General features: G+C 32.5%; 2 protein-coding genes and 1 pseudogene across 3 annotated transcripts; 2 read left to right on the forward strand and 1 right to left on the reverse strand.

Annotated features, from left to right (window-relative positions):
- The first annotated feature begins 7,335 nt into the window (after positions 1 to 7,335).
- On the forward strand, positions 7,336 to 11,328 carry LOC107904343 (protein PIN-LIKES 3). 2 transcript variants are annotated; one of them, XM_016830681.2, is made up of 11 exons: positions 7,336 to 7,841; positions 8,743 to 8,995; positions 9,084 to 9,163; positions 9,295 to 9,419; positions 9,502 to 9,623; positions 9,721 to 9,954; positions 10,100 to 10,192; positions 10,317 to 10,417; positions 10,571 to 10,623; positions 10,708 to 10,893; positions 11,081 to 11,328. In XM_016830681.2, exons 2-11 carry the CDS (start codon positions 8,861 to 8,863, stop codon positions 11,203 to 11,205), a joined length of 1,254 nt encoding a protein of 417 aa, XP_016686170.1. In that variant the 5' UTR covers positions 7,336 to 7,841; positions 8,743 to 8,860; the 3' UTR covers positions 11,206 to 11,328. The 2 variants fall into 2 exon arrangements, with proteins under 2 accessions (XP_016686170.1, XP_016686171.1); XM_016830682.2 differs by lacking the exon at positions 7,336 to 7,841 and adding an exon at positions 8,549 to 8,592.
- A 4,017-nt stretch (positions 11,329 to 15,345) lies between these two features.
- On the forward strand, positions 15,346 to 17,495 carry LOC107902500 (3-dehydrosphinganine reductase TSC10B-like; annotated as a pseudogene).
- A 1,173-nt stretch (positions 17,496 to 18,668) lies between these two features.
- LOC107904342 (protein PIN-LIKES 3) lies at positions 18,669 to 38,156 on the reverse strand. Its single transcript, XM_016830680.2, has 11 exons — positions 37,954 to 38,156; positions 21,292 to 21,461; positions 21,130 to 21,209; positions 20,771 to 20,895; positions 20,393 to 20,514; positions 20,078 to 20,263; positions 19,777 to 19,869; positions 19,504 to 19,604; positions 19,375 to 19,427; positions 19,097 to 19,285; positions 18,669 to 19,018 (listed from the first exon to the last, which is right to left on the reverse strand). Exons 2-11 carry the CDS (start codon positions 21,424 to 21,426, stop codon positions 18,894 to 18,896), a joined length of 1,209 nt encoding a protein of 402 aa, XP_016686169.2. The 5' UTR covers positions 21,427 to 21,461; positions 37,954 to 38,156; the 3' UTR covers positions 18,669 to 18,893.
- Between the last annotated feature and the right edge of the window lie 33,933 nt (positions 38,157 to 72,089).

Genomic DNA, 72,089 nt, shown 5'->3' on the forward strand with positions numbered 1-72,089 from the left:
ATTTGCAACAAGGAAGATGGCTCGAGTTGTTGAAAGACTATGAGTTAGTGATTGATTATCATTCGGAGAAAGAGAATGTAGTTGCGGATGCTCTGAGCAGAAAATCTTTATTTGTTTTACGGGTGATGAATACGCAACTAACTTTGTCTAATGATGGTTCGATTTCAGCTGAGTTAAAAGCTAAACCAGTATTTCTTAAGCAAATCTGTAAAGCTTAGAAATGTGACAATAAATTGCAAGCTAAAAGAGTATAGTGTGAGTCGATTACTGATTTAGAATATCAGATTAGATCCGATGATTGTTTGCTGTTTCAAGGTAGAATTTGTGTACCGAGAAATTTCAAGCTTATTTAGAAAATTCTACATGAAGCACATAGTGGTTGTTTATCTGCTTATCTTGGAAGTACTAAGATGTACAATTATTTGAAACAGTTGTATTGGTGGTTAGGCATGAAACGAGACACTTCAAAATTTGTGTCAAAATGTTTAGTTTGTCAACAAGTTAAATTTGAACGTCAAGTACCTTCGGGACTACTACAGCCAGTGATGGTAGCAGAATGGAAATGGGATAGAGTCACGATGGATTTCGTATCGAGATTACCCCTATCTCCGAAAAAGAAAAATGTTATTTGGGTTGTTGTTGATCGAATGACGAATTCTGCACATTTCATTCTGGTACATACAAACTTTTCATTTGATAGATTAGTTGAATTGTACATCTCAGAGATTGTTAGATTGCACGGAGTGCCAATCTCAATTATTTTGGATAGAGATCTAAGGTTTACGTCGCGATTTTGGATGAAATTGCAAGAAGCCTTGGGTACGCAGTTGCACTTTAGTACTGCATTTCATCCCCAAAGTAATGGTCAGTCCGAGAGAATTATACAGATTCTGGAAGATATGATTTGTTGTTATGTTTTAGAGTTTGAGGGCAATTGGGAAAGAGATTTACCATTGGTTGAAATTACGTATGACAATAGTTTTCAATCGAGCATAAATATGGCACCGTATAAAGATTTATATGGTCGTAAATGTCAAACTCCATTGTATTAGATCGAACTTAGTGAGAAAAAGATTCATGGGGTTGATTTAGTTAGAGAGACCGAAGATAAAGTGAAAGTAATTCGCGACAGTTTGAAAGCAACTTCAGATCGACAGAAATCATATGATGATTTGAAATGTAAAGACATTGAATTTCAAATTAGTGACAGGGTGTTTCTAAAAGTATTATCATGGAAGAAGATTCTTCGATTCGGTCGCAAAGGAAAATTGAGTCCGCGATTTATCGGACTGTACTAGATTATCGAGAGAATAGGGTCAGTGGCATATTAACTAGTTTTACCGTAAGAACTAAAAAAGATTCACAATGTGCTTCATGTGTTAATGTTACGACGGTATCGGTTGAACCCATCACATATAATTTCTCCAACAGAGATTGAAATTCAACTTGATATATCGTATAGTGAAGAACCGATCAGAATTCTAGCTCGAGAAGTTAAAGAGTTGAAAAACAAGAGTATAGCTTTAGTGAAGGTTCTATGGCAATATCGTGGTGTTGAAGAGGCTACATGGGAACCCAAAGAAGCTATGAGAAAACAGAACCCTAACCTATTTTCTGGTAAGATTTTCGGGGACGAAAATTCCTAAGGGGGGAGAGTTGTAACAGCCTGTTTTTAGTCAAATTGGAATAGTGGTTTTGGGACCACAAATTCGAGGTTGAAATATTTATTTTATTATTATTATGAGGTCTACAACATGATAGTATGATTGTGTAAAAATTTCGTTAAGAAATTTTGTCGTTTGAATACTTAATTTGATAAAAAGGACTGAATCACGTAAAGTGTAAAACTTGAGTTCTATTAGCAATATCTATAGAACTTTAAAATGAAAGTCCTTATATGGTAATTATCCCATTAATGAGTTAGTGGATGATAATGGCTTGGTATTTTTTGTGATTATTAATGTTTATAAAGGTTAATTTTGTAATTTGGTTAATAACGATACAATAAGTTAAAACAAAATGAAAATCTATCATATTCCTTTTTGTTCACCATCGAAAAATTCAAAGAATAAGAAGACATGAGAGCTTGCTAGGTTTCAGCTACTTTAATGTTTAATTGATGAGTGATTTTTGTCCATTTTTTAACAATTTCTATGTTTTTAAAGTCGTTGCAACTTAATCTAGCTAGTCGATGGACTAACTTGTGAAATTGTTAAAAGTATAGGGTTTTACCATTGATGAATGTATATGTGTTTTGATGTTATATGATATAAAATGGATGGTTGTTGTTAGATAAACAACGTTTGTTAAGTGATTTTTGATAAAATTGTCAATTAGGGATTTAATTGAGAAATGTGTAAAATTGATGGTGAAATGTATGAAATAATAAAAACTTTGGGTTGTTATGGGTTTATAGGAAATTCGGCTAGCATGGGTGTGGACTTAATTGCATGAGTTTAGCTTTTTATGAGCTAGGGACTAAACTGTAAAAAAGTTAAAATATTAGAGGCAAAAGTGTAAAATTACCATTACATGAAATTTAGATTAAATTGAATAGAATGATAATTAAATGAATTAAATTTGATTATATGAATCAAGAAAAGCAACGTACGGAACTAGATTGGGGGAAAAATAAAGTATTGGACTCGTCGATCTTGTTTAGACGTTTTTGTGATCGAGGTAAGTTCTTATGTTAATAAGCATTAATATAGTTGTGTTTTAAATGTTTTATAATTGTATTGTTGATGAATACAACCTTACAGAAATGTTCGACAAAGATTTGACAATGTGAAATCCCGGTTGAACCTTAGGAATAGATAGGATACAAATGACATGTCATTAGGGGTTATTGCGTTTTAGGTGCAGGTCCGTACATTTTATCGGTGGCTGAGTTTTTTGGCATGTGTTGCAGATTCGTATCAGTTTGTGTGAGCAGCACCGTGTAGTTACGTCTTGACCGTCAGTTTGTGTGAGCAGACCCGGTGATAGCTCGAGAGTGAGCATTATATGATATTTGAGATTGAGATGGTTTCGACCATGCACTTAGGGTGCAAGATTCCCAAGTATCTGATATTTTTCCAAATGGTTCAAAGGGTATATTAAAGATATGAAAGGGTAAGAGATTGATACGTATCAGTGCAGGTATGTACGTAAATAGTATAAGTATTGAAATCTATGAAGTTTGTGAGTTATATGATCTACTATGTGGATGAACATATATTGGCCCTTTGATTAAGTTAAATTGTAGTGTTTTATGATATAACTTAATTTGTAAATTAATGATAAGTTATATTTATTAATCATACGAGCTTACTAAGTTTTATAGCTTACTATATTTACTTTTCCATATTTTATAGTGATTTCGAAACTTACTCAGATTGAGAGTTGTCGGAGAGCTCATCACATTATCAAGCTGTCATTTTGGTACTTTTGAACTTATGTATTTTGGTTATATAGCATGTATAGGTCATTTGGCTAATGAAAACCTATATGTTTGGTTATGTAATTAGTCATGTAATATGACTTGATTTGGCATATGTTGGTATATGTATGTATATATGTGATTATTTTCATCTTGTGTGCATTTGGGTTGCCATGGAATATGTTTGAATATGTGAATGTGTAAATGGCCTTTTGTTATGTGGTTTATAATTGCTATTTGAATGCTTTGTTGTGAATTGGTATTTTGAGCATCAAATGGTTGAATTTTGAGATACGGTATGCATGTTGATTTAGGCACAAAGTCTACTTAGTAAGTTTGATCATTTAGGTAATTTTGGATGTGAAATAGATATGAAATTGAATGGATAATTGTGATACTTATGTGCCTTGTGTTATTGGTATTGATATAACATGAGTTAGACTTGGTTTAGATGGGTTTAAATGCCTATTGAAGATATGGTCATATGTATTTTGGTTTGTCTAGGTGAATGCAAATTTGGATGAGAAAGATGACTTGGAAAATATCCTATTTTTGTCCACACGGCCAGAGCCACGAGTGTGTGTCTCATCCATGTGTGACACACGGTCAAGTGACATGGCCGTGTGTCCTCTGATGTTTATTTAAAAACCAAGTCAGTATGCTCCACACGGCCTAGCACATGGGCATGTGACTTGACCTTATGGTATAAATCAGTATACTTTACAAGTTTGGCACGGCCTAGTACACGGCCTGACACACGGGTGTGTGAGGCAATTATAATGGTATACGGGCTAGTCACACGGGCGTGTGGTTGGCCGTGTGACTCAAGTCAAAGAGTTACACGGGGTAAGACATGGACTGTGACATGGCCATGTGATCCCATTTCGAATGTCCACACAGCTTGTGACACAGGCATGTCTTTGGCAGTGTGAGACACATGGCCAAGCCACACGGGCATATGTCGCTTGTATTTTGAAAATTTTCTATGTTTTCCAAAATTTTTCCTAAGTTCTCAGTTTAGTCCTGAACCACTTCTAATGTTTGATTTGAGCCTCAAGGGCTCGTGTCAGAGACAATATGATTGATTGTGAATGACTTTTATTTGGATAAGAAAAATGTATGAGAAATGTATGTTTGTTTAAGTTATAAGACAGGTAATGTTTCGTAACCCTATTCTAATGATGAATACGGGTTAAGGGTGTTACATTTTTAGCTTTTCCAATTCGATTCTTTTTGTTCAAATCCTTGCTGTGTTTGTTCGGTAAGTTCTACTTTGTTTAATCTTAACGCTTTTGACTAAGTGTTTGATGAGGGGTTTGTTTTGTTATTCTCGGTTAGGTGAAGGACAAAAGTTGGCTAGGGCTTCTACAGCGATTCAAGCGTCCGGGGTCTCTGCTCGGTAACGGTAAGTTTTCACGTGAGTTGAGTGTTGTAAGGCTTAGATTGTGATATTTTCGGTTGAGTTTTCATTAGTGTTACTAAATTCAGGCTCTAGAATGTCAATTTTTAGGTCTTAGAAGGGTCGAGATAGTTTTCGCATCAAATTGATACCAGGTGTGTTCCCGAAACGCAAAAAATTGAGTTTCGACGAAAGCCAAAAATGGCCACTGTCGACATCACACGGGCGTATGGCCAGCTATGTGGATGACTGCGTACGAGACATGGTCGGTGATCAACGAAGACATGGCTGTGTGGGCAAAACGGGCTAGGCAAAGTTGGGTGTGTAGACCTACATGAGCATTCCACAAGGGTGTGTGAGTTTTTGGACTAGGCCGTGTGGGCCACACGGGCAAGGCTAATCTTGGCGTGTGGCCCACACGAGCATGTGGGCCCATACTTCTAAAATTCTCCCTAGGGTCGCACGGGTCACTCTAATAGACTGTAGGCCTACTTAGGGTCGATAAGGGCTAATTAAACCCTAATTTGTATGCTATGATATCCTGATAGATTAATTTGAGTAGGATACTGAATGTATGTCGGACTGTATTGCTATGAGTATATCTGTTATCAGTATATAAGCATGTTGAGCATGTTTAATCTGTTATATCTATATTTGATTTCTGCATCTATTTGTTGTGGTGGGGTTTATATATAAGGAAGAAGTGTTTTGAATGATGATCATTGCTTATTTTCTGTCAGCTTGGCTACACATTATTTGATATGTGTCATAATGGCACGATATGGTGTGTAGGGTTGAGCATGTTTAATCTGTTGACTGTATCTGAAATGAACTTGGGCTCGAATCCGTCTCTGACTGTTTATGTGATAATTTGTATGTTTGCATGCTTAATTCTGTTGGGTTACACATTGAGTTTACGAAAAATCACATCTGTCTGTCAGTTCTGTTCAGGTAATCCACAGAGTTAGGCAGATCGGTGCAGCAGAGACTTAGCGATGACCACCTAACCGTAAATCTTTTTAAACTTGGCTATTTATGATTTTGGTTTTTCATTTGAAAGTTTGTAATTTCTGGGACTCTTTGGACTTTATGGTTTTTAACTGGTGATTTTTGGTTTGTTGATATTCTGCATGTTTTGATAAGATGTGTTATGAAATCAACGGTTTTTTACGCAAAAATAGGTTTTTCTAAAAATAAAAAATCGGGTTTCTAAAATTTATCGCATTTACTAAACTTCCGATGTAGTAAGTGTTTTGGCAAACCAATTAAATAAATAACATTTTCAGTATAATTATGAACGAACACAAGGTATAAAAATTGAATGGTTTATCAAGACAACACCATTTTCAAAACCCATTCCTTGTAATATCACCAGATTTGGCCATAACGTCTAGGTCGAGTTTGGGATATTACACTTTTAACGAAACAGAATTACAGATTCAATTTCAGTTTTATAACATAACAGAGTAGATACATAATGTATATTTAATACAGAATCAAAATCAGATGCAAATTTATAATTTTACCCCCATCCGCTACACACCATCTCCGACCATCACTACACATCATATAAGGTATTAAATGCCCATCCAACCCTACACACCATTTAGTGTCAGTATGACACTTTTCAGAATGTTTACAGTTAAGCTGGCTATTCATTAGGCAAGTTATCGCCATTACAGAATCATAAATACGACAGGTTATTATACTACCTATACTTCCTCCATATATCATATCCCATCCCAAATGCAAATGCAATACTAACAGATATCAAATATATATTTATGATGTACATGCTCAGAATACCAAATACAGAACATACATAACATTTTTCAGATTTCACATAGCATGTTACAATTTTAATTATCTCATATTTATCTCAAATTTGATTTGATTTTGAATATTATAATAATTAATAATGTCAAAACCAACTTTTTATAATTAATAAAAATTAAATGTGTGAGATCAAAATTATATATAAGATAATATCAAATCATCAATATATTGATATCCTAATTTATACAATATAAATCTATTTATTAATAATCTTTCCATTATTAATGTAATAATTATTATCGCTTAATTAGACTTTGAATTCATATTAAGCATACTTTTTATTTTACATTAATTATTACTTAATTAGTGTTATAATTATATAGTAATTAAAATTAATATTTAACACTATAAATATATGCATCATAGTAATGCATTTTCATTCAAAATAAAATTACTAGAAAATTATATTTTTAAATAGGTTTTGTTTGTATCTCCAAAAAGTGTATAATTTTCGTTATGATTCGAGATGCATAGTCATTATTATTTAATATTTGATTACATTAAAATTAAGCGGGTTTGACCATTTGAATAATTTCTATTTCATGTTGAATTTTAGGTAAAAACTTTTAAGTTTGACCATTAGTTTTAAATTTATAATAATGTTTAGTAAATATTAATTTAAATACAAAAAAAAAAGAGCCCAAACTTTTAAAAAGATTACGAAATGGTGTTTTAAAATGGTTTATTTAGGAAGCCATTATGAAAAATAAAAGACATCAAAGATACTTTTAATTTAACCAAAAAGAACACTGCTTTCCTAGTGGCTAGCCACCATATAGCCTGACAGCACAGGCTTGCCAGCTCCTCCTCCAGATCTCCCAATCTCCCTTTATAACTAGTATTGTCACAACCCTCCCTCATCTCCATTACAAAACCCTCCACTATTCTATTAACCCATCCACCTCCCATTACCATCCAACCTTAGATCTTTCCCAACCATTCCTTTGATCCGAAAGACGAGAGAAGGAGAACATCCGGTTTAGCAGGACTTATCATCTCAGTCTCCATCAGCGTCGGATAAGTTGCAGCGGCCGCGGCTGGGGCATTTTAACGTGCTTGAGGCTGCTTAAAGAATGCAAATGAAGCTTCTCGTATGATAACAACACTTAATAAAAAAAAGAGGGGGGCCAGTGATAGTTCCAAGTATTAAGGGCTTAACGCCACCTACGGTCTCCATCTACTTGGGTACAAATTGCCTCTCTTCACTTGCACTTCTTTTCATAACCTATTTCGTGAATATTTTGTTTATATGATTAGACATGTATGTGGGTCTACATCCATAAAATAAACTTGCATGCCTATGACCCTAATGAAGAACTTAAAGTTATCTATATATATATATATAAAATTCAAGAGTCACGTGATTGTGTTGCATTTGTAATCTCATTCACATGCACTTATTTAATTCTATATTAAAGTCTGAGCATATTTAATCAAATAGACAATATTCTCCAAATAATGTATGAAAAGAATTTCTTAAATTAGACTAAGGGAATGTATTCTTTCAGGTGGAATTTCATTGACTTATTAGTAAGGGAGAGTGTTCTTCCAAACCTAGTGATTTCATTATTTTTTGAAATCTTTAACACGAAATTGATTTCCCAAAAAATCTATTTTAATCTGTAAAAACAGTGGCTTTGGATGCTTATCTATAATAAAAAGAGAAGACATAGTCATGATTTAAAAGTAATGATTTGGAAAATTTAGTTGAAACCATGAGTGGGTTAAAGTAAAAGTATTGTCCTCACACTGCTTCCAAAAGCGTGCCCATGAGTGGTCAGTTAATAATAATTTTAGGCCGGAAACTTAATACGAGGGACAATCGTGACGTATTTATTATAAATAATCCTTTCTCACAATTTTAATTGCATTATATTTCTAATACCATTACTATCAACATCTATCAAACTTATCGCCTGCTATATCTTTGGAATCAGTAATTTCCGAAGCTTTATTTTTTTTCAAGTACAAAATTAAATAAATAGCCTGTCAATGTATATGCATAGATTTTGTGCAGGAGAGTTACGTTTTTGTTGAAAAGTTTGAATTAATCATCTGATTCTTTGTTGTGTGAATGCAATATCAGTGGCATTGACGATAGATGGAAGTTGTTAAATCAAGTCTTTTAGGACTTTGAATATTGATTGTTTATTGGATGTACAAGTGGAATAATCAAGTTGAAGATCAGGTGTGAGTATAGGCTAATGGGATTCCTTGATCTACTCCTTGTGGCACTGATTCCGGTTATAAAAGTGCTTTTCATTACCGGAGTTGGCTTGTTTCTTGCTTTAGATCATGTCAATCTGTTGGGACCAGACGCCAGAAACCATTTGAACAAAGTAAGTTTATGCTATTTTACTCAGCCTAGGGTTTACTGGTTTGTTCAGTTGTGTTTTTAATATTTTCATCTCTCTTGTTGGCTGACAGATTGTATTCTATGTGTTTGGCCCTGCACTTGTGGCAACGAACTTGGCTCAAACCATAACCTATGAAAGCTTAGTGACATTGTAAGTTTCCCCTACTGGTATTTTCATATCCAGAGTTACACAATCGAGTTTTATTTAAACTATTGCATATTCAATATATTAAACTAATAAATCTTTAGTAATTTGATTTATTGAGTCAATTAATTTTGTAGGTGGTTCATGCCGGTGAATATTTTGCTCACATTCATGATTGGGTCAGCACTTGCTTGGCTTCTTATAAAAATCACTAGAACTCCTAAACACCTCCAAGGCATGGTCATTGGTTGTTGTTCTGCTGGTAATTTCTCCTCCCTCAATTTTTTTTTTATATGTAACTGTTGCAATATGATTATTAATTTATAAATTGAATGTATGAATAGGGAATTTAGGAAATTTGCCACTCATTATAGTTCCTTCAGTCTGTGAGGAATCAAATAATCCATTTGGAGAATCATCCACTTGTTTTTCAAATGCCCAGGCCTATGCTTCACTGTCTATGGCGGTATCAACTTATCACTTACAACAATCTTTCCTTCATCAAATTCATCTTATGTTTTACGGATTTGGGTTTGAATGTTGTATAATTCTGTCACCTACAGACAGGAGCCATCTTTATATGGTCATATGTGTATGGCATTATGCGTTCATACGCAAACAACTACAAAGAAGCTGGGTTAACCATCAACATCAACTCTTCACAAAAAAATTCCTACTCGGAATCAGATTTGGAAACTTGCCGAGAACCTTTACTACCCTCAAAGGATTGGGTTGCTGCTTCAGATGAATATTCAGTACAACAACAGCCTCACGGCAATTTTGAAACACAAGAAAAGGTTACCTCATCCTTTTCCTTTCTCTAATATTATTTTATGGATCATTCATCGATTAAAATAGCGGCTGCAACGTGATTACGGTATTCAAACTTTTCGTATAGTTCTTTAAATGATTATGATATTAGTATTTTTTTATTATTATCAGATTTCAGCTTTGAGGAAGAGATTTCAATGCATAACTATGACCATGAAGAAGATTAACCTAAAGGAAGTGTTTGCACCATCAGCAATTGCAGGAGTATGCCAAAATGCTAACATTCTATATATAGTCTTCAAATATTTATATTATAGAGCAAATATTGCTCATTAGCCTTTACCAATAACTGAGAATCGCCTCTCATTTGCATCATTTTGGCCCTCAGATGGTTGGATTCTTCATCGGGACAGTCTCACCAATCCGACAAATCCTAATTGGTGCCGATGCTCCTCTTCGTGTTATCGAGAATTCTATAAATTTGCTTGGGTATGTATTTTGCTTCTCATATTTTGTAACTTCAACCCACACTAAAAGTGTGGGTTAATACATAAATTTAGATATTAGATTAAAAGATATATAATTCAGAATCTATTAATTAGAAAATGTTAAGGACTAAAACCAAAAACCTCATGCACACAGGGACCCAACAGTTGCATGTATGACCTTGCTGGTGGGAGCAAATCTTCTAAAAGGTGATTCATATGTGAAAATTAAATTAAAATTTATGTATTGCCTTACACGTTAGATCAATTTATAATTTTAAGCTTGATTTGCAGGTTTAACAAGATCAGATATTCGTCCTTCAATCATTATAGGGATAATAGCTGTGAGGAACGTATTCATGCCTCTCTTGGGCATCGGTGTTGTTAAAGCTGCACAGCATTTGGGCTTGGTTGGAACAGACGCCTTGTTCCAGTTTGTTCTAATGCTTCAGTATGCCCTTCCGCCTGCCATGGCTGTAGGTATGTATGATAACCATATGCTACATTAATTGTTTTGCTTAAACCATAAAAAATTGTCTGCAAAATCTTACTGTTTTTAATCAACTACCGAAGATAATACATTTCAAACTCCATGGCAAATACAAATCTTTGATTCATTGATTTATGATGTCTTATTCATGGGCTTATTCTGATGATAATGGCACAGGCACAATGACACAACTATTTCAGATGGGTCAAAGTGAAAGTTCAGTAATAATGCTATGGACATATGTTGTAGCAGCATTCTCCCTCACCCTTTGGTCAACGGTTTTCATGTGGCTTTTATTTTGATTTGGTTTGGAAATTATTGGTTCACATATACATGTTTCTCTATTGACGAATTTAATATTTTACTTTTTCTCAAGTACTGAATCTCATTGACATGGAAATCAAATTCCTTCTCTCTTCCTACCATCTCCTATAGGTAGATTTATTCCGATTATTATTTTGAAATGGAGTATTTATCAAAATATATGTATTTATTAAACCTCAAAATATAGGTTTTAAATTTTATTCAAAATCACATATATTTATATTTTATTTTTAACCAAAATTCAATTTTAAATTAGAATAGAAATACGAATAAATATAATCAAATTTGAATTCAAATATATCTCCAACATGAAAAATAGATACATATAGTCAAACCAAATATCTAACTTCCAATTCTGAGGGGAACAAGAGTTTGTGAGTAATGGGGTTGATTAGAGGTAGACAAAATCATGATGGAGGAAGATGTGTCGTCCTCACTCACTCACATACCTCAATTACTTCTTCACCAACTCCATGAAGAGGATTGAGACTGGAAGAGCCTTGATTTTCGCACTTCAAATGTCGCTTTTGCCACCTCAACTCCTAAGATTTTCCAATCATTTTTTGTTTCAATAATTTTGCGCTTTTTCGTTTTTAATTACCGTATTTTTTCAATCAATTTCTATTATTAACTAATATAGTAACACTTTGTTTGAAAAGTATCTTTTAACCCAAATCTTGATTTTAAATAAAAAATTAATAAATAAGTAATTTTTTAAATTAAACTTCAATTCTAAATTGGGCTCTTAATTAAATTAAAAAGTTAAAATTTGTAACTTTCTATTTTTAAAAAAATATTTCTCAATATTTTTTATCCCCTCATTTAATCTTTTACTTTATAATATAAATTAAACTAACTAATTCAACTTCAAAACTGAAAACCCCTAGGTAGTTGGTCTTCTCTTCTCCCTTCTCCTTTCTTGGTTTTGCATGGATGAAATGGATAAAATAATGTTTGTTTCTACCTTAAAAGTCCACTACCCGTGTTTAGTTATTTTATTTATTAATTTATTATAAATTTTATCACATTTTTCTTCAATTATAACACAGGTCTAAAATTAACATTTTATTTTCTTAAATGGTAGCAAACGCCATCAAACTTTTCAAAAGTTCTTTTTCACCAAATTTTTCAAAAACATTTTTCAACCTCAATCCTAATTGTTTTTTTACCTACCACATTTTGCAAATCATTTAAATATTTATTATTATAATAAAAAATCTTTATATATTACTAAATTTATTTAACAAATATATTTATAAAAAAATAATATAAATAATAAAAGAGGAGAAATTATTTTACGGACCCTTATCATCACATCATCCATGGTCCCTTTTCAATTATTTAATGACATTTCAACATTTTTTTCCATGTCAATGATACATAATTTTGATAATTTTTTTATTTGAGCCTTGACTCGTAGACCTTGAAATCTAAACTCCAAATTTTAAACCCAAATTTGAGCCCCAAACCATAAACCTCAAACCCAAAACTTCAAACCATGAACCATAAACCTTAAACATTGAACCTTGAGTTCAAGATTCAATGTTTGGGGTTTATGATTTGAGGTTCAAGATTTGGGTTCTGAGTTCAGGGTTAGGATAAAAAATACCAAAACTATGTATTAATGACATGAAAAAAATTGTTGAAATGTCATTAAATAATTGGAAAGAGACCATAGATGATGTGGTGCGAAGGGTCCATAAAATAATTTCTTATAAAATAAGTTTTAGTTTAATGGTAAAGTATAATTGTGAAAAATTAAAGACACATGAATTCAAATCCTATTGTGCTCATTTTTTTTTCTAAATAAAAGATATAAAATGATAAAATAACCTTAAAATAATACAATTTACTATGTAAAGTGTAGGTATTTTTGTTTTTTAGCTAAGTTGGTACCAAACAGATTAACCAAACACACCAACATAGTTAGAAGTTTTATAATAAGTATAGATTTATAATAATCAATGCAAGTAAATAGCAAATTAAAATTTTCAAGAAGTTTTTTTTTCCTCCAAGATGTTTACTTCTTCACTTTTGTTTTGCACTATGGCGGTGTTAGCCTCTGGGCTAGCTTTTGCTTGCCTTTTTCTCCCTTCATCCCACTGAACCTCTTTTTCTTTCTTTTCCTCATTCTCTTCATGTGCCTTCTCTCTTTTCAGTTTGCGAATATATTTTGTGGGTCTCTTTTCTATATTCACAAGTTGTAATGGACAAATGACAATGCTTTTCGTCGTTAAAACTCTACTGATTACCAATAGTTTCTCTTGGTATGTAGGTGACTTTTCGTCGGCTTTTTAATTTGTTTTCATTTTGAGAGTATTTTAGAATAATAAATGATTTCATGAGTTAGTTTCAACCCATATTATCTTAAATTTTATATGTTTTTTTTGTTTGCATCCCATTGTTTAACAAGTATTAACTTTTTGAAGTTTTTGTTAACATGTTTTTTAGTTTTGTTAATGCATGTAGTCTTGCTTTTGTAAGTAATTTTAGGGATGGTTTTGTCATTGTCATCTCCAGTTTGGTGGATGTTTAATTCTCTTGTCGATTTTTATCCGTCACTTTGAACCATCCGATGTTGATTTCATTGTCGTATTAAGTGCTTGCAATCACTTCAAATATGTCGTGTTTGAGTTGTGACAAAGCTAATTGTCAATGCGTGATAATGATGTATTGATACTGAGGTTGAAGCCTTTATTGTGTTAATAGAGCTTGTTCTTCACCACCTACGACGAGTGTTTGTTGTTTCCTTCACCCTCCCGAATTTTATGGTCTCATTCATGTAATGAATTAATAGATTTCCCTTTCAAAAATTTCTTTTAGAGAAACAAATAATTTACAATAAGATACTACTATTGGAGTGATAATATTATTGTATATTGACATTAAATGTGGGTTTTGAAAGGTACTCAATAATTGAATTTTGGTGTAATTGCTTATAATTATAAATATATTATTTTTTGATAAAATTGTAATTAGTAAATTCTACTGAATTTAGGGTGCATTTCGTTCACTAAATATTAGATTATGCTCGGTAATAGGATTACGGGAGTGAAAGATTATGGGTGGAATGTGGTATTACCTTGCTTGGTTCATTTGGCTAGAATGTATGACTCATATATTTAGTTTATGGAATGTAAGATTATTTAGAAGCGCATTTTACTCAATTATCTTTGTTATGAAATGTAAAATTATCTAAAAGCACATTTAAAAAAAAATCTAAATTGATTAACATAATAAAAACAAAAAATAAATTAATTCAAAATTTAAGATTATGTACATAATCTAAAATAAGACAAGAAATGAGTTATAAGAGATTAAAAATATAAAATTACAAAATAGCTAAAATGTTGACAATACTCTTATTTTGAAATATTATATTTAGCAAACTAAAGCGTGATAAATATATTTGCTATATTTCTTCAAAGCTGAAAATTGAAATAATCACGTGAAAGTAATAATTAATCATGATAATTTTCAAGTTTTATCTTTTTTATTCTTTTTAATTGCATATTGTGGACTAAATATGAGAACTATTACCTTAATAAATATTAAGATATTGAAATTTTCTTATCAAAACCACATATATTTTTTGTGGTAGGTAAAGTTGGGTAAGATTCGATTCGAAAAATTTAATAAAAAATTTAAATTTTGAATTAAATAGTTCGAGTTATTTGAGTTAATCGAGTTATTCAGATAAATTCAAATAAAAAATAAAAATTTCAGTTTAATTCGAATATAAATTGCAACATTTGAGTTATCCGAAAATTTGAAAAAGAAAAGACAAAACTACATTATTTTGATAAATGTTTATTTATCAAGTATACTTATGTAATTATATTTATCAAGCATACTTATGTAATTAAATAATCTTATACTTCGTCTACTAATTAAATAATTAGTCTATATAAACATAATATATTTATAAATAATATGATTCGTTAATTCAATTCTACTCCCTCTCCTAGTGGTATGTATTATAAGTTTATTATTATTCAATTTTGATAATTGGCGGTGGGGATATGGTTGGTTGAATTTAAACTCAAGCTTCATCCATATTGACGCCTATAAATTTGGGTTTAGAGCAACTTTCATATTTGAACACCTCCTTTTAATCACCACCGTCCATTTCCCCATCACAACCGTCAATGTTCCTCTTCACTCTCCTCCTTGCACCTTTCCTGCTCCTCCTCCTATACTTCATCGTCCGGCCAGAACCGGTCACCATACCAATAAAAAAGCGTCACGTGTTCATAACCGGCGGTTCGAGTGGCATAGGCTTGGCCTTGGCTCAAAAAGCCGTGTCAGAAGGAGCTCGTGTCTCTCTCCTGTCTCGCTCCCTCCATAAACTGGAGGAGCCCACGGCGTCGACGTAGCAATCTTCGCTGCCGACGTCCGCGACTACGACGTCGTGGAAGGAGCGGTGGTGGAATCTGGGCCCATTGACGTGCTGGTGGTTAACCAGGGAATATTTGTACCGCAAGCATTGGAGAAGCAGGGACTGGATGAGATAAAGTTGATGATAGATGTAGATTTGATGGGGAGCTTTAACGTTATCAAAGCGGCTTTGCCATTGATGAAGTACAGGGAAGATGGCGCGCCAGCTGCCATTGCTCTCATCACAAGTCGGTCAAGTAGGTTCATCACTCTTGTCTACTCATATCTCCATTTTTTTTCTTACTTCATACTATTTATAAAATTTTAAAACATTAATTTTTTTATATTAATATGTATAGATCGTATAATTAAATTTAAATAAAATTTATTATTTATTTATTGTTATAAAATGGCAGATTGAATTTAGTATTGCCAATTAGAAAAAAATTAGTGATATGGAAGAAGCCATACTAATTCAATTAATAAATTAATAATTAATTACAATATTAATGTTTTTTATTAGTTGTGTATAAATTTAATTAATATAATAAAATTTTAACCCTCAACATGTACACATTTACATTTTGTTGACTTAGTCTTGATTTAACAAAAATTAGCCTGTAACATTTGTGTAAATTAATATGTAAATATTGAGGCTAAATTAGTTGAATTATTTAGTATCAAAATTAATTTGACAAAATATATAAACTTCGAGGGTTAAATTTTTTATTATATTAATCAAAATTATGTGTAATTGGCAGAAATTAACATTATGATAAATTGCCCTTAGTTGTTCATTGTTAAATTTGACAAGGAAAAAATTACTCCGATTTTTTTTAAAAGGGACCAATTTATTTAATATCAAAATTGAGAAAGACCAAAGAGATACTTTTACCCAAAATTTTGATACGATATTAAACACATTTTGTATAAAATAATAGAATTTGTAGTTTATAAAAAAAAATCCAAGGACATTAGGAGCTAAGCTAGAAATTTTGTTTAAGGGGCGAAAGTTAAAAATAATGTATTAAAAATATTTAAATTAAATTATTAATTATTTAAAAAAGTTAAAATTATAATTATTCCATTTAATTAAAAGTTAAAAAAACTTAAATTTTTTTTAATTTTAGAAGGACCTAAATAACAATTTAGTCATTTAACCAATTATATCTAGATCCGTTTGTTATTAAGTAAGTTACTCAGACAATGACAAAAAAGAAAAGAAAAATAGTAAGAAATGCCATGTTCAAGGCACCTAACTCGGGCATGTCTATATACAAATTTGAAGTTTATTTTAGTTTTGTTTTAGCAATTTGAGATTAATATATATATAAATATAAATTGGATTATAGTAATGGTAACATTATTGTATTAAAGTATGAGTTATTTATTGTTGTAATAATTTGCTATAAATTATATTTTCCTTGATTGATTTTCTTTTTTTGGGGTAAAAAAATAGGTAGGCATTTATGGGTACACTACTTATTCAGCAACAAAATTTGGGCTGCGAGGGCTAGCAGAAGCATTGCAACAGGAGCTCATTTCTGATAACATTCATGTCTCCCTAATTTTCCCTCCTGACACTGAAACTCCTGGTCTTCAGGAAGGTATCACATTTCTTTTTTCTTTTACTACATTTATATGATAATCCCAACCCCAGTCCTTTTACTCACTAAATATATATATATATATAGAAGATTAAAGTGTTGTTTGCGGCATTTGATCTCTTTGTAATCATTCAGCTCTTACAGGGTCTGTATACATTACCTATGTTTTTCAGTAGACTTCATTGTGTCTGCTCTGCTTGTCTTAATATCACAAGCTTCACATCCTTTTTTTCACTAATAAAACTACGATTTTTGGCTGAGAAAAGAAGTCAATTTGGGTGTTAGAATGCATGATAGTAAATTTCATTTTTAGACTTCTACTTGTGTCAGTTCATTGTTTCAGTAATAAATAAATTATGTGTAATCCACGTAGTAATTCATATGTATGTAACGACGATAAGTTAAAAGTATTAATTTTTTTCATTTATTTTGAAGTGATATGATAAAAAATATAAATTTAAAATATAAAAAAATAAAATGAATGACTAAAATAATTTTTTTAATAAAATTAGAGGGCTAAATAAATTATTATGCCTTAAATTTATGAATTTTGGCTTAGAAAAAAAAAATCAATTTGGGTGTTAGATTGCATTAAAACCAAGATAGTCAATTTGAATTTAGAGTTCTAGTTGTATCACTTGCTTTTAGATCTGACTATGAGTCGAGTCGGGCTGAGTCAATGCAAAATTTTAGATTTATCTTCTAGGTCTGGCTTGATTGTAATACATTTTTAATAAGAAAAAATTATAATTTTTTTCAAAATATGTAATATATCAATTACACTAAAATATTAAAATAAATATTTTCCAACCAATTGAAAATACAAAAAAGAAAAACATATAGACATATGATTCAAGCCAGGCGGAGTTCGAGCAAAAAAAAAATTAGCTTGAGGTTGGCCCATTTAGAAAATAAGTCTTATTTTTTGTCTAATCCTATTTTTCGAACCTATATTTTTATTTAAACTTTTCCACTTTTCAAACGAGCTTCAAACTTGATAGATAGTCCGATCCGTAATTAGTTCTAGCAACTTGTTACACACTGATTCATTAATAAATCAAACACCAAATTCTTTTTTCGCACTAGTAAAAATTTCGATATATAATAATTGCATTGTTTTATTTTGCCCGATTATGTAGACGAAACAATATGCACCTATTGATACATGAATAAGGTTGAAAAAAAGGTATTTTTTTTACCATTTAAACTTTAAAATTTAAAGATAAGAAATAAATAATAATGTTTTTATATAATTTATGAATATATTTTATATTTGTAAACGGTTAATTTTAATTTGTAAAGTTTATTGATATAATTTTATATAATTAATAAATATTTTATATTTAAAATTGATTCAATTTTATTTTTTAATAGAAAAAAAGAATCAAATGAGAGGCCAAATTGATTGGACCTCTGGTCTACTGTTGAACTTGTTAAATCATAAAAAATGAAAAGAAAAAAAAGTTTAGTTTCACCCCAAGAATTTTCATACATGTTTATATTTATTATCAAAACTCTTCAATTTCCGTAACATATTCATATCTAGTAGTGAAAATAAATGGTTCCAACTTCTAATATCCTATACATTAAAACCTTGACATACACAAAGCTAGAAATATTATACCCCATTTAGGAAAGTTAACCCCTTTTTCTTTTTGTTTTTGTGTGTTAACAAATAATAGTTAAGCCAGAATCCACATGAAGAAGGTAGACCAAAGTGTGAGGGAGAATGCTGCTACTACATAAGTCCAAAGCATTATCACTGATGTTTCACATTGACCCAGCTGAAAAAATTGTGTCATGGTACCTGCCAATGTGTTCGTTACACTACCCAATTAGCATCCACATATATAATTATGTATAAATCGTATATCATTGTCATTACCTACGGCCATTGCAGGTGGAACAGCAAATTGAAGCATAAGAACGAATTGATATAACTTATTCTCTGATCCAATCAACCCCCAATTGCGAGCAGCCATAACCACACCGATCCCCAACGCCGGCAACAATATGCTCCTCACTGCTATTATCCCTATTATCACACTTCGACTCACCTCCGATCCTTTTAGACCTGCACCAACACCCACCATTTTACAGATATCAGTTGATTGATAATGAATAAACTCTTATTGTTAGAAAAACAAAGATAAAAACAGTAACCTCTCAAAAGGTTTGCTCCCATTATCAAGGTCATACATGGAATTGCTGCCTCCCTGCATTTAACATCATCATTTTTATTATTAAAAACAATGAAATAAATATATAGGATGTGGAACAAAGGATTCATACCCGAACATATATGCAGTGCTGTCAATTACACGAAGTGGAGCTTTGTTTCCAATCATTAGTTTTCGGATTGGAGACACTATCCCGATTATAAACCCAACAATCTGTTTAACAAATCCAAAAATAATTAAGTTCTAATATAAAAACATAATTATATATATATATATAACATGAACCATTAATGTATTGAAATGAAAGGTATATAAATATATTATAGATTAAATATGATCATTATACGTAAAATATATGAATTTTCGGATTTATTTTGTGGCATACCGCAGCTACTGCTGTAGGTGCAAATACTTTCTTTAGGTCAATCTTTTTGGAAATGGTCTTCATCTGCTGCATTATTTTCTTCCAAGCTGACATCTATATTCCGAAATCTTTATGAGACACTTAGCTAATACTTCAATCGTGTAAGTAAAATAGTATGGTAGAGGTGTTAATGAGTCAGTGAAATCTCGTTTCAATTTTTGAAGGTTTTTATTTATTGTTGCCCATTTATATAAACAAAAAATAATGAAAATCGGAATTAAAGCTAAAAAATTAGATGAAAAAGGGAGCAAAGATAATACACCTTTACGATTTTGGCATCGAAAGGGGTAGGATGCATTGAAATGGTATGGGCATTAGTTGAAGGAAGAACAGCTAATTCAGTGGAACTCACTGCAACTGTTTCAGAAGGGGTGTCATTTTCAGTGCCTTCATTTGTATACAGCCGCATCATACCAAACACGTATGACCATATTAATATCCCTCCCATCTGTACAATTCAACCCCAATTTTATTATATGACATAAACACCTATCTCTCTATCTATCTAAAACTCTCATATAATATATAAAGAAAAACAACTTAAAATGGATATTGAAAAATAATTAGACATCTATACCGCTAAAGATAGTGAAGCATACGGCCTAGCAAGTAAGGAACAAACAGATGGATCTCCAAATGGATTATTTGCCTCCTCGCACACTGCTGGAACCATAATCAAGGGCAGATTCCCTAGATTTCCTGTTCAATATTAAAGGACAATTTAATTACCAAAACAAAATAAAAAATTTGAAAACAGATATTTGGCTTTGAAACTACATAATTATTTTAAAATTTAAATTCATCTATTATTCACATTAAATCCGATTATCACTATTCGAATTTGATTTGAGATAATAAATTTAGATAACAAGCGTATCAACATTCATTTTAAATCCATTACTCCATAAAAAGCGAGAAATCTATAACTATCTATAGTTATCAATAACAAATGTACCGGCAGAACAGCAACCAATGACAATGCCCCGCAAATGTTTAGGAGTTTTAGTGATTTTGATGAGAAGCCAAGCCAGTATTGAACCGAAGACGAATGTGAGCAGAATATTCAATGGCATGAACCACCTGTTAAGCCAAAAATGAACTCCTTACTCTATAAAATTTACCATACATCTATCAGATATATAAGTTGTGATCTCCAATGTGTTTTAAGATGCATCTTGCTCGGGAAAAAAAAAGTCAAAACCGTAAAATAATTAACGATCTTAAACCCCTGATATCTGTATATCCATGGACCAAGTAATTTAAGGAAAGACCAAAGAATAATCTTAACAAGGTATGGAAAGGAATGGAACTAACAATGTAATGAAACTTTGGAACGTGATAGTTTCAGCTAAGCTGGAGGCGGCAATTGCAGGACTTAACACATAGAATACAATCTACAAAGAGAGTAAAATATGAATTAGTAAGTAAATAAATAGAAGAAATAAAGAAGAAAGGGTTGATTTAAATGTAATTTACATTGTTCAAATGGTGGTTTGCTTCAGGCCCCAAGAGCTTTATGCGATCCAAAGCAATGAAGAGGCCAATTCCAGTCATCAATATTACCTTAAGAACTGGCATCAGCGCTACAATGAAGATATTTAGAAACCCCATTGGCCTATGTTATTAGCTCGCTTTATTTTTTTGGCCTGAAAATGGAGAATAAATTTATATGATTTCTCAATTCTCTAAGCAGCCCAAACAGATCATTATCGCAACTTCGAAAACTCAAATCTTTGACAATTTATAGTTTTATTCTAAGAAATTGCTGCGCAACTAGGAAACAACGAAATGGGTTTAAAGCCAAGATATGTGTTCTAATGAGTAGATAATCATTTATATAAAATTAAAGTTTTAAATTACTTGATAGGTATGAAATTAATAAACTGATTCGAAATTATTAAATTTATATTTTTTTTTCCAAATTTCAATGATAAATAACTGAAAACTTATAAAAATGATAATAAAAATATATAAAATAGTATTTTATTAAATAGAATTATTTACTTATTTATTTATTTTTATAATACCAACATTTAGCGATAATCTTTTCCAACTCTTAAATCGGAGAAAAAAATGCCCTTTCAAATTGCAATAATAATGGTGTCAACTGAATTAAAGTTCAATAATAATTATTTTATTTTAATTAACTAATATTTTTATACTAAATTACGGCACACCATAAATAAATTTATAAAAGATTAATATAAATAACAAATAATTTTTTGGTCGAATAATTAGGTATAAAATCTAAAAATCATAGAGGCTTGAGTTTAAATATTATTGTGTGTATATATTATTTTTTATATAAAGTATATAAAACAATAAAAATACTCTAAAAATAGCGACTAAATTCCTAAAAAGGCCCATTTCCAAGCATATTTACAAAAATGGGCCGGTTACACCATTATTTACCGGAAAGGGCCACTTTTTGCAAAACGCGCCTACATGGCCGCGTTTAAGGGGGAAATTGCCAGAAAAGCGCCCTTAAGGGAGCGTTTTTTGCCACATCAGCAAAATGCTTCCACGTCAACACGTTTTGCTAATGTGGCAAAAAACGCTCTCTTGGGGACGCGTTTTGCTGGCAAATTTTGAACCCCAACGGCTATTTTTTTACCGTTGGGAAGGTCCAACGGGAAAAAAAGTATAAAATCACTCCTCCTATTATTTCACACATATTTTCTTTACAATTTAGCAAAAAATCTTTATAATTTCTCCTTAAAGCTCTTAAATTTCTCATTAAATTTCTCAAAGCTCTTTATAATTAGTTATTTACTTTAATTTTTTTCAAAATTAGTATTATTTTTTTATAATTTCAAAAATATTTGATCGTGTTAGCAATGGTTGGGAGATTAATTCGTTTTGATCATAAACATATCTCCGTCGAACAAATGAAAATGGTAACGATTTATTTTAAATTTTGAATTTTTTTTTATTTATGTAATTTTAATTAATTTGTATTTTATAATTTTTTATAACAGTCTGTAGATCGGGTGTTACAATGTTATATTCGTAATATATCTGGTCTGCCATCACCGTTGATAGAAAATTACTTGAGGGAAGCGGGTTTTTGGCACGCGGCAACTATAGGCCGAGGATGCAAGTTGGACTCGAAACTCGTTAGCGTGTTAATAGAGAGGTGGAGATCAGAGATGCACACATTCCATCTTTCATGCGAAAAGTGTGCTATCACATTGGAGGACGTTCAGTTATGATTAGGATTGCCGGTGGATGGGACCGCACTCACCAGGTCGGTTCAATCTGCTGATTGGGGTTATGGTTCTAGATAATATCACGGAGGTTGGATCGAGATGGGCTGGTTACGAGACACATTCTCGGAGCCGGGGAATGATTCAACTGAAGTAGAAAGAATATGATATGCTTTAGCATATATCTTTGAGATGATTGGAGGTTATCTGATGCCGTAATTGTCACGAAACCTCGTACATCTTAGGTGGCTGTTGAAACTCGTTGGTTTTAAAGTAGCTGGCGAACTTAGTTGGGGGTCTGCTGTGTTGGCAACATTGTACTGAGAGATGTGCGAGGCGACGCCACCAAATAAAGCCAAAATTAGAGGTTGTTTATCACTACTACAATCATGGGCTCGGTTTCGCTTTCTATTTTTACTTCTTCGAGTGAACCACCCATATACATTCCCACTCATAACGAGGTAAAATTTTTATTTGATTTTACAATTATTCCATAGATTTAAAATAAAATTGTATGCTGGAAATTTATTTAATTAGGTGGAACCATCCGACGAGTTATGTTGGAATGCCTACCGCTCTTAAAGATATACGGCTTCTATTAGACCAATGGTCGAAAGCACAAGTAAGTATTAAATAAAATATATATACATAAAATAGTCATTTCATATTTAGTATTTAGTATTTTGTATTATGTACATAACTAATACCTTTATCCCATTCATATAGTTTAAATGGACACCATACAAGGATCCGGTAATACGGGCTGTAATTCCAGAAGAATTCTTTTAAAATTCGAACATTTGGCATGGTAAGGTCCCATTGGTTAACTATGTTACTGTCGAGATGCATCAGACGGATAAAGTATTGTGACAATTTAGATTCCAACAACCAATTCTTGAGGAACCTGCGGTGCTCGATGACCAACACAGAATCGACTTATGGAAAACGAATACGGATTGACCGTTATTTTGGTCAAAATATATCGATATTTGGGAAAACCGATATAATCATATAACTGATCGCGAACTGATCATCGTCCCAGAGTTAGCGTGCACCCCGAATTACATGTCATGGTTTAGAATCCATGGCAAGCCATATTTACTGTTAGAAGAGCAGAGGCGTATGCAAATCCGCGTGGAAAGGGAATGATAGGGCCTTTTAAATCCAATGAGAAGGAATGACGGTACGGGCCCATCAACAGCGCCCACACAATCACCGAGCCAAATGATTCAACCGGAGACACCCACATCACAGCCCTTTCAGATTATGCCAGATGCGTATCCTAGCCTTTATATGTATCTTAACCCTTATATGTTTCATTTTTCCAATCATATATCAGGTTGGAATGCATGGCCCGGTACATCTCCTTTCTCAATTACTCCAACTCAACCGGCGATATATAGGCCATCATCACTGCAGGGATCGCATGAGGCACCGTCATCGAGCTTATTTCATTACCATTTCCTATCGCCTTATGGGATTCAAACATTTCTACTGTGGGTGATGCAAACACATCCACATTCTTTATTCTACCAAAATGGGTCATCTTCCCAACACCCACAACTGGAGCAACCACAACCCCCTGCCGAAGCAACCAAGGAGGAATCCAGTGCGTAATCATCATGCACCCCCATGTGGCATTGATTCTGGCTGGCATATACATTGATTTTTTTAATATATATGTCGAAGTTGTTTCTATATTGTTTCATTTAATAAAAAAGAAGTTGTTTTCAATATTTTAATAGTAAATTATTTTATATTTTGAATAAAATATAAGTTCTTTTGAATAAGGCTGAATAGAAATAATGCAACATCGTTTCATAACAACAATTATTAACTATTTCGGTTTGGACATGATCGAATTGTATGACCTGGGTTCCTACACCATCCACATAACTTTTGTTGGTTCGTTCTTTCCCGAATATCCATATTATTACGTATTCTACTCGAGCAAGGTTGAACTTTTGGTTTGCCATGCAATTCTCTATTTGGTAACAACTTAAACAAAGAAAGCGATACAGACGACCACTTACGTTCATCTGGGACCGGTAGGAATACGTGTCTCCACACATTGTACATGTATTCTATTTTGTACACATCGTCGACATATCTCATGAGATCCAAACGGAGATTCTGACAAGCTAAAAGGATGAGCGTATGAATAATAAAGTGAGTCAAACGTCCCACAGTCGCAAGTTCTATTTATCAGGTGTACACGATATTGCCCGCCGGTAATACATTGGCTCGGTCTGTCAAACTCTGTCACACGAAACCATAGGTTTTCGGGATCGTGACATACAGTATGCATCGTGTTGGCTCACATCTTTGCCTTGTTAATTTTTTACAATACCTTCTGTAACCATACATGGCCTCCCTGCATTTGGCCTTTATAACTCGCTACTCACTTTGAAAATGGTGCCGAGAAAAAAAAATATGTGTCTCGCACAATTGAGGTTATCGGTAAATGACGCATTCCTTTTAAAACATAATTTATGCGTTCAACCAGGTTTGTGGTCATATGAACATATCGTAGGCCGCTGTTGTATGCTTGAATCCACTATTTGAAATGTATGTTACAAAGGTAGTCTGCACCTTGATCGTTAACTGAACGCAAATTCCCCAACATCTCATGAAAACGATCCTTATTGATCTTGTATACTGCTAATATAAGTTGATAGCGAAAATTGCATACCAATAATCCATTCAGAATAAATTGAATATTACAACCGAAAGTATTTTAATAGAGATTAAATATCCATGTTGGTCATTTACTTTCATTCAGTCATAGATCGATATTACCCGTAGTAGTTGGACGCAACGTGTCGTAGACAATACCGATGGTGTGTAATCCCATAGGCTTCCATGTCGCTCAATTGCAGTTAGTATTCAAGTGCCCCGATCCGATATAACGTAGATATTACGTTGGGGGCATACATGCCTCCTTAACCTAGAAAGAAAGAAATCCAAGTCATCAGCTAACTCCCCCGGTGTTATTGCAAACACAATTGGAAGGATTCTCCCACCGTCATCCTGTGCCATAGCTAGCAATAGCCAATAGGTATATCTACCATACATAAAGGTATCTTCAATTTGTACCAATGGCTTGCAGTACACAAATGCATCCCGACATTGTTTAAAGCTCCAGAATAGACGTTTGAACACTTGGCATCCATAGAGCAATCAGTCGTTGTAGTACACAGGGACCGTTTCAAGGTCTGTTATACAACCTGAGACGTACCTCTCCAGCACTTAGCATCACTGCTAAACCTCATTATATGAAGCGTCCCATCCACTATGCATATTTTCCAACGCCTTTTACTTAGCTATCCAAGCCTTGCGGTAAGAGGGGGTTACCTCAATTGACTACAAATACTGACAATTATGCATAATACAGAAGTCCTAGGATCCGCCTTCAACATCGGTAGTATTAAGCTAGCTATCATGCCTAAATCCATTTTGGGATGATATTGTTAAACACCTGTCAACGAAGTACATTAAATAATGCAACATTAAGTAATAACATTATTATTCAAAACCCTAAACACCCAATGAAACTATACCGGTAACATAAGTATGTGGACCTTTGTACTTTTTTATCTCCCACAAACCTGTCTTTTTCCTAAAAGAAGCCATGATTTTCCACGAACATGTACCATTTTGCACTGCACATTTGGCCTCGAACTTTTTGGATTTGGATTTAACCACATTATAGTTAACCCCATGATTGATGCTATGTTGTTTCAACGTACCAAGAAAATTGTCCTTACTGGAAAACTCCTTACCAACTTCCAAATCACCCGAATCCAATGTGAAACATGTACGGTCACGCGTTCTGTGTGGTAGATCTGGAAACTCTTAACATATTATCTACCGATATATATATATTATTATGTATGTGAGCTGGAGGCAAGTATGCCCTGAATCGCAGATCTTTTTCTTTTTCATCTGAACCCCTTTCAACATCTTAAAGTTTTAATGGAACAGACTCCGATTCAGAAGATAATGCAACTTTTGCACTATCAGGGATGGGCTCTCGAGGTGGATCCATATCGGACTCATCATCCAACCCACCATCATCTACAACATACGAGGTCCCCTCGCCGGTAAACGTCGTAGGGAGTGCATGTCTCATCCACTGACCGAGTGTCGTGTAGGAGTTGTATTTTTCATACTGCCACAAAAAACGGGCACTTCCGTGTTCTGCCTCTCACTAACGGAGTGTTGGCTATGGGTCGTGTATTCTTCTTGAATAGTAGTTGATGTTGAAGTCGCAAATGTTTCATTTGGCGATGAAAATTGAACATATAACTCAAGATAGGGTGATCCATTAGTGAGATGAGTTTACACTATTGCTTCAAAGCTACGGAAACCTTTTATATCAAATGAGTCATATGTCACGGGATCAATCGAAGCACAAAATCGATACTTAATAGAAGAAACCCTACTTGGCGTCGTTCCGAAGATTTTGCACCTAATTCTTTTACGAAATTCTGTAAATCTATAATCTGGTTAAAAACCATTTGTGCTATGTTCTCTGATAAGAAAAAGTGTCGTTCTCGGTGTCACGGGCCTCACCATCATAGTAAATAATGGCACTAGTATGTTCACTCATCTTCAATTTCTATTTTACTTAACCTTTCTAATTTTACTTGTTGTAACTTATGCATCCTGAGAATGAAATTTGCCTCGTTTATATCCTAAGGTCAATCATGAACTATTGTAGAAAAAGAGCATCCACGTGGGAGCTTTTTTCAGAAATTTTGCTGACATTGCATCCAGCTTGAAGAGTTTTTGACATTATTTGTTTAGAAACATCTTATCAAAATTATTTTTTCTGGAATTACTGTAGAAAAAGAGTGTCGACGTGGGACTTTTTCTGTAATTTTGCTGACAGTGCATCCTGTTTGAAGCATTTTTTACACTATTTGTTTAGAAACGTCTTCTCAAAATTATTTTTTCATGAACTACTGTAGAAAAAGAGCGTCCACGTGGGAACTTTTTTATTTTTATTTTTGCTGACAGTGCATCCTACTTGAAGCGTTTTTGACACTATTTGTTCAAAAACGTCTTCTCAAAATTATGTTTTCAGGAACTACTATAGAAAAAGAGCATCCACGTGGGAGCTTTTTTTTGTATTTTTGCTGACAGTGCATCCTGCTTGAAGCGTTTTTGACACTATTTGTTCAAAAATGTCATCTCAAAATTATTTTTTCAGGGTACAAAATAATCAATTTTGTTAAAAAAAATAAACACAATGTTATTTTAAAAAAAACTAAACCCTAATTTAATTAAAATTTAACCCTAAACCCTAATTTAATTTATTTAAAACCCTACTTTACTTAATTTATTGAAAACCCTAGAATTCTAATTTACTTAATTTATTTAAAACCATAAGACCTAATTTAATTTATTTAAGACCCTAATACTTACTTAACTTATTTAAAAACCATAAACCCTAAATTTATTTATTTAATACCATAAATCCTAATTTATTTAAAACTCTAAAACCCTAATTTATTTAATTTATTTAAAAACCTTAAATCCTAAATCCTAATTTATTTAAAACCCTAACTTAATTTATTTAAAACCCTAAAACCCCTAATTTACTTAATTTATTTAAAAATCCTAAAACTTAATTTAAATAATTTTTATAAAACAACACTAAATCCTGATTTATTTTTAAAATCTACTAAAACTCTAAACCCTAACTTGTTTTAACAAAAATCTAAACACTAAACCTTAACTTATTTTAGCAAAACCCTAACCCTAAAAACCCTAACAAAACATATGGACCAAACATGCAAATATCCCTAACATATAAAAAAAGGGAGCAAAGTGTGCCCCCAACTGGGCGTTTTTTGCCATGTCTGCAAAACACGCTGATGTGGAAGCGTTTTGTTGACATGGCAAAAAACGCTCCTTGGGGGTGCGCTTTGCTAGCAATTTCCCCCTTAAATGCGGCCATGTAGGCCCGTTTTGCAAAAAGTGACCCTTTCCGATAAATAATGATGTAATCGGCCTATTTTCATAAATATGCTTGGAAATGGGCCTTTTTAGGTAATTTAGTAAAAAATAACATAATTTAATTTATAAAATAATGATATTTTTGTTATTATCCAACTGAATTGCTATTCGAATGACTGTTGATATTAACATATCAAGTACTTAATATATGGTATAGATAATAATATTTGTATGATTATTAGTTAATATATCAAAGAATCATTTATTATATTGAATTAAAAATAATTTAGATTTGTAGGGTTATTATTAGCTGCACTAGAAGTGGAAAATAGTTGTGCGTTAAATAATTAATCAAAATTTTAGACAAAAAGTAAAGAAAAGAAAGGGGCATTTTCAGAATCACTCCCATTAACATTTTGATTTCTATTCTCTAGTTAGGTACAATGAGGTCATGTTGCGTAAAAGCCACCTACTTGCGTCGAAAATGGTCCAAACGGACTTGAAAATATAATTAATTGGGACTTTGAGTCATGCCCATAATAAATTAATTATTTGGTGAAAAGACACCAAAAAGAAAACATTTAAAGAAGTTTTAAAATTTTGAGTTGGAATTTCATCATACTGAAATATAAGGGGTTGGTTATTAGTTTTGTTGATACAGTAAATCAATAACAACAAGGGGCGGTGAAAAAGAATGTCAGTTCAGCTGCAATAATTGAAGAGTTGGAGCTAAGGAAAGGAGGAAGAGAAGGAGATAGTTGGGGTTGTTATTTAGGGTTTCCCAAGAGAAAATGAGTCGATATTTGGTTTTTCGTGCATTAAGATTTATTTTGGGAGTCACCCCTTGTCATGTAGTGTCATGTAGTCGATAGTGTGAGGGTTTACATGATCGTGTGTAATCAGCTAGGTGGCATGACTATTATAGGTCAGTTGTTGCCATATAATATATAACGTGATCCTAGTTTGACACTCTAGTCCTTAAGGTTATACAAGATTGTTATGCTTTAATGGTCCTTGCAAAGGGTGTGTAGCACGCTCTTTCCAAACTGGTTCGGACAAGATGTGCAAGAGATTATCTGCAATTCGTCCTAACTCCTATATGAAGGGTCATTACAGACGATTCCTAGTGGATGGTTGTATATAGATCACTCCCAGCAGAGGGTCATCTGCAAGTTGCCTTATGTTTTACCATAGGTCATGTTGAGGTGAGGGTATAACAAGTTCAAATTTGAACCTAAACTATTCTTAGAGAAGATGAACATGTACATGCCTTATTTGGATTTATTTGGCTTAAGTTCGGATATTATTTTAATTATCAATCCAATTATATTTTATAATGATTAATTTTGATAAAAAATATTTAAATATATATTATTTATATTTATAATTATATTAATTAAACTTATAATTATATTTTTTTGATACAACTGTGATTTGAACCTAAATTCTTTTTAGAAAAAATAACACTCGACCAATAAACTGCATCTTATATTCAACTTATAAATATATTTAATTATAATTTGAAAAAAAAAGGTTATAATTAATTAGTTAGTTGGTTAACCTACTAGAAGTAAGAGGCTCTTGAAAGTAGGGGATGGGAGAGGGTCTTCTCAATTAGATTAAGGAAAATTATTTTATATATCATGAGTTCACAAGCAGGTTTAAAGCATGTGAAATATTTTATAAGGTATAATAAAAAAATTAATATATAAATAAATATGACACTTATTACACTTAAAATCTAAAACATTCTATGATATATCAAATAATTACTTTTTAACTATTTTAGCTAATGGATGTGTCTAAACGAATACAATAATTAATATATTTCAATTCCAGCTTTTAATTTTACTACAATTAACCCATCTTCATTAAGGTTTTTGTTTTTCTTAATTTGTCTAGTTTTAATTAAACTTTATTAAATAAGAGGAAAACTAAATTCATAATTATTTATTTAAGTTTTATGTATTACAAAATTATATTATTTTTATGAATATATAAAATATATTTAAATATTAATGTTTAACATAAAAAAATAATAATAAATATTTTTCATACGTAGTAAGTATGTTTGATCTTTCTTCCCTTTCTTTTTAGATTCTTTTGGGGTTAAACTCATTAACAATTTCCATCTACTCGGTACTTAATCATCTTTTACTTGCCTAAACTTAGCCATAAATGTTATTTTAATAAGGATTATTATTCAGTATTTTAGCAATAGAGTTTTTAAAATTCTGCAAGTGGAGTATAGGGAAGGTAGAAAAGAATTTTAAGGATTAAATTTAAATTATAAATATTTGAGGATCAAAATATAAATTTTCTATTTTACTAATTTATAATTTTATTATTTTTCAAAAAATCTTAAAAGCAATTTTACTATTTTCCCCTTACTTGTCTCTTTGCATTTTCCCCTACAATTTGATCTATTGCATAAATAACTCATATTTGAAATGTTAAAAAGTAAAGAGTGTGAATAAAATTTATAAAAATTATAGGAATTTTATTTCTATTTTTTTTTAAAAATAAATATGTACAAGATATCTATTTAGCATCTAAAAGACTTGTTGAATCGGACTATCTTAAAATTTGTCAGGATTTGTTTAAAAATATTAAGCTAAAAAGATGGGTTTATGCAAAAAATTAGGTTCATTTAAAATATAACTTACCTCATGTTTGAACATTTAATGAATGAGCCTGGTCCAACCCAACTCATTTTCTAATTTTGTAATGTAATGTAATATATTATATTATATTTATATAGTATATTATTTATAACACATAAAAATTAAATCTATAATGATATATAATACTATAATGTAAATATTAAAAAAATAGTTAAGATTCTTATATATAAAATTTTAATAAATGAAAAGTATATAAAATTATTAAATACTAAGTTAAAAATAATATGTGTGGGTTCGGATAAAATTTTAGGCTTTCAACCCAAGCTTGGGCAAACATAAAATGTATTAATATTATGTTTACATCCGGTCCGACTCATGAGCACCTATTGCAATTACACATATGTTTAGAATTTTAGTTTGATGGACATACTTTAAATATGCTCTACAACAAATTTGAATTGACTTTTAACTTTCAAACTAATGGTTAAGTTGACAAAAATATATGATTGATACTATATTAATACTTTGAGAATTAAATTAAAATATTTTACAACTCTAATTATCTTTACTGTTCTTAATAGCAATGTTATATTATTTTTAATTATTCAAGTATATTAAATATTTTGAGAATTAAAATATCACAGAAATAATAAAAATTGAAGTCATGAAAGTTGAATGAAAATAATAATGAAATACTATCATCTTTTTAGAGATTTTTAATTTTTGATTGAATGAAAATACTTAAATGTTAAATGCTAATGCATTGGTAAGTTAAATGAAAAAAAAAAAAACCTTAACTTGAATGGAGCGGTGGTTAAAGCTTTGGTTAGACATCTGTTTTACATGGGTTCAAACTATGTTACCTTATTATCTACTCCTAATATTGTATAAAAAAATTTAGTAAAAAAATATTATTCATTTCAAAAGTTTCTCCAAAGGATATTCTGTCATTATTGTGAGTAGGAGTGAGCGTTTGATCAAATTGAATGAAAATTTTTTGAGTTAATCGAGTTGGCGAATCCTATTTTATCGTCCTAACTCGATTTGAAATTTTCTCGAATCAAGTTGAGTGAGATGAAATTCGAATCGAATCGAATATAATTGTTTGAGTTATATTAAAAAAAATTGATTTTGGGTCCTTGTAATCACTATCACCCACCGTAATCAAATTTGTTATTAACTTTCATCCTCTCATAATTTATTTATTAATGTTTTATATGTGAGTTAGCTTATTTGTTTGCGTAGTTGCTTCGATTATTTCTAATTCTTGTCACTATATATTTTGAAATTAAAAAATATATTAAATATAAAAAAATGTGATTTTTTTAATAAAAGTTATCTCAAAGATAAAATGTGAAATTGATACTAACATAAAATTTTAACACAAATATTTTATAGCATCATCAATAATTCAATTTTAACAAAAAAATTATAAAGATTCAATATGATTAAATAATTTGATAATATAAATAGTACAAAATGCGAAATTTAATTTAATAATGTAAATAGTAGATATAAATAAAATTATTACTATTTAGGTTTAAGGATTTTTTTTGAATGATTTTAATTTTTGATTTGGAGGTAAAAGGTGAGAAGTAAAAGTTTTGGGGGAAAATAAAAAAAAATTTGGGGGGAATATTCAAAAAGAAATGGGGGGGGGGGAGGAATGTGTTTGGGGTAGAAGGAGGGTGGGATGAGAAGGGAGTAAAAGTTTTAGGGGAAAGTAAAGAGGTTTGGGAGTTTGGGTAAAAATGTAAAATATTATAGTTTGGTATTCAGTTTATTTGAATTGTTCGAATTCGAAAACTAAACTCGATTCAAACTCAAAATTTGAAAAAAATTCGAGTTGACTCGAATAATTCGATTAATTCGAATAACTCAATTTGTTTAACTTGAAATTCAATTTTTTTTCGATATTTTCGAGTCGAATCGAGTTTTGCACACCCCTAATTGTGGGAAAGTTGAACATGTTAAACCCATTATTTTAAGATGATGTGAAATTGGAAGAAGTTTAACTTAGTTGCAAAACCTATTAGAACAGTGAAAGGAACATAGAGACCACAACATAGATAGATTTGGATGAGAAAAGATCGAGTACATTTGAGTTATAAAGATCAACAATTTATTGAGGCCCATGTGAAGCATGAAGTTGCAACACATGAAGATCATATTGAAGATTTATTGAGCATTGAACAAACTTCATCTAGATTTCGTGAAAAAGGTTATTGTTGTTCCACAAGCTACAACCCTTATTACTGATGAGGTAGCTTTTAATTTCATCTCCTCTAAACAACATGATACAAGCTAATAGAGGATGAATAGAGTAAAGGGGAGTAATGATGTTGATTTGATGATATTGTCTACTTTGGTTTATAATTATGGTCGGTGTAAATTGTACTTTTGAAATGATTTTGATATGGTTACTTAATTTGTTTTGACAAATTTTTTAAATGGTTTCTAGTAGGATCTAGTGGTGAATGAAAGTACATGTTAAAGGAAATATGAATATGAGTCAATCGATGAAGAAAATCCTTCTATCCCAAATTCTGTTATAACAAAAAGTGGAACAGAGCATAATGTAACAAACAAGCCATCTTTGGTTGAAAAATTGACTTGATAAATGAAGATTTCTTAGCAAGGGGGAGCACTTTTGACATATTTGTCAAAAGGTGAGAGACTTATATGGCTAGCAAATGTTAATGGTCGATGTTGCTGTTGGTTGGTTGTTTCGATTAAAATTCAATTTATTTGCTATAGATGCCTTGATTTTGGTATGAAAATTGTGTCTGCATGGCTTGGTATATAATGCAAAAGAATGACTTGGTGTGAGTACTTGAAGGGAGGCATGTATTCATTTGCTAATTGGTTTTTTCAAAATTTCATGTTTAAACAACAGATAGAACAACAATTTTGGTTGGCATGTTTGATTGTCACATGGGATTTGATTACATCTAATTAAACTAGAAAATGAGGAGCATTTCGTACAAAATAGGGAGTCTAAGATTATCCATTCGATAACCTTTGTTAAGGAAAGAGAAGAGTTTAAAATATGGAAGGACTTCATTTTATCTCTTAAGAGAGTGTTGAAGTTGTTAGAAGACTTGTTTATGAAGTCTTTTGTGTGATAATTACTAAATATAATTCATGAGATAATTTTAGCTTTTAAATGAGAGTTTAAAGCTTATCAAAACACTGTTAGACGATCACTTAAAGAGGCTCATAAATAGGCAGTAGTGTAGCATCTCTACTAATGAGTTTTGAAGTGTCTTTGTCGAGTTCTTTGTTCTGTTTTTCTTGTTGTTATGTTGGACATTCTTTTAGGTGTTGTTTGAATATTTTTATTGAATGTAAAGTAAGGATTTTTTGGAGAGTGATTTATAACAATTTGGGTTTGACTTTGGGGTTGCAATTATAAATTATGAGAAGGTAGATTGAGCTTAAGCCAATAGTTGTATTGAATAAATTGTTGAGTGAAAATCATTATCTTAACAATGCTCCACAAATGTAGGATTGATGATTATTAATTAGATTCTTAAAAATATTGAAATTAATTGTTTTAAAATATATATATTAAAGTTTAAGCACTAACTTTAAATATATAAATGAATATTTGATTTGAATATCGAAAAATTTAATTGTTATGAATAACTCAAATTTTAGTAATGAGATCAAATATCTAAACTATTTGAATTCAAAACATAACTAATTTGGATAAGTGATATCCTTTTGCTCATATATATATGTTAAGTATGGATTGTTTTAAGCATGGATTTTTTTTCTGAAAACACTTATTTTAACTTATCATGTTGAAATAATTTTTTTCTATATAAATAATATTTTTAAAAAAATTCATGTTAGCATTTTAAACTAGAATAGTTAATTATCTTGACTATTGAATTAACTAGTGATATTCTAAAAGTTGAAAAATTGAAGTATGTGAAATTAAAGTATAAAGAATATAGTAAAGAGATGGAAATTGAAATTTCACTAAATGAAGAAGGGATATTTGCTTCTTTAGAAATTACGGTATCTTAGGTTGATGTCCCACCCCCAATAGGCTGATGATGTCATCGTCTTTTGGGAGGCAGATGAAGGTCAAATTGTAAATATGAAGAGAATCTTGAAGTGCTTTCATGTAGTCCTCAAATTGGGCTTCGATCATTTATTGCTCAACCGATCAATTTCTGGGTCTTTCACTTGGCTTAAAAATATGTCCATAGCAATGTGAGATCCAATCCTTGAGAAATAAGAAAAAAAAGGTTGGCATCGTAGAAGGCCTCGGTGCAGTCTTACGGTGGTAGATTAACTTTGTTAAACTCCACTTTAGCCAATCTACCACTACTCAAGGCGCCTATTGTAGTGTGCAATAAGGTGTTGTTTTTTCTTGTCTGGGTCTTCACTTTATGACTTTTGCATATGGTCAATAAGGTGTGATTTTTGGAACCTAGCTGTTCAAAATGATCTTCCTGCTGTGTGTCGACAGCTTTGCCTGCAGGAATCCTGGACCTGCGGCTGTTGAAAGTCTACTTGACAATGCACAAGGTGTGATGCTTTCCTCTTTATCCAAGTCTACTTGGACTGGCTAATGCTAATCTTACAATACTGGAGGAGAGAGAAGGGGATGATAGGATTTAAATGTGTCATTTAGATGTCAGACAATAGCTTTAACCAATGTTTCAAATAATTCTTGGCTAATGGTGACCTGGGTTATGATAGCTTTTTTGATTTTATCACCTAACCTGATTGTTGGTATGGTTGGGCTGTTCTTATGGGTGGTGTTGATGTTTTTGTTGGTTTGCAGTCTAGTCGTATGGCTTTGATCCGTAACTGTAGCTGATGGTTCTGCCATCTTGTCTACTGCTTGATAATGATTCAATAACTGAAGAGTTTATAATGCTTTAATAATGATAACTTTTTTATGATAAAAATAAATGATATTGTGCTTATTTATTATTTTGAATAATATTGTTTGTATTAATTATATGACATAAAATTATATACTATATTGAATTCGGAAAAAAAATATTTAAATTAATATTTAAATTGTTAAATAAATTAATATATTTTAATTATATTTCATAATTTAAATAAAAAATATTATTTAAAGTAATTATTTTAAAAATTAATTAAATAAAAATACGTAGAAACAGCTAGAATTTATATATCAACGGATATAGTGGCGGCAAACGCAGATGGGATGCACTAAGAATCACGGTTTATTAAGATTATGCTATTCTTATTCGCAAAGTAGTTGATGTTTTCGAATCATTTATTTTTTATTTTGGGTGTTTAATCGGATGACAATAGAGGAAAGTGGAGGATGTTGTTGAATTCACAACCGTTCCACAATTAGTATGTTTGCTACACCACATGCTTCACTCTACTATATAAGTATATAATTTTAAAAATTATTTTCACTTTTATAAATATTAGATGCATTTATCCCTGCTCCACCTTATCTTATCTTGCTCCAATTTAATTTAATTTTGCTACATATCTTTAATACTTTAAAGTCAAATAAATATTTAAACATAAAATATATGAATTTTTATAATGCATTTTTATCCTTTTAATAGTTTTATATTTATAAGGATAAAATGATAATTTAATAAATTGAAGTGCGGTAGGGGAAGTCATTACTATAATCGTTCTATACCCATTGTCCAGAAGAAAAAAATCCACCCATCCCACTCCACACACACTTTTCAAAAAAAAAAAATTTACTCCATTCGAAATATATCATATCAAAATTCCATTGGACAGTTTAAATTTTACAATCTCTAGTTTAATCAAATCAATAATGTTGAATTAAGATATAAATTATAGTATTGATGAGCATATTATTTTTTAATATATTATTTTGAATTTATTGATATTTTCAAAATATTGTTGATATTTATTTATATCTTAACTTTAAGTTAATAAAAATATATGTTGTATGCATAAGTAAATATATTTTAGTCACGTATGTATAAATATGTTAAATATAAATATTAAAGTTATTAATAAGGTTCAATAACTTTGCCTAAGCAAATATATTTCGATAGAAATATTATATTATTCATGATATATATGATTATATTGATAAATTTATTATGAGAGAGACTCTATCCTACATATTGGATTCATAAATTTATTAATTAGAATTACAAATCTAAAGAAAAAAGAGAGTAGAATGAAAGAACACCTATCTTAATTAAATGCACATACATAGCTTTGGTAGGGCAAATATATTCCAATAAAAATATTATATTAAATATAATTATATTGATAAATTTATAAATCTAAAGAAGAAAGGAGTAGATTGAAATAACATCTATCTTTAATTAAATGCACATACATACCTTTGGTAAAGTTGTGAAGCCAAGAATTCCAGAGACCTTTGATCATATAGCAATGCGTTTGGAGGCAGGGTTAGAATATATAGGAAACCAAAGCACAATTTCTCATGCATTTCAAATACCAACAACTTATTCCATTAGCTAAAACAGCAGAAAGTTGAGCATTTATAGATACTTGCTTAAAACTGTAAAATAAAATGGATGGTTTGTGTAATCTGTCATACTATAATCATGTCTACGATATTTCATATAATGTTAATAATTTACATTTAATATATACTTTTTTTTATGGAATTCAAGAAAAAATATTCTAGTAACTTTAGTTATATTTTATATGGATTACTTTAATAAGTGCCATGTCACATTCACTAGCATTATAAAATCATATTATACTCAACTTGAATTTCTAAAACAGTAATTTAATAGAAATATTTCACTATGCAACGCATTAATTTCTTTTATATAATCATATTTAATTATAAAATATATCAATATATTATTTGGTAAATTCTAACTTATATATATATATTTATAAAAGTGAATTTTAACATAAAAGTAAAGTAAAATGATGAATTTAAATCTAGAATATCAAAAACTTTCACAAACCCCATCATCATGATCACTAATCCAAAATTTTAATGGTCACTTAGTGGAAGTACAACGAAGCTCAATGTCACCCGTTTTGCTTTTCTGGTTTCAAAAGGAAAAGGACAAATAAGAGAGTTTTAGTTTGACTTCGATTACTTAATGAATCTTGTAATATTTGATAGTATTATGGGGCTTTGAGATTGTAGTGTCTATGTTGAACATGTGTAATCTTTATCAGTTTTATTTGAGTTTTACCATCAAACTTGTGATTCCATAGGAAAGCTAATACAAATTAAGAAAGAAGAAGGCAAAGTTTAGAAAACAAGTATATTCATCCATGCTTCACCTACTGTTGTTATATAATAACTACTTATATCAGGAAATCAAATGTAAACTAATTAATCTTTTCCTGCCAATCTTCGTGAATCTGACTAATTCTAACAAATACTAGCAATTTTCCTTCAAACAATAAATCCCTCTCAAACCAAGCTTGACCTCAAGGCTTAAAATCTTTGAAAGCTTTTTTGCAACTCAAACAAGTACTCCCAAGTGGCATTATCTCGGAAGGAATTATTCCAAGGACTTGGGTTGTTCATCAATTTTCGGCCTGAAATCTAGTAAAACTAAATTTTTATTTGTAGATAGTAGTGAATAGAGTCAAATTAACGAAGATTGATGATAATTTTATTTTTTAAATAAAGATAAACACAATAAAAATGACGGGGATATTTAAAAAATTTTATTTAAAACTTAGTAAGAAAGCAACAATTAAAAGTTGATGAAAAATCAATATGACGAAGTTCTCGCCAAAAAGTAAAATCTCTGTTTTGATCCAAAAGTTTGATCATCAATGTAAAGATAATTTTTAGTGTTGCAGCCGTATTAGCACCTAGCAATCAATTTCTTCTTACCTCGTTGATAATTAAGAGGTAGCTTGTTGAAATTATCTCTTATCAATAAACAACCCTATAACTTAGCGCTAATGATTTAGCTTACCGATAGTATTAATAACTTGAAAGACCTAATTCTAACCAACAAACACACGAGGTTTATTTAAGATAGATCGCATGTCCACACAACATAAATTGCATACGTCAACATACACAATCATGCTATTTGCCACAAGTATTTGAATCAATTAAACAATCATGGGATTTAACATTTCTAATTGACAAGGCAAATATTTTAAGTTATCAAATATGAGCTCTATATTCAACAAACCTAAATATTTGTAATTAAAATAAAAAACATGCAAATACCAAATAACAAAGAAAAGATTAAGAACAAATAGATCTCACAAACTATTTGAATCAAACTTTGAAGTTCCTCGTGACTAGAAAAATAGTTTAACAATCTACAAAATAAAGTAAACACAAAAAAGTAATACTAAGAGCGGCTGTCCCCTAGGTATTAACCTAATATTGTCTATTTATAAGGTAAAACTCACATATTGGAGAAAATAAAAAAAGTGCAATGAATTAAATAAAAAAAAATTTGGTAGATTTTTGCGTCAAACTTCTAGGTCATTTTTAGACACCTTCTTGACTTTTTTTGGGCTTGACTCATAAAGCTACTTTAGATAGATCTTTCAATTACCTTCAAAATGGTATATTATGGGCCTAAAATAAAGTTTTGTAGCTCAAGTTATGACCAAAATATTAAAACAATATTTGATACGATCTCGAGTTGCGGCAAGTGTTCGAGTCGTAGTTGTGCCCGATCGTTAAGATGGAGAAGTATCGCTTTTGTTGGAGTTGATGGATATTCGGCTAAGTTTATATGCAAAAACAAAAGGTTCAATGGCTTAGGAATAAGGGTATTAGTTTGGCTGGGGAATAGAAACAAATAAAATCAGGTGATGAATAAATGGATAAATGAACTTAAGGCCAAGAATAAACCAATACTATGAAGAGTATTGACCCGACACTTATACGATACTTAAGGTGATGGAATCTATTAAAATAACCTTGACCCACTATCTATATCGAGATAAGAACCAGAGGTATGTTGGATGAACGCCACACTCGGTTTAAGAGTGATAAGTTCAAAGAAATAAGAATGACACCACTAGTAAGCTAGATAAGCCAAGTTCAGTCTTAAATGAAATTTGAGAGTTGAATTAAACTCACAAAGTTATAAAAATTCATTCAAGTATCAAAAGTCCCTATTACAACTTAGGAGCCTCATATTTATAGGCTCAAATACTAGGCTGGTCGAATAGTCAAATAGGCAGATTGTGTGTAGCTTAAATGAGCTGAATATTCCATGAAGTTTCCAAGCAAGTTCCTTGAAGCTTCTCCAACATTGGTGACGCCAATGGACAAGTCCTTTCCTGATTCCAATCAACTGGAATTAAATAAAAATTAATTGAGGAGCTGAATGGAGCTGATTGGACTAGCTAGGTTCGGCCAAGGGGTGTGAAAGGCTTTAATTGAGCTGTTTTAATCAGTTGAATGGTCTTGAAGATTTTAATGGTATCTTGAGTACTCCAATGGCCATTAGGTATGAAAGCTGAATGTGATCAGCCCCTTGTGTGTGAATGCACAAAGCCAAACAACCATGACATGTGAAAAGAACCTCCAGCAATGTGAAAACAATTAAGCATTTAGATGGTCAGCTTGGGAAGAGAAATCAGCAGCTCTTTTTGCCCTTGGCATACACGAAGAGGTGCTTGGAAGAGCTGAACCATCAGCACACCATATTCATGTCGTCCAATGTATGTAGTTGCACCAATTTAATTCAGCAAATTAATTAGTCTTAAGACATATTAAATTTAGTAGCAGCTGGGACACATTAAAAACAATTATAAAATTTAGCTGGACAAATTAAATTGTAACATGAAATAAATTCATCCTAAACTTAGACACAATAAAATAGCTAATAAATAAGTATTAAACTAGGACACATTTAAAACATAATTAAAAAGTCCAGATTTTTGACACATTAAAACGTAACTTAACTATTTGAGCTGAACTAACTAAATTAACTAAAACATTTAATTTATTCCAGCAACTAAAGAAATGCACAAATTAAACCGATCTAGAATTGAGCTCATGGAGCTAAGTTTGAGCTTAGTTCATCTTGCAAAAGATTGCAAACCACACTTGGTGAGCTGGTCCAAGAGCGTTCTCGGGGCGTGGCCGTATCAGTATTTTGTTGAAAGTCTAACCCGCAAAAACTTGCCAAAAGTAAACTTTAAGTTTACTTTTCTCTAATTATTCACCTAAACTGATAATAAATAAAATATAAGTCTAAATAATATAATTAATAACTTAAATAACATGATTAAATAAGAGAAATATCTCAAATAATTAGGAATTTACGCTCTTATCATTTAACCATCATCCTATCTAATCATCTTAAATGGTTTCAACCCATGCATGGAGCTAAGAATAGGAAATTGAGATCCAAAGCCATGAGCCATAATCATTCATTTCAGTTGAGAAACATGAAAGACTAGATGTGAGTGATATCTAACAGATAACTAGTTTACAAGAAACAACTCTTACCTTACCAATAACCTTGTAGGGTTCAAAATACTTAAAAGACAACTCTTGGTACCGCTTGTTTAGAAAAGAATTTTACCTATAAAGCTATACTTCAAGTAAATGATATCATCACTTTGAAATGATTTTTGAGACTTGTGTTTGTCAGCTTGACTTTTGTCCTTTTTTAAGCCTTCTCCAGATGATATTTCAATAGTTGCAACATGTCATTCTAACTCTCCACTGTACATTAACTTGGTTTACTTGAGAACCACTAGAACTATAGGGCATATGTAATGGAGGTGCATATGTTAGTGAGGGCCATTTACACCAAGTTTTAGGATGATTCCTAGGCATGCATCTCAATAATCCTCTAAGCATCTATTTACAACATATTTTTACCCACTAGTTTCAAGATGACTTGGCAATTGAGAGATGTAATGTAATCCTTTGAATATTAAAAATGTCTTACCAAAAGTTGCTTGTAAAGATATCATTTCTGTCACTCAACATGTCAATAGGCAATCTGTGCAATTTAATGACATTGTCTATATAAGTATAAGCCATATCAGTTGCAGTATAGGACTTTCTACAAAATCCATGCTAACACGAGATTAAGCTTAATCATGTATTGACAAGGTTTGTAACAGTCTTAGTAAACGTGAGTTGTCAAATTTGAACTTTTGACGAATATCACAAGGCTTGATAAACTTGTTCACATCCTTCTCTAATCATTTTCAGAAAATCACCTTTAAAACACTTTTAATAATAACTAGCATACCCCACTACAATAAAACAGGCCTACAGTGACACATTTTTTTACTTAGGATGACGCAAAAAAGGTTGGCATAGGCATTTTTGACATTTCTCACGACGCTTCTGAAAAATTTGTTGTTAGCATCGTTGGCATGGTACTACGACGATTTTGAAAAAGCATCGGCATAATTCAACCTAAGTCGACCTTTATTTAAGGGTTGACAAAAACCTAGTCAAGGCCGACCTTTAAAAAAGGTTTGGATAAGAAGAAATAGGCGACCCAAAAAAAGTTAGAATAAAGCATTCATATGCCGACTTTTAAAGAGTTGGCTCATGCCCCTATCAAAGGCAACTTAAAAATGTCGAGTTAGGTCATGCGTGGTCCAACTTTTAAAGAGTTGGCTTATGTGCCAACCTAAAAAACTCAGGTTAGTGTACGTTTATGTCGACATAAGAAGGGTTGATTCAATGTCAATCAAGACATCAAGTTAGATCGTGCTATGCCAACTTTATAAAGGTTATACTAGATGAAATCAAAATTGACTCAAAAAAGGTTAGGATAGGCCATAATATGGCAACCTTAAAAAGGTTAGGATAATTGTTTGCACCAACACCTTACATAGTTAGCTCAGGTCCCATGGTTTTTTACAATTTTTCTTGACTTTTGAAGAGCTTAGTTTGGCAAAATATGAGCAACTTTGTATGTGTTGGGTTTGGACAAGTTTGAGACAATATTAATTGAACAGCTAATTAACATAAACTGATCATATTAATACAAAATTACCATTGAATAATGCAGTTAACAAAATCTTAATAGAACTAGTCAACACATTGGCAACATGTTGTTAGTTTGTTGTCCATTATATCACTTGGTAACTGCATTCAATGAATACATTGCCAACATGTTGTCAACCTGTTTCCTAATGCATTCAGCAACTACTATAACATATATATACACAAATATAATATGCAAAAAGCCTCATTTATCATCATTCGAACTGAAGGCCTCATCATTAAGTCTTCTAGTCTAAAATTTAACTGCAAAAATAAAAATGTACCTTTTCTATTTATATGAGTTAGATGTGAAACAACATGAATACGTGGGAAGAATATTTCAATAGTAGCCAAAGAACTATAAATTGAAGCTAAATAAAAAATTTTCATCAGTATAACCATTCATTATTGGTTGAACAAACAATGAAGACAACAAATAAGAAACTAACATTCTGTAACACCTTATACTAGCCCGGCCGCCAAGCCTAAATATTAGGATGTCACACCACCATCACACATTATACACAATGCAAATGATCTCATTATTAAGCAAACATCTTCCATTTTAACATTTGTAAAAATCTTAAGTCAAACATATTCTAATCATCATTAAAACATGCTAAACATTTGTCAAGCGAACTTAAAACAAGAGTTAAACATGCTTTTAAACCACTAAACAAAAATTCTAAATTATTTACATAGGTATCAGTAATTTCCTTAGATGGTATTGATACCGCCTAAAAAATCAATACCAAAACAACATTCTATTTCATGCTTAAAATTAAAACCTCAGAAAATATCGGTACATTTCAAGAAGTATCGATTTTATTATTCTGAGTATCGATACTTGTGATATGGTATCAATACCAAATTGAGTTACTGACTTTCTGCACATTAGAAATATCAAGGAGGTATCGATTTTAAAACCTCAATATCGATACCTTTACTCCAGGCAACAAAAACACAACATATTAAGGCATTTAGCCCATTCAAACTTGTATCAAATCAATATGCATCTATTACTTTGTCAACATTCATCAAACCAACTATATGTGCAGTTCAGAACATCGTAAATGTCCAAACAAGCAATCAATATACTAAGCTTGATATCCATAAACCCTAAGAGTAATAAAGTCATGTAAACATCCCAAACATCATGGCATCGATTAGCTAAAAGTCTACCACATTGCCTTATTTTCACAATTCAAAGAATAATAATATCACCTACACAAAAACTAAAGCCTACTTGGATCACTTCCTTGGTATCCTTGCACTGCTCACACCACAAACGCTAAATATCTGCAATGGTTAAAGAGAGTAGGTAAACTTAAATAAGCTCAATGAATGTCAAACTTACCACGAAGTATGCTCAATATTAAAGGTTAAACAAGAGCATACTACAACACGTTCACAACCATATTCTAATCGAATCAAAATTACGTGTTCATGCTACATTAATTCATAAAACTAGCATATACTTTCACATGCAATTACATTTGACTCATATATAAATATAATTCATTTTACGATAATTCATCAAGACAAAACAATGTATACATGTTTTAATAACTCACAAGTCTATCTTATATATTCACATGTATTCACAAGTTAAATGGAAAAGACCCAAACCACAATTACATACACAATTTACTATGAGAACATACTAGCATTTTCATGGAACTTAAATAAACTCATTTAGCATACTATCCACATGTTTATGCGTCCATCTCACATCGTATTATCACAATATATAAATTCACATTTAAACGAAACTTTGACACTTGAAGCTATGAAATATAAAAGTGGGCTTTACCACCACACATTGGATACACGGATCTCCATTACAAAAATGACTCAAAGAGTCTAACATATCCCAAAGTGTAGCATAAAGCTAAACACTCTCCAATACACCAACATATCCCGGTGAATGGATTTTAGCTTGACATTCCCTTATCTTTCCGATCTGTCCCAAGGCCTCATTGTCCAAAATACAAAACACAAAGGTGAGTACTCACAATCCTATGGAATGCCAACTATATCTAACAGTTTCAAGAAATCACAAGGCCAAAATATTCACAAATATACACATTTAATTATTGTTTTAATGCACATAATCTCTGTTCATATTCATCAATTCACATCACAATATCATACACAATATGCACTTAACGGATTCACATTTAATTGCACTTTAAGTGCTACAATATTGCTCATTAAGCCATCATATATTCGACCACATATGTGTGCATTAAAATCAGAACATCATATATCACATACAAGTATTCTCACATTTTACCTATCATAATAATATTACATTCCAAAATTCAACAAATATATACTTACTGAAATTCTGCTCACTTCCGGTGCATATTTGCATTATTAGTATATTATTATCACTGTCATTTGGCTTGTATATCATGCCCACATCATAATTCAATTCACAATAGTCATCACACATGTTTCATATCACATTTCACATCATAGTAATCAATCCACAATTATTTAAATACTCACATAATTTGCCAAAATAAAACAAGGGAAATAGGATGCTTACACTCGGAACTTAGGATAGGGTTTTAGCCTATTCCTAAGCTCCCAGTTAATACTATGAATCGTGTCTGCTAATAGCGGTTTCGAACACTCACCGTTCGTGTTTTTGCCTATTTGTTGAAAGTTTAAGCTAGCTTTTCCTTACTTTTCGCCTTGCTCGTAAAAGGGTCCAACAGTTTCGATGCTTCAATGTAATAACCACACAATATATTTCTCATGAAACTGAAATTTTGACTAACAAATTTGAAACTCAAATATCTTGATCCTTACTCATTCCTATTGCCTATGATCAATTCTAATCATTTAAATATACATCTAAGAATAATTCTCAACCTCAAAACTATGCAGATTCATGGATTCAAAATTTCGACATACAATGACAATTTTCACAAAAAACAAAATAAAACGTTGAAATTATTTAACGAAACTTTAAGGAATGTTTAGAAACCTTTTAATCATGTCAAAAGTAATTGAAAAATACTTTGAAACTATGTTTTAATCGAAATCCTAAAATCTACCATTAACGAACCAAATTTCGACTTTTATTCAAAACATGCGATTTAATGGCTAAAAACTCAATTCAAATGACCAGATAACATTTAAAATTAATAAGAAATTGAGTCATTACCTTCGATGGAAGAGAAATGAGCTTTTGTTTAAAAAATCGAAAAACCTACAAGCTTGAGAAATGACAAAATTAGTGGTGTTTTTCTTGGAGTTTTATAGAGATTTATGGCTTGGGTGGTGATAGAAAGCAAATGAATTAAGGTTTGAAAAATAAAATTGAGAGGGAGAAGTTTAGGGAGAACAAAGGACAATAACAAAAATGTAGAGAAAAAACAAACGTGGGTTTTATAAATATGAATGGGAAAATATGGTATTTTTAAAACTTTGGGATATTTACCTTAATAGCACTCCTAATTCAAACTCTTTTACAAAACAAATGGTACTCCTAATTCAAACTCTTTTACAAAACAATCTTTATTTTAAAATTAAAGATCTTATCAACCTTATTTTCAAAAATTGATTTAACTTTTCAAAAGCTATGATCAAAAATAATTTTGGGTTACCACAATTAAAAATTTTCCGAACCTACTCCAAGCTAAAAATCCTAATTTATCCTAAAAATTTCTAGACCCAATTTTAAGGTGTGACACATTTAGTTATAGCACAAACAAATAGTGAAATAACAACAATCGATCTATATTAAAGCATCAACAAACTTATTGACAATCTAGTTCTAGCAGTAAGTATTTTACTTACTTGACATTCCCTTTGCTATACACTCGTTGAGGAAAGCCTTGTACTTCTTCTCATGAGCATCCATCATATCCATGAACTTTGCCTCTCAAATTTCAATCAATTTCATAAAACTTTTTTCTACCTCGGCTATCAAACGATCTTCTCGCTCTACGGCCTTTGTACAAAATCGAGATTTTGCTTCCTCGAGGGAGCCTTCTCTCGAACTACTTGTTCGACTTGAATTGTTTGTATTTGCTCGGCATGTTTAGTGCTCATCTTTTCAATCAATGTACTGATGGCCGATGTAGATTGGCTTCGTCAGGTGATTGAACCATAGCCAAACAACTTGGATTTGGTCATCCTATGTCTATATCCCAACACTCTTCCATACTTATCAAGGTCGAACACTTGTGTATACACCTCAATTTCTAATGCAACATTATCTTGAGGTGCAAAAGAACTCTTAAGTGTTGGCATAGAGTCTTTAACCCTTTTGCATGCTTCATCCTATAGTTCTTTTTCATTAGAAAAAAATATTTTAAAAATAGTAAATTTGATGTCAAAATAAAATAAAATAATACGAATTGTTTCTTACATAAACTTGTTTTGTAGCCTCACTATTCAATTTGTTACTCCCTTCTTTCCACAAATGTTAGAATCTAAATTGCTCCAAATGCGAGGGTTTATGGCTTTCCTTCTTAGCCTATTATACAACAAAACAATAATTGTTAACAATGTATTCACCAATGAACATAGAACAATTAAGATAGGTTACACATTGATTAATATGTAATACTTATAAATTTTGATTAAGGGTCGTGTATCCTATGTTACCAGCGGTGTGTGCATAACGCATGTTTGTTTGAGTTCCTTTTGCCTTTTTTGATTGTGCCTGTTGTTAAAATTGATGAAAAATATTAGAGTAATACGAAAGCTAAGTTTATTCTCGATGGGTATGATATCTAAGTTATGTAGAAGAAGATTGTAACGCCAATAAGGCAAGTAAAAAAATATGCTCCCTTTATTCCATAAAGCCTCATCTTGATTTATGAGATTTGCTTAATCTCCCTCTATCATCAAATTTTCAAAGTCGTTTGACAAATCATACCCCTCGTCTACATTGAGTTTTACTAACCCTTCATCAAGTTCTTCTCTATCCCTCTTTTGGGCTTTTCCATAAATGAAATTGATACATTAAATTTCCCTTAAAATATATTCCCCGGATTGTGGTATAAGAGTTTCCTCACACTCTATAGTGTTATTAAATTCACGACTCAATTTTTGAAATGGGTGTTCAGCTAATAACCATCAATGATGACTCATATAATAGAACTTTTAACTATATTGTAGCTATCGAGATTGATTTTTTCCAGCACATATCTAGTAAGCAACACAACCTTTTGTACTCCATCCGAAAAGATTAGCGTAAGCTGAGAAATAATTAATTTTCCAAAGAAGATAAGCCTGTAAAGTGAAAGATTTGAAAGTTAAGGCATTAAAAGCATCAACTTTTGTCCATGTTGCTTTAACTCATTAATTAAAGGTTGCATATAGACATTAATGTCGTTATCGAGTCCTTTCTCACCAGGGATAACCATTGATAATATCATCGATGATTACTTCATACAAGCCTAAAGTTCCAAATTATAAGGAATTAGAAGTACATGCTATGTCTTGTGACTTGTACTTATTGTTCGAAATGTATTGAATCTATTGCTAGCCAAACCTAGCCTAACATTATGAGGATTAGCTGCAAAATCAAGAAACCTCTTATCAAACGTATCCTAAGCAGAACCATCAATTAAATGTCTCAGTATACCATATTTGGTTTGTCCTTCTTTATGCCATCTCATATCTTTTAAGTCTAAGAATCAATGGAAAGTATCGTAATACCTTAGCAAGCTTAGGATGACGACAAATACCATTAACATGTTTATCTGCATCTAACTCTTTAGAAGACTGCCACCTTGAGCTTTTACACACATTACAACTGACCTTTTTACTAGCGTTGCCCTAGTATAACATACAATCATTCGACCATTCATCAATCTTAACATAACCAAGATTTAGTGCGGAAATCTTTTTATTCACTTCATAGTATGTAGTCAGATTATGTTTTCATCTGGAAATGCCTCATTTAAAACTCCAATAAGCATGTAAAAAAATTTGCTGACCATCTAAAAATTACTTTGAAGTGGTAAAGTAGAAGTAGGAATGAGATGCATGAGAACTTGATGCAACCGGGATAGAGTAGAATATTGTAATCATCTAGTTATTGATTATCACCCGGGAAAGGCTAATGTAATTGTGGATGCACTTAGTCGAAAGTCATCATTTTTTACACTTCGAGTGTTGAACGTTCATTTAGTTCTTAATGAAGATGGTTCTGTATTAGAAAAGTTGAGAACAAAACCCCTGTTTCTACAATGAATTCAAGAATTGCAAGATGACAATCCGAAGTTGGTGTTAAAATGACAGATGGTTTAGAATAATTTGAGTTCAGAGTACAGTGTTGATGATAGTGGTACATTGCGTTATCATGATAGAATTTGTGTTCCCAGTAATTTAGATTTGACAAATGATATTCTTTCTGAAGCTTACAGTAGTACGTACTCTATTCATCCAGGTATCATGAAAATGTATTGTGATTTGAAATAGATGTATTGATGGCCGGGTATGAAACAGGAAATTTGTGAATTTGTAGGTAAATGTTTGATTTGTCAGTAGGTGAAAGAAGAACATTAGGTATCGTCAAGTTTACTACAATCTATTATGATTCCTGAATGGAAGTGGGAACGAGTCACGATGGATTTCATATCTGGTTTACTTGTAACTCCGAGAAAGAAAGATTTGATCTGGGTGATTATCGACAGATTGACTAAATCGGCACATTTTATTTCAGTCAGAATAGATTTTACACTTGAGAGATTAACAGAACTATATGTATCTGAAATTGTGAGAATACACAGAGTTTCGACATCTATTATTTCAAATAAAGATCCGACATTTACATCGAGATTTTGGAGCAAACTTCATGAGGCTTTAGGCACTAAGCTTAATTTCAGCACGACATTTCATCCTCAAACTGACATGTAATTAGAACGAGTAATTCAAATTCTGGAAGATATGTTGAGATGTTGTATACTTGAATTTGAAGGTAGCTAGGAAAAGTATCTACTGTTAGCTGAATTCGCATATAATAACAGTTATCAATCTAGTATAAGAATGGCACCGTTTGATGCTCTTTACAAGAGAAAATGTAAAACACCGTTGTATTGGTCTGAGTTGAGTGAATCCAAAATGGTGGGAGTTAATTTGATCCGAGAAACTGAAGATAAAGTTTGGATTATTCGGGATAGTTTGAAAGCTACATCTAATTGTCAAAAATTGTACAAAAATCTGAAAAGAAAATATATAGAATTTGTTGTTGATGATCAAGTATTTTTAAAAGTCTCTCCGTGGAAGAAAGTGTTACAATTCAGTAGGAAAGGAAAGCTGAGTCCGAGATTTATCGGACCGTATGAAATTGTTGAAAGAATCAACCTTTTAGCTTATAGATTAGTTTTACCGTTTGAACTCGAGAAAATCCATAATGTGTTGCATGTATCGATGCTTTGATGGTACAAATATGATCTTTCACATGTGATTACTCATAGTGAGATTGAACAACAGTCAGATTTGACATATTCGGAGGAACCAGTAAGAATTTTAGTTCGAAAAGTCAAAGAATTACAGAATAAACGAGTTCTGTTAGTAAAAGTATTATGACATCTCCATGGTTTAGAAGAAGCTACTTGGGAAACCGAAGGATAAATGAGATTACAATATCCGGATCTATTTTCAGGTAACAATTTTGAGGATGAAATTTTCTAAGAGGGAAGAGTTGTAACGGCCCGATTTTCATTAGTGAAGGAATAGTGGTTTCAGGATCATAAAATTCTATCGTATCGACTTATAAAAATTATTTTTAGAATATTTATAGGATCATTATAATCATATTAAAATTTGGTTAAGAAATATTAATGTTTAGTTAGTTAATTAAAGAAAAAGGACTAAATTGAAAAAGGTTCAAAACTTGCTAATTATAAAAATTAGGTGATGAAATGGTGTAATTATTAATTGAGGAAGGATTTAAGTGATAATTGAGCCCTAAATAATATAGTGGGATGTCAAATTGATGGATAAGGACAAAATAATGAAATTATAATGGTAAAATTGTAATTTAGTTGAAACTAAAACAAAATTAAGTAAGAAGAAATAGGTTTTCTTCTTCATTTTCTTCTTTTGTCATTGCTGAAACACCATAGAAATAGCTTGGAGAATCGGTTTGGCATAGGAGCTTCTATTTGAGTTCAATTCTTACCCGTTTCTTGTAATTTTTATGTTTTGAGGTTGTTGCAACTAGGTCCAGCTAGCCCGTACCTTTATGTTCAATTCTATTACAAATTTTAGAATTTTTCATTGATAAATATTATATGTTTATAATAAATAACATGGATTTGGAACTTTGATTGTGTTGTGTGATGATTTTATAAAGTGATTGTTGTTAAATATTGATTTTAGGATTTAATAGTGAATTTTAGGTTTATTAGGGGCTGTATGAGGGCCTAGAATATTTGGATAGATTATTGATTTGAGAAAATTAGTTAATTTGATAGATTAACTAACTAAGGGATTAAATTACAAAAATTGTAAAAGTTTGGGGTAATTGCATAAATTCAAAAAGATAAAAGGGTATTAACTGTGAAATGGATTGGAAATGAAATATATGCTAATAAATGAGTAATTTTACATTTTAGATCAAGACCCCCTAGATATTCGTGGAAAAAGAAAAAAATAGTGGAATAGTCCCTAAACTTCTGCAATTACTACAATCCAGTCCAGGTAAGTTCGTACGGTTAAAATTTAACATTTGTATAAATTGATGATTGGTATTATGCATATATTCTATTTTTGGAAATAAATTATTGCTTGAATTATAATATTGACTTGGATATTCGGTTTGAATTGAATGTAGGATTTGAGTACGTTTGTGATTTAGTGTATGACATGGATTTGGAGTGGAGATGGCATTGGATGGAGATATCGACATTTTTAACCAAGTATATTTGGGTTTAGAATTTGTTGCGAACTCTCATGTTTTACTTTCTGTTCAGCTTCTGTTCAGATCTTATGAGCTTTTGTTTAGTTTTCGAGCTTCTGTTGGTGTATTCGGGAGGACCAGCTCTTATGAGCTTCTGTTGACGATGTACTCTTACTTTAAGTCATTCTTCAAATGGAAAAATCTCGGTAAGGTGATTTATTTAATGAATTTGAAAGACATGTTATTTATTTTTATATTAATTTGAATACGAATGTATTTATTGATTGAACTTGGATGATTTTTATTATTTGATTTATTATAGTTAGTTTAGTAAGATTTTCGTTTAACTCATCGAACTTACTAAACTTCATTAAGCTTACTTGTGTTGTTTAATGTCATTGTAGATTTTCGGAAGGTTGAATGATCGATTAGCACTCAAGTCACACTATCCAGTTTATCTCGGTAGTTTTTGAAACATTAAAGTTGGATTATATGGCATGTATAGGCTCTTGTGCTATTTTGGTTAATGTTTGGCTTATGTAAATGTGGTGAATGATATTTTGTGCAAATAACCAATTTGCAAATGTTATGAGAATGAAGTATAGTTGTTATGCTAGTATGTGTGGCTTACATATATTTGAATTGTTGTGATTGTGGTAACTTTATGAGGTATATTGTTTTGGTATTGCTTGAATGAGTTGATGAATTGAATTAATGTGTATTTTGAGGTAAATTGTATATAATTGTGGTACTAATAATGGTACATTGGTTAGGCGCATATTAGCTTGGTTTTGATGTGTTTTTGAACTGATTAATGTCATTTTAATTTGGTATTTTGGTTAGTATTTGAGTTTATTAAGGTTAAAGCAATTTGAAATGGTAAACTTGTGTTTTAAGGTTCATTTTGAGGCCACACAGCCTGGCACACAGGCGTGTGTCTCAACCTTGTGAGTCATACGGCCATGTGACCCCTACAGCCCAAATTTTTTAGCTTTTTCCTAAAATTTTCTAATGTTTCCGATTTAGTCTCGAACGGTTTCTATAGTATTTTTAGGGCCTCGAGGGTTCAATTAAAGGACATTTGTGAATGTATTTGAATCAAATTTGGTTATGTTTGTATTAATGTATGATTTGAATGATTTACTATTCCGTTTGTTCGGTAATGCTCCGTAACCTTGTTTCGACAACAAATACGGCTTAGGAGTATTACAAATGTCCTTTCAATGGATTCTCCATGAAAAATTCAATGCTCATATTCTTTTATTATACCATGAAGATGAAGATACTCACGCACAATATGTGGTTCATGCAATATCCCATTATTGCAACAACGGCACGGACAATATATTTTTTTGTTAAAGAGTGATATTCCAATTGCAAATGGTAAAAATCTTTTTATTCCAACCAGGTGATTGGTACTAAATCTCAGAGCATCCATCCAACATTTATCTAGCACTTGTTAAAGTGATTAATATGAAACAACATGAGTATTTAAACTTGCAAATACTCACTTAGACATTTCATTGACAACATACAAGGCAACAACCCAACTATTTAAACTTGCAAATGCCATTTAGACATTTCATCGAGTATATGTAAGGCAAATGCCCAACTTCAAACTAAGACCTCATCCAATGGAGATCCACACAAATCAATAATAAGATTGTGTACATGACAAGAAAAAGAATGCACATATACCATATTTGACGAGTAGCACAAAGTCAAGTTTGATATAACTAAATGAATACTCAAAGGGATCCTCTTTGCTGAGTCGAATTTTGATTACTCAAAGCCTTTTCCTTCTTTGATTTTCAAGCCTCGACCACCCATTTTGTTTCTCTTTTCATAACCTGAATTCTGATTTTTAGAGTGCTAAGCCTATTGATATGCAGAATACCGTTGGGATTTAGGCTAATAACTCATAACATGTTTATTTGTGTAATAGTACTTCCAAATAAGGGCGCATTAGAAAACATATTTAATTTATTGAATAAACATATAGTTCATGCCAATCATTTCAGCTTTGGGATTAAATTAGGATTAAACATATTTAATTATTTATTGAATAAACATATTTATTGAATAAACATATTTAATTAGGATTAAATTGAAAATTTAGGTTTGAATTGAATAGAAATTTAATTATTTATTGTAAATTATTATTGTACTAATAGTACAAAATGTTTAATTTCCATAGCTAACGTAGTACCGGAGATGTCGACAAAGAAAGGAAAAGAGAAAGTTGACGAGGAGTAATCTGCAAAATATACGGTTTGTATTTCTATAAATCAAACTCAATAATTATTTTTTCATTTATTATACATATATATATGGTAACTGGTATAGAGGTAAGTATTGTTATTATTGTAATGAATTGATTTGAGTTGTGAATATCTAAACTGAAATGTATATTGATTGTTATCTGAAAATTAAAGTGAAATGAATATCCTCTTAACAGTGTCAGACTAAGTTGGATATAATTGGCATGCCATAGGATTGGAAATGTACATGGATACTTCGATCTTAAGTCGATAAGGCACTAATAGTGTCGTACTGTTACTTCGACTTTGTGTCGATGAGGCACTTCATGTGTCATACTGTTTCTGTTACTTTGGTTTAATTCGATGAGGTACTATGTACCGTACAACTACCGTTTACTTCGGCAAAGCCGATGAGGCACAATGTGTCGTACTGGTGTGTAGGTTGGATCCGTGTATCTGCCAAAGTCTGAATTATGTTAATAGGGGTAAATTTACTGTACTGGACAACTAAATGCCTGTACTACTATACTGAAAATCTGCTGTTATTGATTGATATATTATTGAACTGAATGTTTCATTGTGAGAGAACTTTGAATATAAGTTGTGCTATTAGATTTGAATATAATAGCTTAAATGCATTTTGTGTTAATAATGATTTGAGTGTTGGTTTATAGAAATACCGTTGAGAGTATACTCAACGTACGATTTGTTTCCGTGCGCAGGTTAGGTACGAAAGCAACAAACAACTCAGCATCCAAGCCAAGTCCGAACTCAAATACTTGGTGATGTATTTTATTTTGAGAAATGGCATGTACCTAAGTTATCTTTTGATGTTATTTTGAGTAGGAGTGTTTTTAGTGTAAAAATGATAATAGTTAACCTATGAATGCAAAGCTTATGTTTATAATATGACCAATTATATAGTTTAATTTACTGTCTGGAAGATTTATGTTAAACACTTATTGATACATTTGAGTTAGATCGTAACATTGATGATTTTAATATGAAATGGATGTATTTAATCATATTTTTGATTGGTTGAAAGATTGAATTTTAAATTGCTTGTTATTGAAGTTTGCAGGGTTAGTGAACTTGAACTATAAAGTTCATTTTGAGTCCACACGGCCTGGCACACGGGCGTGTGATCAGACCCTGTGAGACACATGGCCCTTACACGGGCATGTGAGCAGGCTGTGTGTCCCCTGCATCTAAAATAATGTAAACAGAATGCTCAGGTATGACCACACGGGCAGAGACACGAGTGAGTGTCTCAACCGTGTGAAGCATACAGCCATAGTACATGGGCATGTGCCTGGCCGTGTGAAAACTACACTAGATTCGAATTGAAAATAATTCCACAAGGGCTAAGCATACGGGCGTGTGTTTTGACCATGTATAACTAGTTTATTCATAAGCAATAAGTCAGAGAAGTACACGGGTAAAGAGTATGGGCAGGTCCTAGCCGTGTGAGTCACACGAGGTGACAACACGGGCGTGTCATAGAGGCACACATGCGTGTCTCTAAACCACACAGGCGTGTGGTACTGTTCATTAAAGAAAATTTTATAAGCTTCTGTTTAGGTATCGATTTATTTCTAATATCTTCATTGGGCCTCGAATGTCTGTTTAAGAGTCAATAAGATAAATGACTAAATTTTATAATGATTAATTTATATGATTCATGATATAAATTGTAGTGATAGGTAATGTTTCGTAATCCTATTCTGATGTCGAAAAAGGGTTAGGGGGTGTTACATTTAGTGGTATCAGAGTTATTCAGGTTTAGCTGATTCTCGGACTAAATTGAGCTTGAAATTGAGTCTAGAGGTACATGCCATTAATGAGTTAAAATTGAGTCGGGATTGGATTCTGATATATATACTGAATTATTGTTATTCATGTTTTATAATTAAAGATGTCTGGTGAAAATATTGAAGAAACTGATCAAGAAATGTATAGTGAAGATGTGTAACTGTACGATATGAATGAATCAGAATCTGTAACACCAAGTGTAAATCCAGTAGGTAATCAACCGCCAAATGTTGAAAGGAGTGATACTAGAGAAAGAGATAATACAGAAATACTCCGAGTGATTGCTGATTCTCTTCAAAGAGTAGTAGGAACTATACCTACTATAACTTCTACCCCTCCAACTTGACGAGCTTCGATTAAAGAGTTACGAAAGTATGGTGCTACTGAATTCTTGGGATCAAAAGGAGTTGACTCGTCTGTAGCTGAAAATTGGATAGAAACTACAAAGAGAATCTTGAAGAAACTTGAATGTACCCCCACAAGAAAGTTTATTGTGTGCTGTTTCTTTGTTATAAGGAGAAGTGTATGTATGGTGGGAATCGGTAACTCAACATGTACGGAGGAACAGATAGGTTGGGAATTCTTTCTAAGAGAATTTCAAAAGAAATATTTGGGAGAATTATACATAGAAGATAGAAAATAGGAGTCCTTGATGCTGAAACAAGGTGAGATGTCCGTAGCGGATTATGAACGGGAATTTTTAAGATTCAGCAGATATGCAACTAAATTTGTAACTGAAACTGACAGATGTAAACAGTTTTTACGAGGACTGTTGATGAATTACAATTACAGTTGGTGTCTCTATGGATTATTGAATTTGTAGATTTAATTGAGAGAGCCAAAATGGTTGAACAAGTGTTGGAGTTAGACAAAAAGTCTTAAATTTCTCATTCACTTGGGAAACGTCCTAGAACTACTAGCTCTAATCCACAACCTAAGAGATCAAAAGAATTTCGAAACAGTGGAAGATTTGGTCCTAGATCAGATAGAAGTGACAGAAATCGTGGCAAACAGACGACAGTTTCCACTAGTAGTGTCAGAAGGCCATCTAAAAATACTGGAATTCCAGGATACCAACATTGTGGGAATAAACATCGGGGTGAGTGCTGGAGATTAACAGGAGGTTGTTTCCGATGTGGATCCACTGATCATTTTGTAAAAGGCTGTCCAAAGATTGATAAAGCAGCACTAACGGTATTATAGAGATCTAAACCTACTTTTAGAGGTCCAGGGTCAAGCAGAGGTGGTTCAGTCAGTAGAGGAGGTGCTAGAAGAAAAAGTGAGGTTGCCACTCAACAATCGGAAGTTAGAGCTCTAGCCCGGGCATATGTTGTAAGAACTTGAAAAGAAAGAGATGAACACGATGTGGTGATAGTATATTTCTATTACATTTAGAACCCGTTTATGCTTTAATAGATCCAAGGTCGTCACATTCTTATATTAATACAAAACTACTTGAGACAGAAAAATTAAAACCTGAGCAGTCTAGAGTAACAGTGGAGGTGTCGAGTCCTTTAGGGCAAACAATATTAGTGAATCAAATATGTTGAAGAAGTTCATTAATGATTTATTGATTCAGGATAGAACTTTTCCTGTTGATTTATTGATTATGCCATTTGGTGACTTTGATATTATACTGGCTATGGACTGGCTATCAGAACATGGAGTAATATTGGATTGTTATAAAAAGAAGTTTACAGTTCAGAATGAAAACAGAGACTAGATTGAAGTAAATGGTATTTGGACCAATGGAATAGTTCGTATAATCTCAGCAATTAAAGCTAGTAAGCTTCTTTATCAAGGTTGTGCTGTTTTTCTAGCATATGTTATTAATTCAGATTAGGTGGAAAGTAAATGTAGTAAAATCCGAACTGCATGTGAATTTCCTGATGTATTCCCTGAAGAGTTACCTGGGTTACCACCTGATCAGGAAGTTGAAATTATGATTAAAGTATACCCAAGCACAGATCTAGTGTCAATACTTATATCGAATGTCACCAATTGAGTTGAAAGAGTTGAAGGTACAACTGCAAGATTTATTGGATCGATGTTTTATACGACCTAGTACAGTAGGGACCTCCAGTATTATTTGTTAAGAAGAAAGATGGTTCATTGCGGTTATGTATTGATTATCGACAGTTGAACAAGGTGACTGTTAAGAATAAATACTCGTTACCTCGCATTGATGATTTATTTGATCAATTGAAATGAGCTTTTGTGTTTTCGAAGATTAATTTAAGATCGGGTTATTATTAGTTAAAGGTGAAGGAAAGTGACATACCAAAGACAGCGTTTCGAACACGGTATGGACATTATGAATTCTTGGTGATGCCATTTGGGTTAACAAATACTCCAGTTGTTTTTATGGACCTTATGAACCGGATTTTTCAGTCGTACTTGGACCAATTTGTAGTAGTCTTCATTGATGATATTTTGGTATATTCAAAGTCTGAATCTGAACATGATCAACATTTTTGAGTTGTTTTGCAAATATTACGGGAGAAAAAATTGTATGGGAAATTAAGTAAGTGCAAATTTTAGCTGTCAGATGTAGTATTTCTTGGTCATGTGGTATCAGCAGAAGGAATTACAATGGATCCAAAGAAAATGGAAGCAATTGTTCAGTGGAAAACTCCTAAAAATGTGTCTGAGGTACGTAGTTTCCTTGGATTGGCTGGGTACTATCGAAGGTTCGTGAATGGATTTTCGAAAATAGCTTTACCAATGACGAAATTATTGCAAAAGAATATTCCATTTGTTTAGAATGAGCAGTTTCAGAAAAGTTTTGAAACACTGAAGCAAATTTTAAGAGAAGCACCGGTGTTAACTTTACCGGAGTCGGGAAAAGATTTTATTGTATCTAGTGATGCTTCTTTAAATGGTCTCGGATGTGTATTGATGCAAAGTGGGAAAGTGATAACTTTTGCTTCCCGACAATTAAAACCGCATGAATGTAATTATCTAACTCATGATTTGGAACTAGCAACTGTGGTTTTTGCTCTGAAAATCTGGAGACATTATTTATCTAGTGAGAAATGCTACATCTACATTGATCATAAAAGTCTCAAATATCTTCTATCACAGAAAGAGTTAAATTTGAGACAGCGTCGATGGATAAAACTTTTAAAAGATTACGATTGTTTTATTGACTATCATCCGGGTAAAGCTAACGTGGTAGCTGATGCATTAAGTAGAAAAGCTACAATTGAATTGCAAGCAATGTTTGCACAACTCAGTATTAATGATGATGGAGTCTTATTGGCTGAATTAAGAATTAAACTAGTAATGTTCGAACAAATCAAGTCAGCTCAGTTAAAAGATGACAAGCTAATGAAGAGGAAAGAAATGGTTCAGAGTGGTGTAGCAGAGAATTTCAGCATTGATGAACATGATTGTCTAAGATTTCATAAACAGATTTGTGTTTCGAATGCTTTAGAATTGAAAAAGTTAATACTCCGAGAAGCACATGATAGTCCATGCACATTATATCCTGGAGGAACAAAAATGTAACGAGATTTACGGGAATTGTATTGGTGGCCAGGTATGAAGAGGGATATAGTGGAATTTGTGGCTAAATATTTGACATGTCAGCGAGTTAAAGCTGAACATCAGGTTCCAACTGGTTTACTTTAGCCTATTAAAATTCCTGAATGGAAATGGAATTGCATCACAACGGATTTTGTAATAGGATTACCATTGTCATCAAGGAAGAAAAATGCTATTTGGGTGATTGTTGATCGGCTTACAAAGTCAACTCATTTTATAGTAGTCAGACGGTTTACATCAAGGTTTTGGAAACAGTTGCATGAGTCTCTTTGTACTCGACTTCATTTTAGTACAGTTTTCCATCCACAGATTGATGGTCAGTCAGAAAGAATTATCCAAATTTTAGAAGATATGCTTCGAGCTTGTATTATTAATTTTGAATCAGGTTGGGAGCATTATTTACCGTTAGCTGAATTTGTATATAATAATAGTTTCCAATCAAGTATTCAAATGGCACCGTATGAAGCTTTATATGGTCGAAGATGTCGATCACCAGTGTGTTGGAAAAAATTGAATGAGAAGAAAGTAATTGGACTAGAATTAATTCGAGAGACAAAGGGTACTGTTAAGAAGATTCGAGAAAGACTGAAAGCAGCTCTTGACAGACAAAAATTGTATGCAGATTTAAAATGTCGGGACATTGAGTATTTAGTTGGGGATAAAGTGTTTCTCAAAGTTTCCCCTTGGAAGAAAATTTTGAGATTTGGTCGAAAAGGTAAATTGAGCCCATGTTATATCAGACCATACGAGATTGTGAAAAGAGTTAGACTAGTTGCCTATCGATTGGCTTTACCTTCGGAATTACAGAAGATTCATGATGTTTTTCATGTTTCAATGCTCAGAAGATATCGATCAGATCCATATCATATTATTTCTACTGAGGATGTTGAAATTTAACCTGATTTGTCATATGAAGGAGAACCGGTTAAAATACTAGCCCGAGAAGTGAAAGAATTACGTAACAAACGGGTTTCCTTAGTGAAAGTATTATGGAAAAGTCATAATATTGAAGAGGCAACATGGGAACCAGAAGATACAATGAGATCCCAATACCCCCATCTCTTTTCAGGTAAATTTCGAGGACGAAATTTATAAAGGAGGGAGAAATGTAATGACTTGAAATTGACGGGTATCAGAAATCAAGTTTCTAGCTTACTATTTTAGAAAATTGGGTTCGTAAATATTTATTATATTTACGAAGCTAGTTGAGTGATCAATTAGATTTTAGTTAAGTGAATTAGCTTGAATTAAGGTTAATTTAGTGTAAGGACTAGATTGAATATAGTGTAAAAGTTTAATTATAGACTAAAGAAAAATTAAGGGATTAAATTAGCAAATAACCCATAAAAGGGGATAGTGCCAAATGTATGGAAAATATTATTCCATGTGTATGTATTATATACATATATTTATACTTAATACTTAAGTATATAATATAATAATACATTAATAAAATAATATAAAAAATAAATAAAATAAAGAAACAAAAAGAAAAAGAAATAGAGAAAGAAACGAAAAAGAGGGAAAGAAAGAAGGAAAGAAAAAGAAAAAGAAAATTTAGGCTTTTAAAGTCTCAAGCTTAATTTGGTAAGTCAATTAAGTCTCTTTCTTTATAATTTTGATGTTTTTGGAGTCCTAGAGACAAATATTACTTGATGTAAGAGGAAATTGTGAAAGTTAGATGATTTTTAGACACGGGTTATGTTGAACAAATTGTTGAATTAGGGATTTAATTGAATAAATATCAAGTTAGAATTGATTAAGGGTTTAAATTGTAAAAGAAGTTATAAGTTTTATGTTTGAGGGACTAAATTGAAAGAAATTTGAGATTAGAGTTTTAACATGAATATTTAATGGTTAATGTGAATAAGATAGAAAATTGAATAAAGATAAAGTATGAATTGAGTGATAAAAGTAAAAGTGTTAATTAGGATTAAATTGAAAATTTAGGTTTGAATTGAATAGAAATTTAATTATTTGTTGTAAATTGTTATTGTATTATTAGTACAAATTGTTTAATTTCCGTAGCTAACGTAGTACCGGAGACATCGACAAAGAAAGGAAAAGAGAAAGTTAACGAGGAGTAATCCGAAAAATATACGGTTTGTATTTCTACAAATCAAACTTAATAATTATTTTTGCATTTATTGTAGATATATATGGTAACTGGTATAGAGGTAAGTATTGTTATTATTGTATTGAATTGATTTGAATTGTGAATATCTAAACTGAAATGTATATTCATTGTTATCTAAAAATTAAAGTGAAATAAATATCCTCTTAATAGTGTCGGGCTAAGTTGGATATAATTGGCATGCCATAGGATTGGAAGTGTACAGGAATACTTCGACCTTGAGTCGATGAGGCACTAATAGTGTTGTACTGTTACTTCAACTTTGTGTCGATGAAGCACTTCGTGTGTCATACTGTTTCTGTTACTTTGGTTTAATCCGATGAGGCACAATGTGCTGTACTAGTGTGTTGGTTGGATCCGTGTATCCACCAAAGTCCAAATTATGTTAATAAGGGTAAATTTATTGTACTGGACAACTGAATGACTGTACTACTGTACTGAAAATCTGCCATTATTGATTGATATATTATTGAACTGAATGTTTCATTGTGAGAGAACTTTTATATAAGTTGTGCTATTACATTTGAAGATCATAGCTTAAATGCATTTTGTGTTAATAATGATTTAAGTGTTGGTTTATAGAAATACCACTGAGAGTATACTCAGCGTACGGTTTGTTTCTGTGCACATGTTAGGTACGAAAGCAACTAACAACTCAACATCCAAGCCAAGTCCGAACTCAAATACTTGGTGATGTATTTTATTTTGAGAAATGACTTGTACTTAGGTTATCTTTTGATGTTATTTTGAGTAGGAGTGTTGTTAGTATAAAAATGATAATAGTTAACCCATGAATGCAAAGTTTATGTTTATAATATGGCCAATTATATAGTTTAATTTGAATTGATTCAATTGGTACCAAAGTTTACTGTCTGGAAGATTTATGTTAAACACCTATTGATACATTCGAGTTAAATCGTAACATTGATGATTTTAATATGAAATGGATGTATTTAATCATATTTTGGATTGGTTGAAAGATTGAATTTTAAATTGTTTGTTATTAAATTTTGCAGGGTTGGTAAACTTGAACTATAAGGTTCATTTTGAGTCCACATGGCCCTTACACGGGCATGTGAGTAGGCTGTGTGTCCCCTACATCTAAAATAATGTACACAGAATGCTCAGGTATGACCACACAGGCAGAGACACGGGCGTGTGTCTCAGCCGTGTGAAGCACACGGCCACAGTACACGGGCATGTGCCTGACCGTGTGAAAACTGCACTAGATTTGAATTGAAAATAATTCCACACGGGCTAAGCACACGAACGTGTGTCTTGGCCGTGTGTAACTAGTTTATTCATAAGTAATAAGTTAGAGAAGTACACAGGTAAAGAGTACGGGCGTGTCCTAGTCGTGTGAGTCACACGAGGTGACAACACGGGCGTGTCATAGAGGCACACAGGAATGTGGTACTGTTCATTAAAGAAAATTTTATAAGCTTTTGTTTAGGTATCGATTTATTTCTAATATCTTCATTGGGCCCCGAATGTCCGTTTAAGAGTCAATAAGATAAATTACTGAATTTTATATCAATTAATTTATATGATTCATGATATAAACTGTAGTGATCAGTAATGCTCCGTAATCCTATTCCGATGTTGGAAAAGGGTTTGGAGGTGTTACAATCCATCTCATCGATTCAAATGCAAACTATCAAGGTTGTACCGAGCTAATGGAGGGACCAATTGGACATATATAAGTAGGGATCAAATAATTTGTAATTAAATTTTGACTCTTCATCTATTAATTACAACATTATTTAGTTATGGAATAATTCCACTAAAGTACCATGACTAAGGTCTCCTTATTTAAATACCATCATGAAAATAACTAATCAAGTGCTTGTTTAATGGCTTTGTCTTATATGTTACCTTATAGGATATCCTTAATCTCTTTGGGTTAAATCTGTTTACCCAATATGATTTTATTTTATCTCATGATAACTGTTACAACTTCCTTAATGAAAAAGTCAATTACGAATAGATAGTAATTAAATAATCCATCCTAGGAAATTGAGTTATGGTCATGTTACTTTTCCATTTATCATGTAATGTCAAAGAGAGGATATTATTTACCATTTATTGGAATATGAATTCCACAATTATAAGTGAAACTATGTCATGCAGAAGTCGTATACTGAACATACCAACTTTCAATTCTATTACTAATTGAACTTACACTTTTAATACATCAAAGTATACGAGTTACACACACATAGTCCATGACTTATACAGGATTGAGATAAGCCACATTATGAAAGCCATAAGTGAATAAATCCATAAATAGATGTAGGATTTATTTTACTTGGTTCTTGTTCGATGTATTGTCAGTCCAGACAATCACAACTATTTCTTTATCTTTCAGGAGTCATTTGCTCCATACCTAAGGCATGGTATCTCCCGATTTGGACTTGATAGATGATATAATAGTTTTTTAATCCATTTGCTCATTTTTTATTCATCAAACTATGAACCATTTAGATAACCTAATAATATAAGTTGTCTTCTTGCATTATGATCTTCCAACATAATGCAACCTAATATTAATTAAATGATAGGTAATCAATGAGGTAATATTTGCTTATACATTTTCTTTACGTGCAAAGACCATTGAGGACAAATACAAACATTATTAATGTGTGTTATAGCCCAAAATTTGCCCCATTTACAAATTTGACCCACCTACCCAATACACAAGACCCATTAAACCCAAATCAACAAACCAAATCCCCTAGCCCAAATACCACCAGCCCAATACTCAACTAGCCCAACATAAAAAAAAAGAGAAGAGAAACAGACAACAAGAAACCCTAGCCACCACCCACTTTCCTCTGACACTAGCACCATCTCTGGTCACCACCATGTAGGCTACCACGCCCCATGCTTCTGCCAACACCATCCCCGCATGCCTGGCACCTCCATACCCTGCAAGACCAGAAAAGAGACAAGACAACAAATATTAAACAAAATATTGTAAAGGCTATAAAAGCCGATTTGGATTTCTGTAAAGAGGGTTGGCTTTTTTTTTCGTTTTTTGATATTCATTCAAATATGTTCAAGAGGAGTCAATAACCAAGTTAGAGTAAAATACATATACAAGCAGTGACTCTGATACTGAAATCAGAGGATCAAGTTGTCAAAAAATCAAAAAACTATTAAACATAAGGTAATCTTTTTATTTTTTTTAGTTTCGTTCTCTAAGCTTATTTTCCACACATAAATACTAAAATATATAAAAAATATAAAACAAGTTTTTTTAAAAGAAATTACCTTTTCCGGCCACCGCGTGCGGTGGCCGTCCGGTGACCGGCCCCCCTGGCCGGATTCCCCTTCCCCCCTCCCTTCTCTCTCCATTCTCTCTTCGCTCTCTCTTCTTTTTTTTCTTTCCCTCTCTCCAAATGATTTTTTTTGGTTATTTTAGGCCTTATATAGCCCTCCAAAACGACGTCGTTTTGGGGGCTGCCATTTAACCCCAAAACGACGTCGTTTTGAGCCTACCCGACCTGACCCGATCCAAACCCGCCAAGGATCCGCGTGTTTTTTATTAATGGTTTATTTATGCGCGCGGTCCTTCCGCTTTTTACCCTTTTGCAATTAAGTCATTTTTTTATTTATAAATTGGCCCTGAACTTTGTCGTAATTTTCAATTTAGTCCCTGGCCAAGCGCAGTGTTTTAAAGGCTTGAGAAAATTGCTTTTTTGGCCCCCCACTATTTTACGCGTGTTCAAATTAGCCTTTTTTTTCTTTTTTTATTTTAAAATCACCCGAAAACTTCGTTTTTGTTTCAACTTTAGCCTTTTTTTATTTAAGTTTATTTTCATATTATCCTTGATATTTTATTAATTTTAATATTATTTATATTATTCTCATGATTATCATTTTTATTGTTGTTATTTTTATTCCTTTTATTATTTATTATTATTATATTATTACTATAGTTACCATTACTATTTCTAATATATATATTACGTACATAGTTTCCTATATTATAATATATTTATATAATATTATTAATAAGTTGTTTTTTAACATTATTAGTTTTTATGTTATGTATATATTACGTAAATATCCTAACACCATATTATATATATATGTATGTATTTTTCATACTCTTATATGAATGCTTTTAATACCATACTTTTATATATGTACATGTATTAGTATTATTAGTTGTGTATCTTTATACTATTATAGAATATTCCTAAACATCATCATTACTATATATATATATGTACATACTTGTGTAGTGTACAAAATAGTTATTATTATTATTATCATTTCTAATGTATGTATATATTGTATATGTTTTATATATGTTATATATATTTTTAATATTACTAGTTATATATATTTCTTATACATTTCCATGTACATATTTTTATACCATCTTATGTATATATTTTTAAATACTATATTGTATATGTATATATATATATTCTTAGTACTATATTACGTATATATTATGTATATATTTATTTTTACCCCTATTATATTTATTATTAATATTAATACATTTATTTTATCATACGTATATATATATACCTTTTTTAATATTGTATTATATATATATGTATATATTATGTAAATATTTTGTCGTTACTAGTTATATTAAGACAACACGTGTTTAAAAGATACCAATTTTGGGTGTCGCGAGGGTGCTAATACCTTCCTCGCGCGTAACCGACTCCCGAACCCTAATTTGTCTCTAGAATTTGACGTGGACCTAAACTTAGCCTTCATTTTGTTTTAAATAAAGGAATCTAATGGGTGTCCGATCACACCCTAAAAAAGATCGGTGGCGACTCCTGGTTTATTTTAAAATCAAATTTCAATTTCCAAGTTTCTTAATAGATCGCCACAATTAGCGACTGAGCTAAGATAAAATTTTTTACTTCGCTACAGCTGGCGACTCCACTAGGGACCTCCATTTTTGAGAGTCAAGTTGAATTAAACGCGTGTTGTCAAAATTTTCAAAGTTTCGTGTTCAAATTAATCTATAATCATGATCCTTAAGTTTTGTTTTCAAAAAATCATACATACATATCTCCTAATTTGTTTTATCTTTCGTTTTTCAGTTTTAAGTTTTACGATTTTGGTGTTGTAGCTTTAAATAAATGAAAGGTTTGCAAGTTTCTCCCCACGCGCCGTGCACTTGCATTTTGCATAACATGAGCTCTCTACCCGGGCTCCGTCCCTGTTAAGTGAAAGTAAACGCTATGCCTTCGTGAGTTAACTCGTTCCTCTACACAGGCTAGTGAATACTTTAGGGTTACATATGACTTATGCTTTCGTGAGTTAACTCGTCCCTCCGCATAGGCATAAGTAAATGTAATCCCTCGAATTGATCTCGTAAACCTATGATGGGCCATGACCGAGACTCTATACTAATCTTAGTAGATGACAGTACAGTCGATTCGAGTACCCATCTAGAACCAAAACCGCATATAGTGAACCATATGAGCCATCCAACTAGAGCCGTGCCAAACATCCATCCGTTTACTAGTCACCGAAATAAGTACACGGGAAAAACACATCTTACCTTCTGTTTCTTTTACATTTACGCTTTCTATGCAAGGGAACCGAGTCCATTGGACCAAGTAGCTTAATTTATTAGATTGTCTAAAGTTTTTCTCTGTTCATATGTGTTGTGCTAACCGAGTTTGCTTATTTTTATTCTTATTTTACATCATGCATTATAGGCATCATATTAGGAAGGTGTTGACTAGAGATCGGTTGCCAAAAAATGGGTTTCTAATGGAAGAGTCAATTATACAAACAACCGAGAGGAATACCGCGGTTCAAGGCTGGTCTCTAAAGACTCAGAAAGAAAGAGGGGACAGTCTAGTGGAGGGATGTATTGCCAATCTGCCCGAGTACGTAACTGTAAATGTTCGCCAAAATAACCTTGAAGATTTGGTTCGGGTGTGGAATCAGTGGGACTCGGATACTAGGGGTATCTTCACTGAGAGATATGGAGACATAGCCAACTTGATTGCTGTCAGCGTAGACGAACGATTGATCCAAGCCATGGTCTGATTTTGGGATGCGGCTTACGCATGTTTTATCTTCAACCAAGAAGATATGACTCCTACTATAGAGGAGTATGCTGCTTTGCTCCGTGTCAATAATGTACAATCCTATAAGATATATGTGAAAGAGCCTAAGCCAATGACCTTCAAGAAAAAGTTAGTGAGATTGACAGACATGACTGACGCGTGGGCCGAAAAACAGATAAAGAAAAAGAATGAAACCATTTGCATTCCATGGTCTTCCCTACGAGACTTGATTCTGAACCATCTCGACATGTTGAAAAGAGTAAATCTATTCGCTCTGGCCATTTACGGTTTAATCATCTTCCCGAAGGTCCTTGGACACATAGAAGTTGCGATGGTAGATTTCTTTGAAAGATTAAAACAAGGAATCAACCCCGTCCCAACTATCTTGGTCGAAACTTTCAGATCACTAAGTAGATGTAGGAAGAAAGAGGAAGGTCGTTTTATCGGATGCGCGCAGTTACTCAATGTCTGGATTCTGAGCCACTTCTGGAAAGTAGAGCGCACATCGTTCCATATGTTTTCTAAAACATTCTCCCCGTTAAAAGCTTATCTGAAGAAAGAATGGCCGAAGGAGGTCACTGAACAACACTGGGTCTCAGTCTTTCAAAATCTTCGCGCCGATGACGTAACTTGGAGAGCCCCGTGGATACGCCCGTCAGTTCTGCTATACAAGGTCGGAGATCAAGATTGGGTGCCACTACTCGGATTATGAGGAGGAGTCGGATATGCCCCATTGTTAGTCCAAAGGCAATTTTCTTCGCGGTAATTCATACCCGCCACTGGAGGATTGGCACAATCCGAGTTCGCTTTCGCGGGTGAAGGATATATGAAGAAGGTCCGAGACAATGCAAAATCTTGGAAGAAAATTCATCTAATGGAATTGGCCTTATATGCTGATACCCTAACTCAAGATTACAACATATGGAGGAAGAAACGGATAAACAGTCAGCAAATCTCGTCAACAAACTACACCGTCCAGAATCCTTTCTCAGAGGAAATGTCGTCTGAGCTAGAAATAGCAAGACAAGAATTTGAACGAGAAAAGGCCAAGATGTCTCGGGACCTTAGTGCCATTCAAGAAGAAAACTACCAGTTGAAGATCGACATTCAGATTGAGAGATCCAAAACCGAGAAAGCGCAAAAAGAAGTTGAAGTCGTGAGAAATGACTTAAGAGACCTCCATCTGGAAAATAAAAAGTTAAGAGGCACAATAAAAAATAGTGGGCTGGGCAAGACGTCGGCAGAATGGAAAGAGGAGATAAGCAACATGAAAAGAGGGATGGAGTTTTGGAAAGGAAAAGTAAAAAAAGAGGAAGAAAAGGCTACGCGGTCTATGATAGAATTGAGGAAGAAGAACGCCGAATACGAAGTCGTGTCTTCCGAGGTGATGAAGCATCAAGAACTTAAAGAGAGGATACGAGAGTTAGAAGATATGCTGCAAGATCGTCAACAACAGCTAGATACCCTCTTGAAGGCTTTGGAAGAAAAAGATTGTCAGTATGATAGAGACGTTCGTGCTTGCGAAGAAGGCCTCCAAGAAAAAGAAAGGCAACTTAGCTATTTGATCAATGAAGTTCGTGGGGTAGCCATGCACGTGGTACAATTATCGGAAGAAGCTGAAAATCTCAGTTGCCAATTCCCACCAAGCCAACGATTGAGCATATCGGAATTCTTAGAGCGAATAAAGAGATATGGCAATATAGCTAGAAAGTTTGTATAATAGCTGAATAAAAAATGACAAAATATTTTGTAATGAACTCTTTTGATGAATAAAATGCCTAAATAGGGGCTATCTTGAAATCAACACCAATTCCTTACATGTCATTCATGACTAACATTCATTTGGCGTTCAAGCATTCATGCATTTATTCATTCATTCATGGCATATCCCGTACTCATTTGCTAAGGCTAAAACGTACAATTCGCAGTTGCAATACTTCAAATCTAGAACTACGCCACTCGTATAGAACGCGTCGGCAAACTAGAACAATGGAGGCTGCATTCAATGAAAGGATTGAAAGAATAGAAAGAATCCAAAAGGAATTACAAGAGCAGTTGGCTAGGTCACAGCAAGAGAAGAGAGACTTAATGGTGAGATCACGAGAAGAATCGCTCGAACAGAAGGATCAAATGGCCAAGATGATGGAGATGATGTCAGCTTTAGTTAAAGGAAAGGGACCCATGCAGAGCCCTGACATTGAGGAATCTTGGTCAAGAGTTAATCACAATCAAGACCCGCTCTATCCCTCTGGATTCACTCCACCACACGCCCGTGCAGCACAAAGAGGGTACACCCAAGGAGAACCCACAGACCCAGAGCAACGGCCGGTGCCACATACTCATTTAGGGCAACAAATATTCATATCGAATTCTGGGGCTAATCCTGCCAATCCAATTGTTCCAGATTTGGACGATCCAGCGGAAATAGCCAGGTTGAGAACGGACGATCGTGAGGCTCAAGAGAAGCATAAGAGCTTAGAGGAAAGACTCAAAGCAATAGAGGGTACTGAAGCCTTCTCTGCACTAAGTGCCAAAGAGCTCAGTTTGGTGCCCGATCTAGTTCTGCCTCCGAAGTTCAAGGTGCCTGATTTCGAAAAATACGATGGCACGAGATGTCCAAAAGCGCATCTTGTCATGTTTTGTCAAAAAATGACTGGTTACGTGAATGAAGACCGGCTACTCATATATTGTTTTCAGGATAGTCTAGTAGGATCGGCTCTTCGGTGGTACAACCAGCTTAGTAGGGAAAGGATCTGATCTTGGAAAGACTTAGCATCAGCATTTTGTGAGCAATACAAGCATGTATCAGATATGGTTCCAAACCGGATGACTTTGCAAATGATGGAGAAAAAGCCATCAAAAACTTTCAGACAGTATGCGCAGAGATGGAGGGATGTCTCAGCCCAAGTGGAACCCCCATTAACAAAAACGGAGATAACCGTTCTTTTCATCAACACTTTGAAAGCACCGTTTTATGACAAACTAGTGGGAAGTGCCACGAAAGACTTTGCGGATATTGTAATATCTGGTGAGCTTATAGAGAATGCCGTCAAGAGCGGTAGAATGGAAGGTCAAGAAAGTTCAAGAAGGGTAGCGCCTGTGAAAAAGAAAGAACTAGAAACCCACATGGTGGGAATGGGAAGCTGTTATACCTCTAATCCGTATCCAAACCAACCCCGACCTCGAAATTATCCACCTCCGAATTTCTATTACCCTCCTCAAACCCCTTACTACCAAACACCGCCTCCTTACTCTTCTTACCCTGTTTACGCCACAAATAACCCGAGACCAACCGCCACATTCCCACAAAACACTCTACCCGCTCAAAGCCAACCCAGAAATGAACCAAGACCAACAAGGCCCAATCCCGAGAAACAGTAATTCACCCCTGTTCCTGTGTCGTATGGGGAGCTGTATCCAAAACTCCTAGAGAAGCAGTTAATATCTCCCCATTACATGGCACCCCTTAAACCTCCATACCCGAAATGGTACGACCCAAATGCTAGTTGTGCATACCATACCGGGAACCAGGGGCACTCTACGGAAAACTGCCTGGCCTTTAAAAAGAGAGTTCAAGGGCTCATCGATGCGGGTATACTGCGATTTGATGGCACTGGTGGTACATCCGGGAACCTATTCCCTAACCACGCCGAAGGTAATGTGAGCACAGTGGGAGAGGAGGACAAACGACAAAGTAGAAGATGGGTTTCTGAAATAAGAACACCTCTGCAGAAAATCTGGGAGGTGCTAGTTGAAAAGGGTTTGCTTTGTCATCTTAACAGAGTTTTTGCGAATTCAATGGTATTGAGGGGCACGACATTCAATCCTGCGAAGAGTTCAGGAGATTAC

This window comes from Gossypium hirsutum, chromosome A05, assembly GCF_007990345.1.
Source record: "Gossypium hirsutum isolate 1008001.06 chromosome A05, Gossypium_hirsutum_v2.1, whole genome shotgun sequence".
Lineage (NCBI taxonomy): Eukaryota > Viridiplantae > Streptophyta > Magnoliopsida > Malvales > Malvaceae > Gossypium > Gossypium hirsutum.

Coding starts and splice junctions, on each gene's coding strand:
- LOC107904343 (XM_016830681.2), top strand. CDS start 8,861: ATGGGATTCCTTGATCTACTCCTTGTGGCACTGATTCCGGTTATAAAA. Junction 10,624..10,707: donor GGGAGCAAATCTTCTAAAAG/GTGATTCATATG, acceptor CTTGATTTGCAG/GTTTAACAAGATCAGATATT. Junction 10,894..11,080: donor TCCGCCTGCCATGGCTGTAG/GTATGTATGATA, acceptor ATAATGGCACAG/GCACAATGACACAACTATTT.
- LOC107904342 (XM_016830680.2), bottom strand. CDS start 21,426: ATGGGGTTTCTAAATATCTTCATTGTAGCGCTGATGCCAGTTCTTAAG. Junction 20,896..21,129: donor TTCCAAAGTTTCATTACATT/GTTAGTTCCATT, acceptor TTGGCTTAACAG/GTGGTTCATGCCATTGAATA. Junction 19,019..19,096: donor TCCACCTGCAATGGCCGTAG/GTAATGACAATG, acceptor ACACATTGGCAG/GTACCATGACACAATTTTTT.